At 37.2% G+C, this 72,089-nt stretch overlaps 3 protein-coding genes across 3 annotated transcripts; 1 reads left to right on the forward strand and 2 right to left on the reverse strand.

Annotated features, from left to right (window-relative positions):
* Positions 1-29,616: 29,616 nt before the first annotated feature.
* On the reverse strand, positions 29,617-30,324 carry LOC145793714 (uncharacterized). The gene is made up of 3 exons (XM_082876583.1): positions 30,259-30,324; positions 29,955-30,165; positions 29,617-29,867 (listed from the first exon to the last, which is right to left on the reverse strand). The coding sequence occupies exons 1-3, from the start codon at positions 30,322-30,324 to the stop codon at positions 29,617-29,619; spliced, it is 528 nt and encodes a 175-aa protein (XP_082732709.1).
* A 103-nt stretch (positions 30,325-30,427) lies between these two features.
* On the reverse strand, positions 30,428-31,329 carry LOC145793715 (putative mitochondrial protein AtMg00860). Its single transcript, XM_082876584.1, has 2 exons — positions 31,213-31,329; positions 30,428-30,679 (listed from the first exon to the last, which is right to left on the reverse strand). Exons 1-2 carry the CDS (start codon positions 31,327-31,329, stop codon positions 30,428-30,430), a joined length of 369 nt encoding a protein of 122 aa, XP_082732710.1.
* Positions 31,330-34,892: 3,563 nt separating this feature from the next.
* On the forward strand, positions 34,893-36,224 carry LOC114271766 (uncharacterized). Its single transcript, XM_082876585.1, has 3 exons — positions 34,893-35,369; positions 35,481-35,733; positions 35,833-36,224. The coding sequence occupies exons 1-3, from the start codon at positions 34,893-34,895 to the stop codon at positions 36,222-36,224; spliced, it is 1,122 nt and encodes a 373-aa protein (XP_082732711.1).
* Positions 36,225-72,089: the final 35,865 nt, after the last annotated feature.

A 72,089-nucleotide genomic window follows, 5' to 3' on the forward strand; every position in this document is an offset into this window, starting at 1 on the left:
GTGCTATCTCGGTGCCTAGCACGGCCTAGGACCGAACTCTTTAAACTCTGGCCAAAAAAACCTGAAGCTTGGCCCAATGGGCCTAGCGCGACCCAATTTAATCACATAAATTACCCTCTCAATTGCCCCTTAATTCCATTTGCATAGCATGTTTGGGATTATCCAATTTCGACCGACCCAACAACGTCCATGCCATACAAATCCCAAATACAAGGCCCGGCCGGGCTAAAATATTGACCGAACACAAACGTAGCTCGGCACCTAGCATTGTGCCGGTCATACACCCCGTCTTTTCATGCTTCTGACATCGTGTCCTTACTGGGACACGTGGCACATGTTGATTGCCTCAACTCACTATGACAGCCGTCACACGCTGCCCAAAATTTTTTGATAAGTCTCGCTGTTTTGCTTCTTTGTTGTATAGAACCCATATCACTTTAAACAGTCACTCTTCCTATTCATCTTTCTCTCTGTAACTATTCGCACTCTGAGCTCCAAACCCTTTCTTTGTACACTCAAGTCTCATTTCAAGCATCTAAACTGTCTACCTTGCTTGCCCTAGCTGTTGGTGATCCTTCCATCGATTGGATTCGAATTTCACACCCTCAAACCGTAAGTTCCTCGTGTCTATTTCTCTTCTCTACTGATACCAGATACTTGTATTTTATTTAATCAAGACTTGAACAAATATCAAAAACCTTAAAACGCCACATTTAAACCTGAAAAACATAATGACTGGAGCATGAACCAGTCCAGATACCATGTTTTTTCCTTTGATCCAAAATCGTCCCATGATTGAAATAAAAACCTATTTTGCAACTTTTAGGACAGCTTCTGACTGGACTAGAAATGTTGTTCAATCAACCAAGCTATGGACCTTCCGTTCACTCTAAACTGGGCTATCATGACCGACCTAATGCCTTGAGCCGGTTCTGATCACCGGCTAAGCATAGCCCGTGATCCAATTGATGTCGAGCTAGGCTTATATAGTTTAGGCTATTTACTTAGCCTGGTTTATCACCTGGGCATAACAAATTTTATTTTCACTTTGCAGACTTGACTAGGCTGGCCAGGCACACCATTGCACTTTGCCCCTGGGTAGTTTTGCTCGACCGAGCCCACCAAGGTCACACCAGCACCGTGCTAGGCAGCCACACACATTTAGCATAGCGAGTTTTTATTAAGCCAATGGGAAAATACCAGTTTCTGGTGGACTCGCTCGTCGCTATAGCTGAATTCCGAAGGGATTACCATATCCCAGATGACGTCCACCTTACCTTAGTCGCGCTAGACACAACACTATAGGGTAACCCCGGTTACGTCCCTTTCACCGTGGTGTCCATCGTAGAAGGAGGACTTTAGTTTCCTGTCCAACCATTGATCTGTGAATTCCTTAGACAAACCAGGTTATGCCCCACTCAGTTATCAACCAACACTTATAGAATCATTAATGGGATTATTGAGCTAAACCGTTGCCTTAGTCTCAACCTCGGTTTGACTGAGTTGTTCCATCAATATTCCCTCGGCCAAAATGACGACAGTTGGCTTTATTACTTCAGACTCAAGAGAGGCCAAGAGAAAATCGTCAAGAAAACACCGAACAAAGACTTAAACGATGATGACTTTCTCTGGGTCTCTGGCAATTTTGAAGACCAAGAAACCCAAATATCAGGCTACAATATAAACCGGAATAAAGGAACAGCGAGTAAGAGCAATCCGGTTTAATTTTCTTTGCTATTAAATGATCACCGTGCTAACCCTTGTTTTGTCCCTTGTGCAGATTTGAACCAGCTTAAATCCAACTACGCCTACACCAATTAGGCCGTACTTTGAGCCACGCTCCATTACCACAACCAAGATTGGACCGAGCTCCTAAACTTTGAGGTGACCTATCGGTATAATGGAAAGAGAAAAACTAAGGTCACTAACTTCCTGCTTGAATCCTCACCTGAACCGAACCCCAACTTGCCCCAAATCAATCTTATACCACTTACTGACGAGTAAGAGATGGCTAAAAGGAGAGCTGTCCAGGCTCTGATTACTGTTTTGGCTTCCGCCAGCCCCTGTACTCTGTATTACTGTCTTGATTGTTAAGCAGGCCTTTGGTAATCATGGATTACTGGCCGGTTACGGTGCTAAACCCATAGGGGCGGGTTTGGGTTGTGACAGCCATTCTGGCATTGAGTTGAAGCCGACTAGGGGAGATGTTGTGGGTGCCAAGTCCTTATCTTCCAATTTTAATTGCTTGAAGGTCTCGTAGTACATTATCTCGCATAAGCTCCCGTATTCAATTCGGATCCGCTTGATGTCAAAATTCTTGACGCGCAAAGTAACCACCAGTGCGTCATTGTGAGGGCTTTGTAACCTTGATAAGTCTTTGTCAGAAAAGGTGATAACGTTCATTGCCTCCGTTTTTTCCCTTTTCACGGTAAGTTGTGCACTGAGTACCTCTTTCATGTGCTCAGCCTTTTTGATCATCCCTCTAAGTTCACATACTCATTTAGGTTCGACGATCCCATGTATTACATTGATTATTTCTTGGGCAAACTATCGACCGGCATTCCATCCAGCCTGTTGCGGTCCTGGGGGGCTGGCTGTGTTCCCACTTCAATAAATTGGTTTAGGTGGCCTGCAGCTACTAACTCCTCTAGATGTTGCCTCAATGGCGTACAATTTTTAATTCGATGCCCCTTTTCATCATGGGAGGTGCAACGGTACCTATCATTGTAGCCCCTCTACGCTTCTCTTAACTTGGCTGGTCGCCGAACGAAGGGTTCGTCGCGTATCTCGCTAAAAATCTGATAGATAGGTTTATTAAATATTGTGGTGATGGTAGTGCGGACTCTCAACTTCCTTGCTTGGAGGTCCTCTCTGTTGGCTCGTTTACCTCGCCCATTCTTGCTCTATTGTTCTTCTCACCCGACCGTGTTCACTTTTGCCGCAAGGTTTTTTGTCTGACATCGCTGTTGTGCTAGCTTTTGCTTTGGTGCGCGTGACATTTTCTTCTACCCGGATGTGCTGATGCACTCTTTCCATTAGGGCATCCATTGTGAGGGATGGAGTCATCGTCATTGAATCTCTCAATTTATTGTCAGCCGGCAAACCTCGTTTGTACTGTGTGATAGCTAAGTTTTTGGGACAATCTCTAATCTGATTAAAAGTCTCCCAACACAGGTTATTGTAAGACCTCAATGTTTCCTTCTTGCCCATGTCTATAGAGAGAAGCTGGTCAATCTCTACTGGCGTCTTGGTGTTCATTCTAAATCTGGTCACAAATGCCTCCACTAGTTGTACCCATGAAGCTATACTACATTCTAGCAACCTTTCACATCATGCTAAACCCAGGTCACCAGGTTAGAAAGAAACAAGATACACAATAGAGCCTCGTTTCGCCAATATACTGCCATAACTTGGCGAAAGTGACATAGGTGCACGTAGGTGTCTGACTTTCCCTCATAAGTACTGAATTTGGACAGGTAGAAGCCTAAAGATAAAGGTGCATTCTCTATTGCCGGAACGGCGAGCTCTGCAACCTTGCTAACGCTTTGTCTACTAGTTCATAGGCAAGGTGTGGTTCTGGCATTTTAACCTCGACACTCCCATGTGTTTTAGAAGCCAACTGTTGCAGCGCTGAAACTCTACGGGGGTCGCGAGCCTGAGTGTCTTCTCTCCTTCGAGCCCTTTCTTGTAGCACTGTACACAAGTTTGCCAATCTAGGCAACTCCGTGTGCCTAGATGTTATTTGGTGTGCGAGGGACGATAGTTGCTTCCCTCCGTATAAGACCTTTCAGTACTCGTTCTCTCATACCTGGAGTAACGAGTCCTAGAGGTCCTTGACTGTGTGTCGCCTGTCCTGAGGCTTTTACTTTCATCTTGTGATGGTGTGACTTGTCTGTTACGTTCTTCTGAGTGGCAAGACTGCATGTTACCTTTGTGCTCTTCTTCTGTTGCCACCCATTTACCTTTTATCTGGCGCTTCATCAACTCCATGTCTGCCACCATTCTCCGTATTAATACATCTTGCTCCCTTACGCGATCCTCCAGAACCTGAGGATCCATCATTCGCCTCTACTTGTCAGGGCTTTTAGAGTGACGAGGGCTTGAGCCCCGTCTCTCTCGTGTGTCTCTTCGTAGGTTCCATCGTTGGGGATCTAATTCTGCCATAGATGGGATAAAAGGTAAACCTTCGCACCTCTCACCTCCCTCTGGGGTCTGTCCGTCAATAGTAGAATGTGATAAGTCTTCATTGTGCGCCATAGATCTCAACTAACGAGGAAACTCGATCAAAAGTTTTGTTCTTTTTGGGTCTTCTCACATACGGCGTCAATTGTACGAGCACGAAATAATCTTCTCATATAATTCTATTGATCAAGTTTGCATTCCTCTAAACGTCGTTGCTTTGCCGCCTGAAAACACAAACGTGAGCTGGTCGGCGGGTGTGTGTCGAAAATCTCTGCGATGCCTAAGTCAGCAAATAGACAATAGACACAAAAGCTCTGTGTATTCTGAAGTAAGAATTGTGATACCTGTACATAAGTCCATTCATGAGCTTTTGTAGATTCCACCTGGCACAATTCTAGTAGGAGTCTAACTCTCCTAAACATAATCCTCTTACGAATCACACACCTAAGATAAGGCCTATCCTTAAGATATCCTTCCCACTGCCAAACAACCGAGATAGGCTCACCCCTTTTACCTCGGCTAGTATCACTCAACGAACGCTTAAGGCAGCACCGAAGTAAACCTCTCTGCAGGATGACGCCCTGCAGAGTCGCTTTCAGCTTGGTCCACCTCCTTACCTTGGCCCTCGTACGGGGTTTAGCATTTGGACAGCTAGGTCAAGGCCTAAGCATCATATTACGAGCTATCTCAGTGCCTAGTACGGCCCAAGACTGGACTCTTTAAACTCTGGCCACAAAAACTTGAAGCTCGGCCTAATGGGCCTAGTGTGGCCCAATTTAATCACATAAATTACCCTCTTAACATACGAAGAGTAGAGCTAGAAATGGAAACATGATGTCTAACGAAATTTGAAGGGACGTCTTTTTTTTTTTTAAATGATTAGGTGTCCAAAATAATTTATGTACATTTTAATTAATTTTAAAACACGTAAAGTTTTTCCTCCTTATAAATCATATAAATCTCGATCAAAATCTATGAACGTGATCTTTAAAAATAGATAACTCCTAATAAAAATTAAACTTGAGAGCTAATGAAATACACATTTAGATCTCAAGTTGCGATTGAGGGTCGTTTTCGACATTCATGACGACAATTAGCTATAATGTTAGGCCCTGTTTGTTTGGAGAGTTATAGAGGGATTGAGATTAGTAGTGAAGTGGGACCCATTAATATTGTGTTTGTTTTGAGAGATGGGGAATGAATTGATGGTGAATTTCAGATTAGGATGGGCTTCCAGGACTTAGTATTAGAAAAATAATCTGGCGGACTAAAAATTTTTTATATTTATTTATTTTTTATTTTATTTTTTCAATGTCGGGATTTTTTTTTTGAACATTAATGTTTAATTTTTTTGTATTTTTTGTTAAGTAAAAATCATTATTTTATTTGTTTTATTTTTTCTGAAAATTTTTTATTTTATTTTTATTTTTTTAAAATTTTTTACATGTTAGGTATTTTTTTTAAAACATCAATGTTTAATGTTTTTGTATTTATTTATTTATTTATTTATTTATTTATATTTATTTTATATAAAAATAATTTAACAATTCTTACACTAACAACTATTATTAAAATAAACACAATTTTACTTAATTCTCTCACTATCAATCTTTTCATTAACAATCTCCTCACTATTAATTCTCTTCTTTTTATCTCTGAAAACAAACGGTCGTAGTGTCGATGAATTGTCACGCGACTTGATAATATTTATTTCTGACCAATTGCGATCGATGGTCATTTTCGACATGGGCATGGCTTCTGTCCAGTCCTTAATCGAACTGGACTATGCTGTTGGATCTGTGGAGGCCCACCATGGGTCTCGTTTTGATAATCTGAACCGTTCAATATGTAGAACTCGTCGAGTACTATATGTCTGTAAAAAATCACGTTAATCGGATATCGATACCTATGTGATCAAATCAGTTTTGTATAGAAAAAATGGACGGTGAATAAATTAACAATTGACAAAAATCTATTTTGATCACATAGCTATCGATATCCGATCAATGTGACTTTTTACAAGCATATATTACTCGACGAGTTCTACATATTGAACGGTTCAGATTATCAAAACGAGACCCGTGATGAACCTTTAAACACTCAACAACACGATCTAATCCGATTAAAGACTGGACAGAAGTCATTCCCTTTCGACATTCATCACCACAGTTGGCTATGATGTCAGTGGCGGCGAATTGGCAGACGGCTCGATAACATTTGTTTATGACAAATCTTACACAGGGAAGCTATTATCTAAGGTTGATGATAGAGGGTTCAAAATAGAGTTCTAAAATGAGCTCTTTTACATTGACAGTAGAAAAAGAAAATTAAAATAAAAAAGCAAACATACACCTCATATTATTATAGCAAGACCCAGCTTATTAAAACTTCAACATTTTCGATTAGCTAAACACAGCAAACCAGTTTAATGGAATAATTGCTGATGAATTCCATGAGCTGGTCTGTGTCTCGTCGTGTACCTAGTTCTTGTAATGTCTGGATTTGCTGCCCCTTTGTCAGTATAATTGCGGGTTCAATAATGGTATAGACCACTAAAATATTACTATTAATATCACCACTAATAATGTGGCAAGTTAAAAAAAAAAACACACACACAAAATTAAGACAAAAAACACATGTGACAGTGGGTTACCCACTGCCACATCCCTAGTGCAACCACTAATTAATGATCCGCATCATTTTTCATTGCGGGATGGACCACTTTTAAGTGTGTAAATAAATATCATATATATTTATATAAATTCTTTTAAATATATATAAATTACTTTATAAAATTGTGTAAATTTTTATTAATATACTTAAATTAATATATAAAAATTTAAGAAATCACAATTTACGTATATTTGTGAGTAGTAGTCAAAATAAATATAAATTTTTTATTTATCAATTGTTATAAATATAAGTTATTTTAAGAATGAGTGTATTCGGGAATGGGTAGGAGTAGTACCGATAGAAAATAAGTTGAGAGAGAATCGTTTGAGATGGTTTGGTCATATTCAACGGAAACCAACAGAGGCAGCAGTGAAGAGATGCGATACTGTAACGGTAGATGGAAGTGTTAGGGGACGGGGTAAGCTTAGATTAACGTTGACTAGCGTTATAAATAGAGATATGAATCTACTTAATTTGACTAATGAAATGGTCTTTGATAGGGCCACGTGGAAAAGAAAAATTTATATAACCAACCCCATTTGATGGGACTTAAGATTTGATTTGATTTGGTTATTTATTCAGTTTTAACATGATAGAAGAAAAGTCACATCCTTTGAACCTTAACATATAAATAAAAAAGAGATCATAAATTAATTGAATTTTTTTTTTTTTTTTTTTTGGGTTCCTATTAACTCAACTGCCCGTTAAAGTGAAACAAAATCTTCAATAGATTCTACATGAATTTCATTAATATCCAATCATTATAAGAAACTTGAGTTTTATAAAAGATACACTATAAAATTTTAATTGACATCATACAATTATTATAAAAAAAAAAAAAGTAGATGAATAAGATTGGAGACCTACGCTGGGTTTGATTGAGAAATTTAAAAAAATAATAATAATAATAAAATATGTAAAATTAAATAAAATATAAATATATTTTATTCATATTTTATTTATTTTTATCATTTTCTTGTGTAAATTTTCTAATTAAACACCACATCTATTTATACTATATATTAAGTAAAAGGGGGTTTCTAACCCCCAAGGTCAGTGGAAGTTTCAATATGCCAATTCTAATTTTCTAATTTTTTATTTTTTTTTTAAAAAATTAACCTCAGCATTTATTAACTTCTCTCAACCTACAAGACTTTTAGACTTCTCTCATAATTGACTTCTCTTATAATTACTGCAGTACCTTTTCCAAAACAAATAATTTGTATATTAAAAAAAATTTAAAACAAATATAAATATCTATATCTATATCTATCTATTTATTTATATCTATCTCTAACCCACAAGTTTTGTGTGAGTTCTAATATCTGAACCTTAATTTCTTAATTTTTTTGATTTTTTTTGAAAAAAAAAACTTAACACTTATTAAATTCTTCCAAGTCTTTTTAACTTCTCCAATTCACACACTCTTTTTAACTTTCACATACCTATTGCAAACAGTGAGTCTCCTTTTTGTTTTCTCCTGCTTGACTTCTCACTTCTACACTTTCAACTTCAGTGACTACGTATGCAAACAGTAAGTCTTCTTTTTATTTTCTCCTTCTTGACTTTTCCTTTTGTTTACTGTTTTAATATTGTAGTTAGATAGCGCATAAAAATATTTGTGATTTGTCTAGCGAATAAAAAATTATAATTTGATTTTTTAATATGATTGAAGTTAGATAAATATAAACTCTTACAAAGAGAAAAATATTATTATAATTAGTTGAATGATTCTTTTTTTTTAATGTGATTGTAGTTAGTTTTATAGTTCTTTTTTTTCATTTATTTATTTTATTATGGAAAAAATGTGATGTGATTGTAATTTGTTCAATGGCTCTTTTTTCTAATATGACTGTTGTAATTAGTTCAATGTTTTTTTTTTAAATGTTATTTAATCTTTTTATTTACTATTTTAATTTTATTTTTAATATGATTGAAGTTAAATAAACATAAACACTCACAAAGAAAAAAATATGATTGCAATGTGATGTGATTGTAATTTGTTCAATGACTTTTTTTTTTTAATATGATTGTTGTAGTGACTTCAATGGTTTTTTTAATATTATTTAATCTTTTTATTTATTATTTTAATTTTATTTTTAATATGATTGAAGTTAGATAAACATAAACACTCACAAAGAAAAAAATGTGATTGTAGTTAGTTCAATGGTTCTTTTTTTTTAATGTGATTGTAGTTAATCAATTGTTTTATTTATTTATTTTTTTTATTATGAAAAAAATGTGATGTGATTGTAATTTGTTCAATGGTTCTTTTTTTTTTTTTAATGTGATTTAATCTTTTATTTATTGTGTTTAATGGTTTTTCTTTACAATTATTTATGAAAAAAAATATGATTGTAGTTAGATAGTATAAAAATATTTGTGATTTGATTTGATTTTTTTCTGATTTGATTTTTAAAGTACCAATTATTGATAATGATTAGATTATATTTTGAAAAAAAATTGTAATTGATTTTTTTAACTCACTGTGTTTTTTGAAAAAAATTATTGTGTTTTTTTAACTATCAATTCACTTAATTTGTGATTTGATTTGAACTCATTGTGTTTTTTGAAAAACAAAATGGATTGTACTCATTAGGGTCACATAATCTACCAATTATTGATGATAATTAGATTATATTTTGACCCAAAAAAATTGTAATTGATCTTTTTAACTCACGATGTTTTCTGAAAAATAAATTATTGTGTTTTTTTAATTATTGATGATGATTAGATAGCATTAAAAAAATTGTGATTTGTATGATTGAAATTATCTCCTTTTGTTTATGATTTTATTTTTTAATATGATTGAAGTTAGATAAACATAAACATTCACAAAAAGAAAAATGTGATTATAGTTTGTTCAATAGTTCTAAATAATCTTTTTTTTTTGCTATTTTAATGGTTATTTTTTTCAATTATTTTTTTTATTATGAGAAAAATGTCATTGTAGTTAGATAGTATCAAAAAAATTGTGATTTGTATGATTGAAGTTATCTTCTTTTTTTTTATAATTTGACTTTTTAATATGATTGAAGTTAACTCACAAAAAGAAAAATGTGATTGTAATTTGTTCAATGACTCTAAATAATCTCAATTTGAATTTTCTAAATTTTTTATTAAAAAAAAACACAGCATTTATTGATTTGGTCAAAATCCCTTGATCAGCGTTTATTAATTTTTTTCAATCCACATGTCTTTCCACATGCCTGTATTTATTGATTTGGTCAAAATCTCTTGATCAGCATTTAAAATTCCCTCAAACAAATCTATACTATATATTAAGGAAAAAAGGGTTTTTAACCCCAAGCCTTGTGGGAGCTCCAATCTCCCAATCTAAGTTTCCTAATTTTTTGATTTAAAAAAAAAAAAAACTCAGCATTTATTGAATTCCTCCAAATCTTTTTGACTTCTCCCATACACATATTTTTTAACTTTTCACATACCTATTGCAACCTTTCTCACTTTTACCATACCTATTAGACCATTTTACCTTCTTCACTTCATCTTTTGATTTAAACTTATTTTTTTATTTTGGTTCTTCTTTAAACTAATTACCGGCGGCACTTCCAACTTCTCCCTCTACCGGCGGCACTTCCAACTTCTCCCTTGCAACCTTTCCCACGTTAATAGTGAGCAATTCCTTCTTTTCTGTACTATTTTAACGGTTTTTTAAATGGATTGTATTTAAGTATGATTGAAGTTATCTCCTTTTATAATTTCTAAAAAAATAAAAATTATAATTTAATTTTTTAATATGATTGAAATTAGATAAACATAAGCACTAACAAAGAGAAAAATGTGATTGTAGTTAGTTCAATAGTTTTTTTTTTTAAAATGTGATTGTATTGTAATTAGTTTAATGATTCTTTTTTTTCATTTATTTTTTTAATTATGGGAAAAATGTGATGTGATTGTAATTTGTTCAATGGTCCCTTTTTTTCATTTATTTTTTTTATTATGAGAAAAATGTGATGTAATTGTAGTTTCTTCAATGGTTATTTTTTTTAATGTGATTTAATCGTTTTATTTACTATTTTAATGATTTTTCTTTACATTTATTTTTTATTGTAGTTAGTTCAACGGTATTTTTTTTAATGTGATTCTAATTAGTTCAATGGTTCTTTTTTTTAAATGTGATTGTATTGTAATTAGTTTAATGGTTCTTTTTTTTCATTTATTTTTTTATTATGGGAAAAATGTGATGTGATTATAGTTTGTTCAATTATTCTTTTTTTCAATGTGATTTAATCGTTTTATTTACTGTTTTAATGGTTCTTCTTTATAATTATTTTTTTTTAATTATGAGAAAATATGATTGTAGTTAGATAGCATAAAAATATTTTTGATTTATATGATTGAAGTTATCTCCTTTTGCAATTTGTATTTGGTCTAGCCCAAAAAAAAATATATATAATTTGATTTTTTTTAATATGATTGAAGTTAGATAAACATAAATACTCATAAAGAGAAAAATGTAATTGTAGTTAGTTCAATGGTTTTTTTTTTTTAATTTTTAAATATGATTGTAATTAGTTTAATGGTTTTTTATTATTATTATAGGAAAAATGTGATGTGATTGTAGTTTGTTCAACGGTTCTTTTTTTTAATATGATTGTAGTTAGTTCAGTGGTTCTTTTTTTAATGTGATTGTATTGTAATTAGTTTAATTGTTTTTTTTTTTTTTTTCTGTGAGTTCAATTGATAGTTAAAGTACTAAAAAAATGGTTCTTTTTTTTCATTTATTTTTTTTAATTATGGAAAAAATGTGATGTGATTATAGTTTGTTCAATGGTTTTTTTTAATGTCATTGTATTGTATTTAGTTCAATGATTCTTTTTTTTTCATTTATTTATTTTTTATTATGAGAAAAATGTGATGTGATTGTAGTTTGTTCAATTGTTCTTTTTTTTTTTTAATGTGATTTAATCATTTTATTTACTGTTTTCATGGTTCTTCTTTACATTTATTTTTTTTATTGTAGTTAGTTCATCGGTTCTTTTTTTTAATGTGATTGTAGTTATTTCAATAATTCTTTTTTTTTAAATGTGATTGTATTGTAATTAGTTTAATGGTTCTTTTTTTTTTCATTTATTTATTTTTTATTATGAGAAAAATGTGATGTGATTGTAGTTTATTCAATGGTTTTTTTTTTTAATGTCATTGTATTGTAGTTAGTTCAATGGTTCTTTTTTTTCATTTATTTTTTTTATTATGAGAAAAATGTGATGTGATTCTAATTTGTTCAATGGTTCTTTTTTTCAATGTGATTTAATCGTTTTATTTACTGCTTTAATGGTTCTTCTTTATGATTATTTTTTTTATTATGAAAAAAATATGATTGTAGTTAGATAACATAAAAATATTTGTGATTTGTATTTGGTCTAGCCAAAAAAAATATAATCTGATTTTTTTAATGTAATTGAAGTTAGATAAACATAAACGCTCACAAAGAAAAAAATGTGATTGTAGTTAGTTCAATAATTTTTTTTTTAATGTGATTGTAATTAGTTTAATGGTTTTTTTTCATTTATTTTTTTTATTATTGAAAAAATGTGATGTGATTGTAGTTTGTTTAACGGTTCTTTTTTTAATGTGATTGTAGTTTGTTCAATAATTCTTTTTTTAATGTGATTGTATTGTAGTTAATTTAATGATTTTTTTTTTTTTTTGTTTTTTTTTTTTGAGTTCAAGTGAGTTCAATTGATAGTTAAAGTACCCAAAAAAAAATATTTAACTACCGTTGAACAGTCACAGTAATTGTAATTGTAATTGATTTTTTTCTCAAAAAAAAATATATATATATATATATATATATATGAACAGTCACGGTGAGTTTAATGGTTCTTTGATGACTTCAAGGTGACTAATTTTGACGTTCAAATCTCTGCAAAGCTCGGTTGATTGGTTCTTGGAAATACTGAAGTGACATAAAGATTGCTTCCTGTTTACCAAAAGATCATTATTGTTAACCCATGCTGATAGACAATTCTTCATGCCATGGAAAATTGATAAGTGAGATCAACAATAGTGCACCTCTCTTCGAATTGTTCTACTTCCTTGATTTGGACAAGTGTTCAAGCATGAACCAAATATCTCTTGCGCATTTTTTTCCTGGTAAACAAAAGTAATACGTGATTAAAAAAAAAATGTGAGTTATTAATTTATTTTTTTTAGTGATAAATGTGAGTTTTAAATCTTTTAATTTTTGGTTTTCTTCACTATTTTTTTTCTTCCTTTTTTGACATTCTGCTTTATTGGCTCATCTAGCAAGATTAAGTCATCGCTTTAATAAAGCAATTTTAAAGATGCCTTTAAATATGACTTCAAAGTTGACAAACAAAATCAACACCGTAAGATGATTTGGAAGTGAGAGAGAGAGTTCACAATTAAAATGTAATTACCAATTAACAGTGTAATAATTATTGATGATGATTAGATTATATTTTCAAAAAAAAAATTGTAATTGATTTTTTTGTGATGTGATTGTATTTTTTACTATCAATTCATTTAATTTGTGATTGGGTTTTAATTCATTGTATTTTTAACTACCAATTGTATTGTAGTTAGTTTAATGGTTCACATAAATTATCCATTATTAATAATGATTAGATTGTATTTTGAAGCAAAATATTTGTAATTAATTTTTTTAACTCATTGAGTTTTTTTTTTTAAAATTGTTTTGTTTTTTAACTATCAATTGGCTTAATTTGTGATTTGATTTTTAACTCACTGTGTTTTTTGAAAAAAAAAAAAAGAGATTGTATTCTTAGGTTCACATAAAGTACCCATTATTGATAATGATTAGATTGTTTTTTTGAAAAAAAAAAAATTGTAATTGATTTTTTTTCTCACTGTGTTTTTTGAAGAAGAAAAATTAATTGTGTTTTTTAACTATGAATTAACTTAATTTGTGATTTGATTTTTCAATAATGCTAGAGGGCCATAATTTTTGTGACCACAATGGCTCAAAACTGTCAAAACGACGTCGTTTTGGATTTTGAACAAATGTAATAAATTCTTATTTTTATTACTTTAATTATGCAATGTCAACATTTTCATTTAAAATTACATATATTTATGTTAACAATTTAAAAATATGTTTGACATAATTATAAATAGTTTTTTTTTTTTTTTTTTTAAATTCAATCCCGCTCATAGCACGGGTGATAGGCTAGTCTATACTATATATTAAGCAAAAGGAGGTTTTTAACCCCAAGCCTTGTGGGAGTTCCAATTCCCCAATCTAAATTTCCTGAGTTTTTTATTTAAGAAAAAAAAAACCTTAGTATTTATTAATTTCTCCCAACTCCTAAATCTTATTTTCATAATAACACTTTAATGCATTAAGAACAAGCATAAAAAAATTCTTTAAAATCTAACACATATGAATTCCTTGAAAAGTCACAACACATATGATTATTATCCCTCATAATAATACTTTAATGCATTAAGAATAAGTATAAAAAAAATTTCTTAAAAAGTCCAACACATATGATTATTATCAAAATATTAAACTTTAATATAATATAATAAAAAAAAAGACATTTAATTCTTTAAAAAGTCTAACACATATGATTATTATCAAAATATTAAATTTTAATATAATATAAAAAAGAAAATATTAAAAAATTACAATTTATATATATAAATAATTATAAATACAATTCGTACATAACACGAATGATATGCTACTTATTAATAAAATAAAAGCTCAAAAACAAATCTAGATAAATCTTGTGCACATCTTCCTACAGATTCTCCCCAAAATATAGCATTGCTGATAAAAGCATGGAAAATTTGGTGCGTGGATCGCGTGGTGCAAAACGGTCTCGTTTATGTCTCTGGCCAGAATATAAAATGAATAAAATCATCAACGTGTCAGAGCAGAGCACGTGTCACGCCAGATCCGCAACACACAAATAAGGATATTAAATTTTTTATTAAATTGATGATTAAATTTTTTTATGATTATACGAGATATTTAGTTATTTAGTAAATAGAAAATTTGAGATTTATAATATTTTCCTCAAAATATCATTGCAGTTTTTCTTCTCTAAGGGAAATTGTTAATTTAAAATTATGTTAAAAATTAGAATTAATTGGTGATAAATCTAATTTAAGGAATGTATAAGGTATTAAGTTCAAGATATATTTTTTTGTTGATGAGAAGTTCACGTTTTGTGAAATTGTTTGGTGAAAAGTCCTATAGCACATTTTGTTTTTAATTTTACCCCTTTTATTTGTTTGATTTTTTGTTGGTTATCTGTTCAAATTTATATCTATATGTTAAAATTTTTTGCCTATTAGTTCAAATTATTTTCTATCTGTTCAAATTTTTCCCTAAATTATATTTATCTGTTCAAATTTTCTCTTAAATTCTATTTATCTGTTCAATTTTCTCCCTAAATTATATCTATCTATTCAAAATTTTCCTAAATTCTATTTATCTATTCAATTTTTTCATGAATTTTATTTATTATTTTTTTATCTATTCAAATCTTTGTTATAGAAATACACCAATCCACTACCAAGCCACTATCTGTTCAAATTTTGAACAGATTTTTTTTTATCTGTTGCAATATATGTTGCAGTCATTCTCATCATCATCAACAACAACAACAACTGTAACTACAATAAAAAAAACACACACACACACACATACACACACTCAGATCTACAAAAATAACAACAACAACAATAAAAAAAAATTTGAATAGATCTGAACAGATCAGATCGAAGAAATACACACACACATATACTCCAAAAAAAAAAAAAAAAACAAAAACAAAAACAAAACAAAACAAAACAAATCTAAAAAATTAAATAATTAAACAAGTAAAAGAACTAAAGGGATTTTTTCCTGTCATCGAACACTAGCGGCGAATACCTGCCGTCAAAGCCTTCATAATACTAAATCCATGGGAACATTTCATCTTACTAAACTTTTCTGTTTCAAGCACCCACGTTTCGGCCTTTAAGGGTTCAAGGCCTCCCTAAAAAGATGGCGGTTTCATCTTACTAAACTTCTGTGTCAGAGCTATTATATCATCCTTAACAGGTGGCTTTGGTTGTACTGGAGGATGTGGGGTCTGTTGGTTCTGTTGTTGCAGCCTTAAGGCCTCAGTCAACATTTCCATTGTTTTTTCGAGCCTTGCCATTCTGGCCTCCGATGATTCAGTTTCATCAGTAGTTCTTGTATTATCCATTTTACTAGAGACAATTATGGCAATTATAAACATAGGCAGTTGCATACTTAAACACATTAGCACATTAGCACAGATATTCATATCTTGGTCACACACACTTATCAATGCTCATGCAATGCCCTATTCACTTTTCTAGGACATCCTATAGCTCATTTGGACACGTGTGTGCGGTATAACTCGTGGTTTAGTATCGCTCTGATACCATTCTATCACGACCCAAACCCGCCCCTATGGGTTTAGCACTGTAACCAGCCAGTAATCCGAGATTACCGAAGGCCTGCTTAACAGTAATACAGTAATACAGAGTACAGGGGCTAGCGGAAAGCCAAAATAGTAATTAAAAGATGTCTAATGAGCAGTGACAGTCTGTATGCAAAAAAGACTTTTCAAAACACATATACGATCAGTACTAAAACAGTATGTACAATATATACAATCATTCAGGATAGAGACTTAATCCCTATTAGAACAGTACAATACAACATCATTCAGTCTATACAGAATATAAACAAAGAAGGGGAAAACTAAAACACCCCAAGCAGCCTCATCTTGAACAGTTCTGGAATCTCAAAGTGAGGCACAAAGGTTGGCTTGACAAAACAGGAGTTAAGCTTGACGCCCCTAGCAACGGTCCGGTGCCTGAACACCTACATATATATATGAGCAGTGAGCTAAAGTCTAGTGAATAACATATGCGTAAAGAGGTTAAGAATGAATGTCCTTTCAGTATTAAAAATAGTCATTTAAACAATATATCAGTCGTTCAGTTTGTGGCTCATAATTCATGCCATACAGAAATTCAGAAACTATAATAGTCATATGTAGTACATCCAATAGCAAAGCAGTACAGTAGGTCTTATCAGACTGAACAGTCAATTGATGACCATCATATCAGTAAACAGTAATGGTTCCAATATGGGAACCGACAGAGATTTCTGTAACAGTAGCAGTAACAGTTCAATAACAGTATATTGCTATGGATGCCACGAATACAGTTCACAAATAGAACAAACATTCATTCAGTAAACAGTGTCATTTCATAAAGCAGTACAGTTCAATTGTTCAGAAGATAATCATTATTGAACATATTTTTACAACATTGTTACTCACAGAGTTCTGGGCTACAGATAAGCTAGTACGCGTCCTTGGATGCCAACTCTACACAGTTACAGAGTGAACACACACTAAGTTACACAGTTAGGAAAATAATAACTTAATCCCTAATTTGCCTCGGTGTGGTTCTACATCAATATTCTCATTAAGATGCCTTAAACTAGGCCTAAGAATGCCTAGAATGGAATGAGGATGCAAAGATGCACTTTAAAAATATTTTCAAAAATTTCAGAAAACAGAGGTCCCGCTCGAGCGTGGGTTTCCCCGCTCGAGCGGACATGCAAACAAAAGTCTCCGCTCGAGCTTAAACTTTCCCGCTCGAGCGGGCTGCAAAAGTACTAGATGTGTGAAAATCACGCTCGATGGGCGCTCGACACCCACTCGAGTGTGTGACACAAGTCTTCGCTCGAGCAGACTATAAACACAACAAAAGTACTGGATACACAAATTTCTCGCTCGAGCGCCACTTACTCCGCTCGAGCGGAGTCCAAAATCTGGAATTTCCAGATTTGAACCTCAAGCTCAAAATCAAGGTTCAATATACCAAATTCGATCCTTATGGGCTAATTTTCTGGAAAACACTTTAAAACTCATAATATAACATGATTCAAAGCTCAATTTGTAAAATCAAGGCCCAAAGGTGAGTCAATTAAACCCAATTTCAAACAAAACTTTATGAACGAAATAAGAACTTTACATGCATGTGTTCAATAAATTCAAGGCTTCAAATACATCCTCAAATGAGCTTATTACCTCAAAAATAAAATGAATTCATGAACTATACTTAAGATATGGACATGCATGTGAGGAATTCATGAACTACAACCTCAAAACTTCACAATGTGCACATGCATGCATGAATTGAGCCTCAATTCAACAATCTACAACCAAATTATGATCTAGAGCTCCTATCTACTATGAACCATGCAAGAACTAACTTGAATACATAAATGAGAGGATGAATCTCCTACCGTAAGTCTCCAATGCAAGATACACAAGCTCAATTTGTGCAAAACTCCTTTAATTCTTATAATTCTCTAAGCAATTCTCTAGATGAAGCCAAGTTTCTCTACCCCTCTCTCTCTCAATCGGTTTTGCTCTCTAAAATGGCTGAAGAAGAGTGCTAGCAATAAACTCAATGTGTTTTATGAAATGGGCCACTAAGTGGCAAAGTTGTAAATAAGGCCAACTCTTGTAATTTATTAATATTTAATCTAATTTAATCATGTCAAATCACATTTCAATTAAATTTATCATAAAATCACGTAATTCCTAATTAGCATAAAACATCAATCAATTTCAGATTCGGCCGTCGATAAGGCTTTCAATTTGCAGTTTAAAGCATAAAACATGAACAGATAATTTAACAGTCAACAGATAGAATTGCATTCAAACTAGCACAATCAATCAATCAGTTTAGTAATTCAGTCAATCAGTCATCAACATGCTTAATCATAGATTGGTACTAATCAGTAGTGTTATCAGTAAACAATGGTGAGGGTTGCTACAGTTAGATACCGTTTTTTCTATATATATATATGTATGTAAATCTATATATGTATGTATATGATGAGAATTGAAACTGTGTGTATAAAAGCGAGCCCAACAGCCGGAGTAGTGTATTTGGTTACTCTCTCTATATTTTTATAGATAGAGAAATAAAGAGGGAAGTGATGGCAGTGGGCAGTGACACGGCGATGGGGTGTTGATGGTGGAGATAAGGCAATGACGACGAAGGCAACTGTGGTGGAAATAGTGCACTCAGGGTTTAGATCAGGAAGAGAGACACAGAGAGAGAGGCGCAGATGATTTCATTTAAAAGAAGCAGGGTTTGATTAGTATATATAGATTGGTATTTTGGTCATTTTGATTTAGTTTGTCCTTACGGACAAACTATAAGTTCCCAGTGTCCCACATCGGGAATGAAGGGGAAGTTCTTAGGCTATAAAAGTAAAAACCTAGACCTTTATATAGCATCGAGGCCTTTTCCCGGGTGATGACATCCCAAACAGAACTCCCCAGTTAAACGTGCTTAAGCTGGAGTAGTTCTGAGATGGGTGACCCACTGGGAAGAACAGATCCGTGCGGGCATGGCCCAAAGCGGACAATATCGATGACATATGAAGGGTTGGGGCGTTACAAAAGGTATCAAAGCCAACTCTCCAGAGTACCGAGTATGGGCCCCTAGTGTCTCTCAGTGCATGTGGGCGGGCTTGCGAGCTGGCAGGCTACTGCACGGGGATGTGCAACCCTAAAGGGGATGGATTGTAAGGTCTCAGTGTCCCACATCGGGAATGAAGGGAGAGTTCCTAGGTTATAAAAGTAAAAACCTAAACCCTTATATAGCATTAAGGCCTTTTCCCGGATGGTGAAATCCCTAGTAGAACTCCCTAGTTAAGCGTGCTTAAGCTGGAATAGTTCTAGGATGGGTGACCCACTGAAAAGAACAAATCTGTGCGGACATGGCCCAAAGCGGACAATATGGATAACATGTGAAGGGTTGGGGCATTACACAAACTATTTCTGTGCTTGGAGCTTTGGCCAAAGAAAATGTAGGGTGTGTTTGGTTTGCTTTTGAGAGAGAGTGATTTTCCAAAAAAAATTTGGGGAGAAAGTAGAGAAATTTTTTTGGTTTGTTTGGTTATATATTTTGAAAGTAGTTTTGGAGTTTGGAAGTTTGGGATGATTTGATATTTTGTTATAATTGATTAGATGTGTGTGTGAGAAAAAGTGATTAAGAATGAGAGAGGAGACAGAAGTAGTGATTGATTGATGTGTAAGAGAGAGAAAGTGATTTTGACATTTTTTAAAAAAAAACCACAAACCAAACAAAATTTTTGAAATTTTTTTCAAAAATAACTCTTCCAAAAGCAAACCAAACAAGCCCGTAGTTTTGGACTTTTGGCCTGAGCGCCCTAAAAATTAGAGGTATTACAATTTGGTTGACTATTTGAAAAAGGAAGACGCTTTTGAATATTTCAATTGAAGAGTGTTGTTGGGTTTTCGTAGATTTATTATGGAATCCGCATTGATAATATGAACCGTTAATATATAGGGTTCATCGAATATTTCATCCCTATAAAACATTACATTAATCGGATATCGATAACCACTTGATCAGATCACATTTATATAAACAATTTATTTTAAAAATCATATTTGTTGTTGACACAAATTTGATCGAATCAAATTGCTATCGATATTTGAACAACGTAATTTTTTGCAGGGATAAAGTACTTGATGAGCTCTGCACATTGAATAGTTTGAATTATTGATGTGGGCTTTGTGGTGGGCCCACACAAGCCCAACAATACCCTTTAGTCTGATTTATATTGGAGAGAAACCTTGCCCTTTGAAAAAATATTTATAACTAGAAAATAATATATAAGTCTATTACAAAAAATGTAAGAGAGTGATTGAGACCGAATTATACAGTATTGAGGTCGGTAACTAGGATCTCTTAACCTTGCTTGCCAATCAAATTGTATATTTTATTCCTATTTAACGCCATTTAGGTTGGATGCAATTGGAGCACAAAATGAGCAAAAACATAGTATGTTAGCCAGAAAAATACTTCCCGTACATGCGACCCAACTAATGCAGCAAAACAAAGAGTGCAAAAATTACACATGCGGGGGATTTTTCCTGCACGTGTGAAACCCTCTCTGCACTTATGATGGTATTTCCCGCACTTGCGGCCGTACCTTGAAAATTGTGCTCAATGTTTTGAACCTGTTTGGAAAATCTAGAGGTATAAAAGGCAGAAGAAAAGGCTGGATTAGAGTTCTAAATTTTTTTAAAGGATATGAGGGGCTAGGGTTTGAAGAGAAGGGTTTTAAGTGGCTAGTTCTTCTATTTCTAGGGTTTTGATGAAACCCTAGCCAAGTAAATAGGGTTTTCTTTTTTATTTTTGATTATGTAATAGTTTGATCAAGTTGTATGGTATTCAAGAAGTTTTAAAATATATTTTTCATTATTTCTTCAAGTATTCTTGTTTCTGTGATTGTTGAATGCTTTCCATGCAATGGTTTTTTGTTCTTTCATATTCAAGGTATGAGAAGAGCCATACTACGAGGGACGAGTCATTTTGTTACCCTAATTTAGAGCGAACAACTCATGCTACTTGAGATGGTTCGTGCCTATACATTGAACGTGATAATTCTCTTGATCAATGTTTCGAACTTGTAGTTGAGAAGTATTATTTGGTTCGAATCATACATAATTGATTTTCAAGTTGAAACCTTATTTATGTAAGTAGTGGTGAATTCATTACCCTAGGTTTTCCCCAAAAATCAGTAATCCCAATTTCACTTTTAATTGCTAGATTAAATTCTTAATGCATTTTAGTTATTATTAGTTTATGAATCATCATCTTTTTAATCAAAATTAAATTAGAAATTTAACAATTAAATTTGTCATGACCCATGCCCGCCCCTATAGGCTTAGCATCGTAATCGGTTAGTAATCATTGGATTACCAAAGGCCTCTAAATAGATTATCGCATAATAAGGGGATACGGAAGCAAATATAGAAACATACATAGTCCATTGAGCTAGGTAAACCTATATGGAACAAAAAAACTTCAAAACTGAAATAGATACATACATATGTGACGTTAACTTACTTAAGTCTTACATCACCTTACAGATAGTATTATATATTATACGGAACTTAACCCAGTGCACAAGTTAAAAAAAAAAAAAAAAAAAAAAACAGCCAAAGCATGGTTACAAAACTTAACTTCTCAAAATGAAAACCTTCCTGGGAGACACGATGGCGGGCTATTCCAAAAACTCCCTAAGCAGCAGCTTAAGCCTGGTCATGCGCCTGCTCACCTATATACATAATATAAACAATGAGTGGAAGTCCAGTGAATAATAACAAAGTAAAGGGTTAAATGAATGATGTCCCACCAGATTCAAAAAAAAAAAAAAAAAAATAGAAACAGATTCATATTCATATTCTTGTTTGAATCGTATACAAGAATCAGAATTTAGGCTTGTTTATATGTGATATATCCATTAGCGCTAACAGATCATATATCGAGCATTAAGGGTCATACTTGTCAGTTCCAAAAAGGAACCTCCGGCTGCGTACGGATAACTTGTCAGTTCCATAAAGGAACCGTTGGACCGGGAACAGATAACTTGTCAGTTCCATAAAGGAACCTCCAGCTGGGTACAGATAACTTGTCAGTTCCATAAAAGAACCTCCGGATTGGGAACAAATAACTAACTTGAGCCAAGGAATTGTTGCCACGAATACTTGTCAGAAATTGAACAATCATTCACTATACAAAATATATAACATGTTATAAAGCAGATCTTATTCCATATATAGAAATAAATAAAGTTGAACATAGCTTTACTAAGTTATTAGTCACAGATGGCTCCATAGTAAACAACAGAGCAGACAAATCGTGTCACTTGCGGCGCGTGACCTACACAGATACAAAATGAATACGTATTGAATTACCAACCCGGATTTTCAAATTAGTTATTTCTTCTTTAGGTGTGGTTCTACTTCTTACCCTCATTATTATGTCTTAACTAGGGCTTAGGAATGCCTAGGATGCAATGAGTATGACAAAACATGCTATTCAACACAAATTTGCTGCAAACAGGGGCCTCGCTCGAGCACAACTTCCCTCGCTTGAGCGGACGACCAAATATGTGAGTGGTCGCTCGAGCGCAACTTACTTTGCTTGAGCAGTCTGTAAACTTTGCAAAAGTACTGGTTATGTGAATTTTTCGCTTGATGGTCGCTCTAGCGTGTAACTAAGGTCTTCGCTCAAGCGCAATGTTTGTCGCTCGAGCGATCTACAAAATGTGTTAACTTATAGGAGCATGCATTTTATGCTCGAGCCAACTTTTGGTTGCCTGAGCGGAGGTGCAAAACACAGAGTCGTTGTTGAACGCAAGATCTGTCGCTCGAGTGGTGGGGTCGAATTCTGGAATTTCGATATTCACCTCCAAGCCTTAAAACCCATATTTAGCCTTTCAAAACACATCCATTGGGCCCAAAACTTGAGAAAACAAGTCTAAACTTGGAAAACATAAAGAATTAAATATCATTTTATGAAATCAAGGCCCACAAGCACGTCAATTATACAAACTCAAGCTTGAAATTTGAAAACATAACATGAACATGACATGCATGAAATGATTTCAACTCCAAGTTTCCAAATCCTGAGCAAATGAGATGTTTAGGTCAAAACATGTTGAATTCTTTGAACAAAACCAAGATATGTACATGCACGTGGAAATTCTTGAGAATCAACTTACAATTCTTAGTGACTCATGCATGCATGTAGGAATCATGCTCCAATTTCTTAACCTAAGCTCAATTCTCACATTTTAACACTTAAACCTCTTAAGTTCAACAGCCTACGTCTTAAATACAAAGTTTGAGGGCATGATTCTTACCTAGAGTTCCCAATTCTCTTGAATTCTAGCAAATTCTTGCTCAACTCCACAAATTTTGCTTCAATCTTACCAACTCTCATTTTCTTCTTCTTGAATTCACTCTTTCCCTCTAACTATCACTCTCCCTCATGTTTTGTTGTCTCAAGAGAATAAAATGAGAGTGTAAAATATATACTAGAGTCCACTCATGCCTTATATAGGCTCAATTAAGTTGACTTAATTCATCTTGGCTTAGGTTAATCATATTGACATTAATTATTCTAATTAATTCGTTCCAAATTGAATTTTAATTAAGCCAACCATAATATTCTAAAAATTCCAACTAACACATATACTAAGTCAATTTCATAAGTGGATGCTGATAAGGCCTTCAATTCACAAGATATAACAGAACCTCAAACAGATATTCTTACGATAAACAGATAGAAATACAAATAATGCAACATACATGCACTTAATTCAGAATCTTATTTTAATTACTTATTATGCATACTTAATCATGGCTTAATCATGGTTTAACAATTAATTATAGGTTGGGGTTGTTATAGTCTTCTTCTCTTAAAGAGTTTGGTCCTCTAAACTCAAGTTACCTTTATTTTGGAAGAACATCAAGTCCAAAGGAAACAAATCAGGATATCTTCTCATCATATCTTCCTCTGTCTCCCAAGTTGCATAGGTCCCTCCGTGATTTTGCCAATCCACTTTTACCAACGGTATTTCTTTGTTCCTCAATCTTTTGGTTCGACAGTTCACAATCTGAATTGGTCTCTCTTCGTACGTGTAGTCATCTTTCAAGAGCACATGGGTTAGTTTAATCACGTGGAACGGATCTCTCAAATATCCTTACAGCATTGAAACATGAAAAACATTGTGCATATGTTCCATGACAAAAGGTAAGGCTACTCAATACGTCACTGAATTGATCTTCTCAAGGATTTCATATGGCCCAACATGTCTCGGTGCCAACTTCCCTTTCACTCCAAACCGTGTTTGCCCTTTCACAGGAGTTACTTTGATGAATACATGGTCCCCGACTTCATTTTCTCGATCTCTTCTTCGGACATCCCCATAACTCTTTTGGCGGCTTTGTGCAGTTTTCAATCTTTGTTGAATCAATTTCACATTTTCAGTTGTTTCTTGCACAAGTTTCGGTCCCAACAAAGGTCTATCACCTACCTCGGCCTAACAAATTGGAGAGCGACATTTCCTTTTATACAGAGCTTCATAAGGAGCCATCCCAATACTCGAATGATAGCTATTATTATACACAAATTCGGCCAATGGTAAGTAGGTTTCCCAATTGCCTTTGAAATTTAGGGTACACATTCTGAGCATATCCTCCAAAGTCTGTATCGTTCTTTCTGAATGGCTGTCTGTTTGTGGGTGATATGCACTTGTAGCTCGACTTTTTTGCGCCCCCTTTCAGAGGTTTGAAAGACAAGCCCTATAGTTCGGACTCCCGCGGTTCTGAATCTAATTTTACAAGTGCAATGTGAAATTGATAAACATCAAACAGTCCAAATCTGGCAACTCGTTTGGAAAGTTGATTTTTGGATCAAAAATGTCAAAATTGGATTACTTATCCAGATACAGAGTCACCACCTAAATATTTTATTTTGAGAAAATTTAGGAAACCCACGACTCGTACTAAAGGCCACATGTCCGTCATCACCAAAGTTGCCTCGGCTTGGGAACTTAGGTACGAGAGGGGAATGTCATGAATTGAGCACCCCCGCTCGCCCGATCAAAGATCAGCCTTTACTAATCATGATATGATTTTTTATTAACATTATGTGCTCTTGTTCCGGTTTATTAGGCTAGCAATTACTATGTGATGCGCACACACAAAAGTATAGACTGGTTTGCTCAAATTAGAACAATTCAATTTCATGTTTATTTTGCAAAAATGGTTTGATTTTGCCACCTTAAGTGGGCTTAAAGTTTGCGAATTTGCCACTTAATAAAGTGGGCTTAAAGAAACGTACATTCATTGAATCATTCCAATTCAAGCAACAAGCCTTCATCCACAGGCATTCAAACAGTTTAACAAGTAAGCACTTAGCCTCATGGCAAGCATGCTAGTTATGGCAATCACCCACACTCATGCAAGTATGCTAAAGCTCTAAAAACTTACTTAGTACTCCAACCCAAAAAGATATGAGTTAAAAAAAAATGCATGATTCTTAACTATGCCAAATGTCTAATGCAACGTATGCAATAATGCAACTACTAGGCTTGGCAACTAATATGGCATATGAGAACAATTTGACAGCATGCGGTCTAATCACGTATTCAAAGAAGTATTGAACTAACAATGCAGTTAGAATAATGAACCGAGCCTCGGTGCATGCAATACAAATGAATGGATGTAAGCATGCGATATGCTAATCGAAACATGATGTCCCTAATCTAACCATCAAAAGCGGATAAATAAAAGGGAGAAAGATGTGGGGTTGGAAGACATGCACATTATTACATCATTTTCCACTCGCGAAGGAGAGTCCAAATGAATAAAACTAACTAGCTAACTAAGCTAAGCTAATTAAACTAATTATTACAAACTAAATAAATAGCTAAACAAATTAACTAATTATCACAACAACAAATGAACTAATTAGCTAACTAACTAATTAAATAATTACAAAACAATTGCAACTAATAGTTAAACTAAGTAACTAAACTAAGCTAATTAGCTACTCTGCCTCGAGAAACGAAGGATGTGTATGTGCATGCTCGATCTCCACTCGAAAAGACCATCATTTGGCTCCCAAAGGCCTCTGTTTGCATAATTGAACACTTCCAGAACAATTTTGCTCCAGCTTACCAACACTCTGCTCAGACTTGTATCAGTGGCCAGACGGCCACTAGTGAAGATTGACAGCCATCTGCCGACCATGGAAAGCGGCTTGCCGGCCACTGATGCGTAGGTTCATCTTGCTGCAATAGAGGACAAACAGAGCATATACATGGTATTTCAAAGGTTTTGTTTGCACAACTCACCCCTCATTTTCATGAGCAAATCCAAGGAGTAGTGAACTTAAGCCACGAACCACAACTCAAGCAATTTCATTGCATGATGACTTGTGACTCAAGAGGTGCAAGCTCAATAAATGCAAAACAAGACACAAACCTCCTCCCTTTCATGAAAGATCAAGGAAAAGATTAGACCTTGGAGACTTGAATCATTTCATCACTAGCAAGTATGAAATGGCCCAAGTTTCATGTGCTCAATTAACGTTCGATTGAACACACCAAGTTATTATCTTGCTCATCTTTTAGTCCCAAGTTTTAATTACTCATTTTACTTTACCAACCATCCTTTAATTCATTAAGCCCAATAATGAATTTGAGTCCTCTAATGGAGTGAAGTACCAAACCAAGAGTTAAACTAAGACATGAAAGAGATGTCATGCCGTTAATAATGAACTCCTAAAAGGGATTAAACCATTAAGCATGACAACTTCAATCTCATGCTTAAAAGAACAAGAGGCTTGAAACAACTCTCAAAGTAAAACAAAAGCCAAGAAAGGAAGGAGGTTGCAGAGATTATTAGTGCTGAAAATAAGTGAGAAAAACATAAATAAATGCTATCAACTCAAATAAGTGACGTCTAAGACCTAAAATATCAAGCTTATGAGGACTATTATACTATAAACATGCAAAACAAATCTCAAACACAACAAACACTTAAAAAGAGTCTTAAAATAGGTCTGAAGCAACCCTAAAACATGTTGGAATTAAGCTAACAAAACTAGAAAAATAAGCTAAAACATGGAGCATGTTAAGCTAGTAAACAAAACACAAGGATGGGGGGGTTAACCCTCTATTTTTAGACTTCAAAATATGTTTTTAGCCATTGAAATAACTCTGAAAAACAGTGTTTAAAAGTTTAGAAAAAAAAATAGTAAAAGGGTGGGAAACACAAGGGCAAAGGCCTCCAACCTTTATTGGCCTTAAACCACAAGTTCAACCAAAAAAATACAGAGTTTATAAGCTCAAACAGTACAAAAAATTGCTGAAATGAAGACAAAAGTAGCTAAAACAATAAGCTAAGACATGGCAATTTAAGCTAGTAAACAAGCTAAAGGAGGGGTCGCTAACCCCTCCATTTTTGGGACTTCAAAACCACTTTTTTTAGCCTCTGAAAACATCTGAAAATTAGTGGTAAAAAGCTCAAAAGAAGTTGATGAAGAGATAGGAAACACAAGTGGAAAGGCTTAGAGAACAAGGTGTAAAGAAGGGTGGCTGACCCCTCTACCTTGAATTGCCTTAAACCACAAGCTTCAATCCATAAAAACAGGTTTTAAAGAGCTTAAAAACAGCAAAAAAAGATGAAAAATAAGTGGTGTAAAGATGGTACAAAAGTAAGAGAAGGTATACCTCTTGAAAAGGAATGAACCCTTAAGTAAAAAACCACCAATTTCACACTCTCAAGTGTTTCAAGAGCTCAAATTCAAGCTCAAATCATCTCAGTAAGAAGTTCTTTAAGTTTGGTTTAGAGTGTTTGAGCAAAGGCTATGCAAATTGCAAAAGAGAGAGAGAGAATTGTAGAAATTGAGGATATTTCCAAAAATTTTCTCACTCCTAAAATGTTTCTTACCTTGAAATCAAGAAGAAATGTCTTCTATATATAGAAATATATGAGCTTTGGTCGAAAATATCTTAAAAAAGACAATTAGAGCCTTGTGGAAACAGTTGGAGAAAATATCTAGTTTTTACACTGATGGCCGGCAGGCTAGCAGTGGTGGCCGGCCAGCCATCACTGGCTGGCAGACAAAAAATGGTGGCTAGTTGTCCACAAATGGTGGCTGCTGGCCACCTGCCAGCCATGTCTCTAGGCCTGACTTCAAATAGGCATATCTCTTTCATTCGGACTCGGTTTTAGGTCATTCTTAAGTCTGAATTGAAGCCTCGGAAGTCTAGTTTCTAATGGTGGTAGCCTCACATCTAAATTCTAAGTGTGCAAAGAGATATTCCTATTTTAATGAAGGTTGCTCATTTTTGGCTTAATCGGATTGATGCCTAACTTCAAGCATTCATATCTCCCTCATCTGGACTCGACTTTAGGAGATTTTTGAGTGTAAATGAAGCCCCAGAAGTCCACTTTCCAGTGGTGGTGGCCTCACAACTAAAGTCCAAGTGTACAAAAGGAGAGGCCTAATTTAGTGAGGTTGCCCAGTTCTTTCTTAACGGTTTCATGCCCAACTTCTTCCCTAACTAGTTTTCTTTCCTCCCTTCCTATTTTCTTCAACTCCAAACCTCTAAATAAGATGTTTAAAAGATTTTTCAAAGAGTTCACCTCTATTTCATTTATTTCCACTTTGTCCTTGTTCGGTTTACCGAAAAGTGCAATATTTAACGAAATGTGAGCATCGGAACATCGTAGAAACATTTTCAAAAATATTTTGAAAGAAAGGGTTTTAAGGTCTAAAATAATTTTGGTCAAAATAGTTTTGGTCCAAAATGGGTTATAAAGTTAGGATTTAGAGCTCTCATTGCTGAAGAAATCGAACATTTGCACAGCACAACTTTCATCATCGAGTGATCAATCAGTGGCGCCCAAGTCTTAAGGGCAGTCAAAAATGGGGTGTGTACAGCACTGCTCAGTCTTAACTAAGTTCCCAAAGCTTGTTATAGACTCTGCCAGAATCTTGAGGTGAACTTAGGATCTCTATCAGATACAATAGATACTGTCACACAATGTAAACTAACAATCTCATTAACATATAAGTTAGCCAACTTATTTGCATTATACAAAGATTTGACAAGTAAGAAATATGCGGATTTAGTCAAATGATCAATAATTACCCATATAGAGTCCATACCTCGATAAAAGCGAGGTAATCCCACAATGAAGTCCATCATGATATGTTTCCATTTCCATTCTGATATTGGAAGTGGTTGAAGCAATCCAGCGAGTCGTTGATGTTCAGCCTTAACTTTTTGGCAATGCAAGCATCTAGCCACAAAATTAGCAATGCTTTTCTTTATTCCAGGCCACCAGAAATTCTGTCTTAAATCGTGTACATCTTTGTATTTCTTGGATGCAAAGCAAACTTTGAATTGTAAGCCTTATCCATAACTCGTTTTCTCAAATCTGAACAATTTGGTACACAAAGTCTATTATGGAATTTCAGCACACCATTTTCAGTCACAAATCTCAGCTTTAGTTTTGAGTCAATTTCATCTATAACCTTTTTCAGAAATTCATCTTGCAATTGTTTCTCTCTAATCTCTTCAATGATTGTAGGTGGAGCGGAGATGGCTGCTAAAACCCCTCCATGTTCATACATCACAATTTCAATGTCATTTTCCAAATCACATTACAACTCTCTCTGACTGGTGAGCAAACTTGACAAATTTCCAATAGATTTTCGACTCAAGACATTTGCAACGATATTGGCTTTTTCCGGATGGTACAAGATTTGCAAGTCGTAATCCTTAATCAACTCAAGCCATCGTCTTTGTCTCATGCTCAGTTCCTTTTGGGTGAAGAAATATTTGAGTCTTTTATGATCAGTGTACACTTCACAAGTCATACTGTACAGATAGTGTCGCCAAATCTTCAGGGAAAACACTACAGCTGCTAATTCAAAGTCATGTGTTGGATAGTTTTTTTCATGCAGACGAAGTTATCGAGAGGCATAAGCAATTACCTTTCCATTCTGCATTAACACACCCCAGACCTTTGTAGGAAGCATCACTGTAAATCTTAAACCCATCAGTTCCGTTAGGCAAGGTCAAGATTTGTGTAATCACCAGTCTAGTTTTCATTTCTTGAAAGGCTGACTTCCGTTGATCATTCCAATCAAATGGTACATTTTTCTATGTCAACTGTGTCAATGGCAAGGTAAGCTTAAAGAAATCTTTCACAAATCTGCGATAATAGCCTGCAAGTCCCAGCAAACTTCTAACTTCAGACACATTTGTTGGCCTTAGCCAGTCTACAATGGCTTCAATATTCTGTGGATCCACTAATATACCATCCTTGTCAATCACATGCCCCAAAAATGCTACGCTGTCAAGCCAGAATTCATATTTGGACAGTTTTGCATACAACTTCTTTTCTCTTAAAATCTGTAAAGTAGTTCTCAGGTGCTATTCATGTTTTTTCCTACTTTTGGAGTAAATCAAAATATCATCAACAAACATAACAATAAATTCATCAAGAAATTGTTTAAACACCCTGTTCATTAAGTCCATAAATGCTGCAGGTGCGTTAGTTACTCCGAAGGGCATTACCAAAAACTCATAGTGTCCGTATCTAGTTTTGAATGTTGTTTTCTCTACATCTTCTGCTTTGACATTCAGCTAGTGATACCCAGATCTAAGGTCTATCTTGGAGAACACTTGTGCTCCCTGAAGTTGGTCAAATAGGTCATCTATTCAGGGTAGTGGGTACTTGTTCTTGACAGTTACTTTGTTCAACTCTCGATAGTCTATACACAGCCTTAAGGATCTGTTTTTCTTCTCTACAAACAAAACTGGAGCACCCCAAGGTGAAGTGCTCGGTCGGATGAGCTTTTTATCTAACAACTCTTGAAGTTGGACTTTTAACTCTTTCAGTTCAGAAGTTGACATTCTATAAGGGATTGTGTCCCGGGTACTACATCAACGGTAAACTCAATTTCCTTATCAATTAACTCCCCGTGTAGGTCATTAGGAAATACATGAGGAAATTCACAGACTGTAGGAATTGTTTCCACATTAGCAGTATCCGAAGACATGGTCAACACACAACACAAGTAGCCCCAACATCCTTTCCTTAACAATTTTCCAGCTTTCATAAATGAAATCAAGTATGGCGGAGAAACTATCCCATTTCTAGTAAAAACAAACTCAGGCATACTAAGTGGTCTAAACACGACAAATTTACTCACACAATCAATGGTGGCATGGTATTTCGTTAACCAATCCATACCAAGTATGCAGTCAAAATGATCAATACTCAATGGTAACAAATCCGCATACAATGTCATATCTCCAACCACAATATCACAAGCCGAGTAAACATAAGTACATATCATAGAACCTCCATAAGGCGTAATCACAGATAGTAAATAATTCATAGGTTCTAATGGCCAAGTCATTTTTTTAGAAAAAACACGCGACACAAAAGAGTGTGTAGAACCAGAATCTACCAAGACATAAGCATTTTGAGCACAGATGGAAATTATACATGACAGCACAGATTTGGTGTTTTGTACATATCCAAGAATGCAAACACTCTCCTTTGCTTTGGCGTTGCATTCTTGGCATTATGTCTGGCATTAGTTCTTGCATTGGTCCTCGTTATAGGTGCAGATCCGGCTAAATTTACTACAGGACGGTGTAACAAGCCTGGCCCATGATTAGCGCTAAATCATGTTTATGTATGCCTAGTAAGTAATTAAGAAGAAATCCTGAGTTAATTACATGTGCATTGCATCTTTTTGTGGTTATATCTGTTTAACGTAGAAAGATTTGTTCATATTTTAGTTTCGGTCTGTAAATTGAAGACCTTATCGGCATTTGATTCTGAAATTGATTTGATTTATTTGTTATTTGGAATTTTTAAAATTTTCTGGTAAGGTAAATTGAAATTCGATTTGGAACGATTAAAGTAGATTAATTAATGCTCATTAATTTAGATTAAGCCAAAACTAATTAAATCAATTCTATGAAGCCTATTTAAGGCCTACTTGACTTCACTAGTCCATTTTGCTCACTCATTACCTCAAATTGATGCTCTAAACATGAGAGAGAGAAAGAGTATGAAGATTTGGTCCTAGGCTTGGGAATTGAACTCAACTAGAGGATTTGCTAGGAATTGTTGTTATTGGAAAAGGATTGGAGAGTTTAACTTCAACACTTGTGAATTCAAGTCTCTAGGTAGGGGACCAAATTCTTAGTTGTGTAATTGAGTTAGATTTTTTTTCAAGACCACAAGTAAATTAGATGAATTCATGTGGGAATTGAGTTAAAGTTGAAGAGAATTAAGCCATACCAGGTATGCATGTCCATTTCTTCACAAATTGAGCATGATTTCAAAGAATTCTTTCATACATGTATTCATCTCACTTATGTTTTTAGAATTCATCATGTTTTACATCCTCTCATTTCATTTGATCATGATTTAGAAACTTGAAGCTTAATCATTTCATGCATGTCATGTTTTGGGAGAGTTCATGAAGTTTAAGTTGAGTTTGCGAACAATTGGCATGCTTTTGGGCCTTGATTTCATGAAAGGATCTTCAAATCATTATGTTTTATGTATATCTAAATGTTTTTCAGAATATTGGCCCAAGAGGATGAGTTTTGAAGTGTTTGGTTTGAGTTTGAAACTTGGAGATCAAATCTAGAAATTCTAGAATTTGAATCCACGCTCGAGCGTAGGAGTTCACGCTCGAGCGAAGCACTTTGAATACGTGCACTTCCGCTCGAGCGACATGATACCCACTTGAGCGTGAAATACATATATCCAGAAATTCATATGTTTTGCAGCAAGCTCGAGCAACAGAAGTCACGCTCGAGCGAGGGCCTGAGTCTCACGCTCGAGCGGAGATCGAGCATCAGTCGAGCGAAAAATAAGCAACCAGTACTTTTTCAAAGTATACAGTCCGCTCGAGTTAAGGAAGTCATGCTCGAGTGAACCCTCACTTTTTGCATGTCCGCTCGAGCGAGGAAAGCCACGCTCAAGCGTGGACCCTGTTCTCAGCAAGTTTTGGAAAGAGTGTTTCAAATACACTTTTTCATTCTTATTCCATCGTAGGCATTCCTAGGCCAAGATTAAGGCATAATAAGGAGGATCAATGAAGAGACACACTAAGAACAAGAACGTAATGGGTTAGATGTATTCCAATGTGTGTTTCAGATGTGTATTTGTTATGTGTTAATGTAGGCCACGTGTCGTAGACCGTTTGATTAGCATGCTCTGTCTGTCTGCACCCGAAGCCAACTGTGAGTAATAACTTAGTAAAGCTATGTTCAACTTTATTTACTTTCTGTATGATAAAATAAGATCTATTTTCTGAAATGATATGTTCTGTACAATGAATGATTGTCCAATTTCTGACAATGTATTCATGACATCCTTAGCATCATGTGATATCTGTTAGCTGTTACTTGGTATCGGAGGTTCCATTATGGAACTTAATATGTCTGCACTCTGTTACCCGTACCGGAGGCTCCATCATGGGGCTCAGCATGTTTATTCTCTGTTACCCAGATCCGGAGGTTCCTCTATGGAATTGGTTATTTATAACCACCATATATTTTGCATCTGTTCTGTATCTGTTCTATTAGCGCTAATGGATGTACCACGTATGATTAAGTATAAACTCTGATTTCTGTATTTGATCTGGCAAGAATATAAATATGAATCTGTTATGAATCTGAATTATGATTTCTGAATCTATATGGACATCATTCATTAAAACCCTTTACTCCATTATTATTCATTGGGCTCCAGTTCACTATTCATATTATGTATGTAGGTGAGCAGGCGCGTGACCAAGCCCAAAGTTGATGGCCTATGTTTCAGTTTTTGTCAGCCAATCTTTGTGCCTCCCGAGGAGGTTTCGAATGGAAACAAGTTTAGTGGTTGTTTTTGTGATGTACCAGACTTTGCTCCTTTTAAGTGTGGGCAAGATTTATGTTTATATGTTCATGGAGTGATGTGCAAATACTATATCTTTTGACTTCGCTCGCAAGTTTTTAAAAGTTTTAAATTATTTGTCTATCTGTCCCATGTATGCCATCACAACTCATTGGACCTCATATATCTTGTATATTTGCTTCCGTAGCCCCTAACTATATGATATTCTATTAAGAGGCCTTTGGAAATCTAAGGATTACTGGCCGATTACGATGCTAAATCCATAGGGGGTGGGTTTCGGCCGTGACAGAGTGGTATCAGAGCACATGTTCTACTGCACACACAGGTCCATATGAGCTTAGGATGTCCTAGTAAGAAGTAGAGGCATTTCATCTGCATGTGTGAGTGTGTGGTAATCCAAATGGATATGAAAACTGAATGTAAATCTGAGTAAATGAATTGAAAGAAATGAACGAGATTATTCTTATGTTTATTATTGTTTAGTGTCTCTATAGCAACATGGAGAATGCAAAGAGAAATGATATAAATGAATCTTCAGAGGCTCGCATGAGCCGAATGGAACAGATGCTTACGACATTGACTGAAGCTATGATGCAACAACAAAGACCATAACCTTTGCCCCCTCCTTCTCTGCCAGTACAAGCCGAATCAAATAATAATGACATTACCTACCTAACACAGAAATTCATGAAGATGAAACTGCCAACGTTCTTGGGTAGAATTGAACCGTTGAAAGCAGAAACATGGTTGCTCGAGATGGAAAAACTGTTTGAAGTATTTCCCTATACCGAGACTCAGAAAGTTTTATTGGCCACCTATACTCTCAAAGACGAAGCTCGGAGATGGTGGTTACTGATTCAGAATACCAATGGAAATATGACGTGGGCTCGATTCAATGAGATCTTTTATGAAAAGTATATTTCTCAATGTTTTCGGGACAGAAAAGTGTCCGAATTCCAAGAACTTAAGCAAGACAGAATGTCTGTAGCAGAGTATAAAGCAAAGTTCACTAAATTAGTTAGATTTGCTCCTCATATGGTGGACACGAACTACAAGAAAACCCATAAATTTGAAGGAGGATTGGGCTTAGACATATTTGATCGAGTTGGTGTATTAAAGTTGCCAACATATGTGCATGTTCTTGATAGATCCTTAATGGCGGAAGCCACTGTAGCCGCTAAGAGATAAAGTAAGGCCCCAGCAACAACAACAACTGATTGGAGAGGAAAAAGGTCTGGGTGTGGTTTCAGAAAAGGTTGTTCTCATATAAGTACAAAGCAGAATACGAGGTCTACAAGCAACTCGAGTCAGAGCAGTGGGTCTATTCCGATTTTTCTTGATTGTAGAAGGCATAAGGGTGTATGCTACCGAGCATCTGGTGCTTGTTTTCGACGTGGCAAGAAAGGCCGTGTAGTGAAAGATTGCCCACTGGGGTCTGAGAATGCCAACTGTCCTATGGTGAGTTCAGTTGGGTCTGCTTCTACGGTCAAAACAAATGCAAAAGCTAATACTGGAAAAGAACCTCTGAGGCAAGGTTGAGTGCTTGCCTTGGTGCGTGGTGACGTACAGAACACAGAAGTTATGGTGTCAGGTATACTTCCTATATGTTCTCAAAATGCATGTGTACTGATAGATTCTGGTTCTACATATTCCTTCGTATCGCATGTTTTCTCTGGAAAATTAACTAGACCACTAGAACCTATGACATATGTGTTATCTGTATCTACACCGTCTGGGGGTTCTATGATATGCGCTTATGTTTATCCGGCATGTGACATTATGATTGGTGACATGACCTTGTATGTTGACTCGTTGCCCTTGAACATTGATAATTTTGATTATATTTCGGGTATGGACTGGTTGACTAGATACTGTGCTACTATTGACTGTGCAAGTAAATCTGTTGTGTTTAGACCACTAGGTATGCCTGAATTTATTTTTACTGGAAATGGGATAATTCCTCCCCCATACCTGATTTCGGCCATGAAAGTTGTGAAATTGCTTAGGAAGGGATGTAGAGGCTAATTGTGTTGTATATTGACTGCATCATCTGATAGTGCTAATGTGGAAATCATTCCTATTGTTCGTGAATTTCCCGATGTGTTTCTGAATGACTTGCTTGGGGACTTAGTTGATAGAGAGATTGAATTCACTATTGAAGTAATCCTAGGAACACAACATATTTCCAAGACCTCCTATGGAATGTCAACCTCAGAATTGAAAGAATTAAAAACTCATCTTCAGGAACTGCTATACAAGAAATTCATCCGTCCGAGCACTTCACCTTGGGGTGCTCCAGTCCTATTTGTCAAAAAGAAATATGGATCTTTGAGGTTATATATAGACTATCGGGAATTGAACAAAGTAACTATCAAGAACAAATACCCTTTGCCCCGAATAGATGACTTGTTTGATAAACTTCAGGGAGGCCAAGTGTTTTCCAAGATTGACCTCAGATCTGGGTATCACCAGTTAAAAGTTAAGGCAGAAGACATAGAGAAAACTGCATTCAGAACTAGATATGGACATTATGAATTTTTAGTAATGCCGTTTGGGGTGACTAATGCACCTGCTGCCTTTACGGACCTTATGGACAGAGTGTTTAAATCATTTCTGCACGAAGTTGTTATTATATTTATTGATGATATTTTGATTTACTCCAAAAGCAGGGAAGATCATGAGAATCACTTGAGAACTGTGTTACAGATTCTAAGAGAAAATAAGCTATATGCGAAATTGTCCAAATGTGAATTCTGGCTTGACAGTGAAACATTTTTGGGACACGTAATCAACAAGGATGGTATCTCTGTTGACCCACAGAAAATTGAAGCCATTGTGGATTGGCCTAAACCGACAAATGTGACAAAAGTTAGAAGTTTTCTGGGACTTGCAGGTTATTACAGAAGATTCGTGAAAGACTTTGCAAAACTTGCCATGCCATTGACCCAGTTAACTCAGAAAAATGTATAATTTGATTGGAATGAATAGCGAGAGTCAGCCTTTCATGAGTTGAAGACCAGACTAGTAACTGCACTGATTTTGACTTTGCCCAATGATACTGATGGGTTTCAGATTTATAGTGATGCTTCCTAGAAAGGTTTGGGATGTGTGTTAATGCAAAATGGAAAAGTAATTGCTTATGCCTCTCGGCAACTCCATCCACATAAGAAGAATTACCCGACTCATGACCTTGAATTGGTAGCTGTCATTTTCGCTTTAAAAATTTGGCGACATTATCTACTTGATGTCACTTGCGAAGTATATACTGACCATAAAAGCCTCAAATATTTCTTCACTCAAAAAGAATTGAACATGAGACAGAGGAGATGGTTGGAATTGATTAAGGGCTATGATTTACAAATTTTGTATCATCCAGGAAAAGCTAATACTGTAGCTGATGCCTTAAGCCGAAAGTTGATTGGAAATTTGTCATGTTTGCTTTCCAGTAAAAAAGATTTGCTAGATGACCTGCAAAAGAATGAGATTGAAATTGTTTTGTGAGAGCAATGTGGGATTTTAGCTGCCATTTTCGCTCAACCTGCAATCATTGAAGAAATCAAACAGAAGCAACTTGAAGATGAGTACTTGAAAAAGATTGTGGAATAATTTGACTTAAAGCCAAGGCCGGGGTTTGTGTTTGAGAATAATGTGTTGAAATTTCAAAATACACTCTATGTACCAAATTTCTCTAATTTAAGAAAGTGTATTATGACTGAAGCACACAGCACCAAATTTGCCATGCATCCGGGGAACACAAAGATGTATCATGATTTGAGACATAATTTTTGGTGGCCTGGAATGAAAAAGTGCATTGTAGATTTTGTGGTTAGGTGTTTACATTGCCAACAAGTTAAAGTCGAATATCAACGGCCCGCTGGTTTGTTACAGCCACTTCCGATACCGGAATGGAAATTGGAGCACATTACCATGGACTTCATTGTGGGATTGCCTCGCTCTCCTCAAGGTATGGATTCTATCTGGGCTATAGTTGATCGTTTGACTAAATCTGCCCATTTTCTGCCTGTCAAAACTATTTATAATGTGGATAAGTTAGCTAACATGTATGTGAATGAAATTGTGAGATTACATGGTGTACCAGTATCTATTGTATTTGACAGAGATTCGAAGTTCACATCAAGATTCTGGAAAAGTTTACAACAGGCTTTAGGGACAGAACTGAGGTTGAGTAGTGCTTATCACTCACAAATAGAGGGTCAAATTGAACGGACCAATCAAACTTTGGAAGATATGCTCAGAATGTGTGCATTAGATTTCCAAGGAAATTGGGAGACCTATTTGCCATTGGCTGAGTTTGTGTACAACAACAGCTACCATTCAAGCATTGGAATGGCTCCTTATGAAGCTCTGTATGGAAGAAAATGCCGATCTCCAATATGTTGGGCTGAGGTAGGTGATATACCATTGTTGGGGCAGGAACTTATATAAGAAACAACTGAAAATGTGAAATTAATTCAACAAAGGTGAGAACTGCACAAAGCCGTCAGAAGAGCTATGCAAATGTTTGAAGAAGAGATAGAGAATATGAAGTCAAGGACCATGTGTTTATAACAGCGACCCCTATGAAAGGACAAACTCGGTTTGGTGTTAAGGGCAAGTTGGCGCCAAGGTATGTAGGGCTATATGAGATTCTTGAAAAGATCAACCCAGTAATGTATCAGGTAGCCTTACCTCCGGTAATGGAGAACAAGAGTAGACGTACTCTCGGGAACTCCTCGACATCCGCGCGCCCGACGAGGGCGCGAATCTCGTTTTGTTCTGAGGTACTATAGTTCGGACTCAATGTCACAGTTCTGAATCTAATCTTTGTCACGACCCAAACCCGCCCGTATGGGTTTAGCACCATAACCGGCCAGTAATCCATGATTACTGAAGGCCTGCTTAACAGTAAAATAGTAATACAGAGTACAGGGGTTGGCAGAAGCCAAAACAGTAATTAAAAAATGTCCAATGAGCTGTGACAGTTTGTATGCAAAAAGACTTTTCATAACAAGTTCACATTTAGAACAAAAACAGTATATACATACATCATATACAATCATACACGGGTATTCAAGTTAGGGACCAAATCCCTACCATAGCAGTGCAGTAATAGTCTACACAGTCTATACAAAACAGAGACAAAAAAAGGGGAATCTAAAACATCCCAAAGCAGCCTTAGCTTGGCAGCACTTGGAACCTCGCAGTGAGGAACGTTGGTTGGTTTGACAAAAAGAGAGTTTAAACCCCACGCCCCTAGCTCCGATCCGATGCCTGGACACCTACATATATATAAATAGTGAGCTAAAGCCCAGTGAATAATACATGTATAAAGAGGTTAAAAATGAATGTCCTTTCGGTATTTAAAATAGTCATTTATCAGTATATCAGTCATTCAGTTTGTGGCTCATATTTAATGCCATAACAGTCATTCAGAAACTATAATAGTCATATGTGGTACATCCAATAGCAAAACAGTACAGTAGGTCTTAACAGACCAAACAGTCGGTTGATGGCCATCATATCAGTAAATAGTAGTGGTTCCAAACATAGGAACCGACAGAGATCTCTGTGACAATAGCAGTACAGTACAGTAACAGTAAATTGCTATGGATGCCACGAATACAGTTCACAAATAGGATAAACATTCATTTAGTAAGAAATATCATTTCAGAAAGCGGTACAGTTGCTTATTTAGAAAATATTCATGATTGAACATATCTTTACAACATTGTTACTCATAGAGCACTGGGCTATAAGCAGCTAGAGCGTCCTCGGATGCCAACCCTACAGTTACAGAATGACACACACTAAGCTGCACAGTTGAGAAAATAATAACTTAATCCCTAATTTGCCTCGGTGTGGTTCTACATCAATATCCTCATTAAGATGCCTTAAACTAGACCTAAGAATGCTTAGGCTGGAATGAGGATGCAAAGATACACTTTTAAACACTTTTCAAAATTTTGCTGAAATAGGGGTCCCGCTCGAGCGTGGCTTTCTACGCTCTTACGCTCGAGCGGACATGCAGACAAGGGAGCTCTGCTCGAGCGTGGATTCATCCGCTCGAGCAGATTGTAAAAGTACTGGATGCACGAAATTCACGCTCGATGGGCGCTCGATACCCGCTTGAGCGTGAGACACAAGTCCTCGCTTGAGCGTGCATTCTCCCGATCAAGCGGACTGTAAACACATGCAAAGTACTGGATACACGCATTTCCCGATCGAGCGTCACTTTCCACGCTCGAGCAGACTGCATGATCACAGGTTGTACGCTTGAGCGTGGAGTTCCCCACTCGAGCGTGAGTCCAAATTCTGGAAATTCCAGATTGAACCTTCAAGCTCAAAATCAACTTTAAATGCATCAAAATCGATCTTTTTAGGCTTATTTTCTGGAAAACATTTGTAAACTCATAATATGACATGTTTCAAAGGTCAATTTGGGAAATCAAAGCCCAAAGGTAGTTCAATTGAACACAAATTCAAAGAAGTTTTCATGAACATGAAGAACAATGCAAATTCAACACATGCATGGGTTCCTCGGAACACCAATGCTACAAAACAGGATCAAATGCAATGTTTAACTTCAAAACATGGTGAGTTCGTGGATCAAGACAAAAAATATGAACATGCATGCAATAATTTCCATGAAAACAACTCTAAGTTTCAAGATATGCACATGCATGCATGATTTAAGCCTCAATACAACAATTTAAGCCAATTGTAGACTCAACTCACTAAACTTCTATGAATCATGCAAGATATAACTCAAATGCAAGCTCAAGAAGATGGTTTTCCTACCTTAGACCTTGAATTACAAGTGTAGAAGCTCAAATATGCAAGACTCCTTCAATTTCTCTTAAGTCTCCAAGCAAATTTGGTTGAAAACAAGTTCCTCCTACCTCTCTCTCTCTTTTAAACGGTTAAGGCTCAAGAAAATGGCTGAGGAAATGTTGTATCAAAAGTGTATGAAGTGGAGAGGGGTTGGCCTAGATTAATCCACTAGATGGCAAATTTGTAGATAAGTCCAACTTATGTAATTTAGCTTATTTAATCCAATTTAGTCATACCAAATCAATTTTTAATTAAATATACCATAAAATCACATTAATTCTAATTAACACAAAGCATTAATCAATTTCAGATTCGGCCGCCGATAAGGCCTTCAATTTGCAGTTTAAAACATAAAACATGAACAGATCATTTAACGGTCAACAGATAAAAATGCATTTAAACTAATACACTAAATCAATTAGTTCAGAATTTCAGTCAATCAGTCAGTTAACATGCTTAATCATAGATTAGCACTTATCAGTGGTGAGGGTTGTCACAGTCTCCCCTCCTTATAAAGAGTTTGGTCCTCCAAACTCGAGTTACCTTCATTTTTGAAGAATACTGGATTCAGTGAGAACAGTTCAGGATATCTCTTGATCATATCGTCTTCCCTTTCCCAAGTGGCATACAGGCCACCATGGTTTTGCCAATCAACTTTCACTAACGGAATCTCTTTGTTCCTCAACTTCTTGATTCGTCTGTTTACAATCTGAATAGGTTGTTCCTCATAAGTGTAGTCGTCACTTAGCACTACACGGGTAGGCTCAATCACATGGAAAGGATCCCGAAGGTAATCCCTCAACATTGAAATGTGGAACACGTTATGCATATGCTCCATTTCAGAAGGAAGCGTTACTTGATACGCCACCGGATTAATCTTTTCAATAATTTTATACGGTCCGATATATCTCGGCGCTAGCTTACCCTTGACTCCAAAACGAGTCTGGCCTTTCATCGGTGTCACTTTAACAAAAACATGATCACCTACTTCATACTCTCTGTCCCGCCTTCGGACATCCGCATAACTTTTCTGTCTGCTTTGTGCGGTTTTCAGTCTCTGTTGAATCAGTTTCACTTTTTCGGTAGTTTCATGTACAATTTCGGGCCCAAGCAAAGGCCCATCTCCAACTTCTGCCCAGCAAATCGGAGATCGATATTTTCTGGCATACAAAGCCTCGAAAGGCGCCATACCAATACTCGAGTGAAAACTGTTGTTGTAGGCAAACTCAGCTAAAGGCAAATGGCTTTCCCAATTTCCTTGGAAATCAAGAACACACATTCTCAGTAAATCCTCCAGAGTCTGGATGGTTCTTTCTGACTGGCCATCTGTCTGAGGATGGTATGCACTACTCAGTCTCAGTTCAGTACCCAATGCTGTCTGTAGGCTTTGCCAAAATCTCGATGTAAACTTCGAGTCCCTATCAGAAACAATGGACACAGGCACTCCATGCAATCTAACAATCTCATCAATATAGATTACAGCCAATTTGTCCGCATTATAAATTATTTTGACAGGTAAGAAATGAGCAGATTTAGTCAATCTATCAACAATAACCCAAATTGAATCCATACCTTTACTGGAGCGAGGTAAACCAACAATAAAATCCATAGTGATATGTTTCCATTTCCACTCCGGTATCGGTAAGGGTTGCAGTAAACCTGCGGATTGTTGATGTTCGGCTTTAACTTGTTGGCAATGAAGACATTTCGACACAAAATCAGCAATCTCTTTCTTCATTCCCGGCCATCAGAAATTCAGTTTCAAATCTTGGTACATTTTTGTGTTCCCTGGATGGATAGACAACTTTGAATTGTGACCCTCTTGCAGAATTCTTCTTTTCAGTTCAGAATCACTTGGTACACACAATCTTCCCTCAAATTTCAACACATTATTCTCAAATTTGAAATCCGGCCTCGGTTTGGATTCCCGTTCTTTGATGATCTTCCTCAAGAAGTCATCCTGTTGCTGTTTCTTTTTAATCTCTTCAATCAGTGCCGGTTGAGCAGAAATGGCAGCTATGGTTCCGCCTTGTTCATGCACAACAATCTCAATTTCAAGTCTTTCAAGGTCACATAGCAATTCTTTCTGCCCAGTGAGTAAACATGCCAAATTCCCAATCGATTTCTGACTCAGTGTATCAGCAACGGTGTTAGCTTTTCCTGGATGGTATAAAATTTGCAGGTCATAGTCTTTTATCAGTTCTAACCATCTCCGCTGCCTCATGTTCAGTTCTTTCTGGGTGAAGAAGTATTTCAAACTCTTGTGGTTTGTATACACCTCACATGTTGCCGCATAAAGGTAGTGGCGCCAAATTTTCAGTGGAAACAGTATTGCAGCAAGTTCTAAATCATGGGTCGGGTAGTTCTTTTCATGCGGTCTCAGTTGTCAGGAAGCATATGCAATAACTTTACCATTCTGCATTAAAACACATCCCAAACCCTTATAAGAAGCATCACTATATACAGTATAACCATCCGTACCTGAGGGTAAGGTGAGAATCGGTGCAGTCACTAGTCGAGTTTTCAACTCTTGAAAAACTGATTCCCTCTGATCGGTCCAGTCAGATGATATCCCCTTCTGAGTCAGCTGTGTCAGTGGGAGGGCAATTTTGGAGAAATCTTTGACGAACCTTCTGTAATACCTGGCTAAGCCTAGAAAACTTCAGACTTCGGTAACATTTGTCGGTCTAAGCCAGTTCACTACTGCTTCAATTTTCTGTGGGTCAACTGTAATACCATCTTTACTGATCACATGTCCTAAAAACATCACACTGTCTAGCCAAAATTCACATTTAGTTAGTTTTGCATAAATTTTCTGTTCTTTTAGGGTCTGTAGGGCAATGTTCAAATGACGTTCATGTTCTTCCGTGCTTTTGGAATAAATCAAAATGTCATCTATGAAAACAACTATAAATTCATCAAGGTATGGTTTGAAAATTATGTTCATAAGGTCCATAAATGCAGCAGGTGCATTGGTAACTCCAAAAGGCATAACAAGAAATTCGTAATGTCCGTACCTCGTTTGAAATGCAGTCTTTTCGATGTCCCCTGTCTTGACTTTCAACTGGTGATATCCAGATCTAAGATCAATTTTGGAGAACACTTGGGCACCCTGTAACTGGTCAAATAAATCATCAATGCGAGGCAATGGATATTTATTTTTCATTGTTACCTTGTTCAGTTCACGGTAGTTAATGCAGAGTCTCAGTGAGCCGTCCTTCTTTTTCACAAATAGGACTGACGCGCCCCACAGTGAAGTACTGGGCCTGATGAACTTCTTATCTAACAGTTCTTGCAGCTGGACTTTCAACTCTTTCAATTCGGTAGGTGCCATTCTGTACGGAGCTTTAGATACAGGTTGTGTACCCGGAATCACATCAATGGTGAACTCAATCTCCCTATCAATCAAATCCCCTGGCAGATCATCTGGAAAAATATCTGGGAATTCTCTGACTATAGGAATACTGTTCACATCAGTTTTAGCATCAGTAGGTACAGTCAATACAGAACATAGATAACCTTTACACCCTTTTCTAATAAGTTTGAAAGCTTTCATAGATGAAATCAGATACAGGGGAGGTACTACTCGAACTCCATTAAACACAAATTCAGGCAGTCCGGGTGGACGGAAAACAACTTGTTTTGTTACACAGTCTATGGTAGCATGATATTTCGTTAACCAGTCCATTCCCAATATCACATCAAAGTGATCAATATTCAAAGGCAGTAAATCAATATACAAATGAACATCTCCAACAATAATTTCACATGCAGGGTACATATAAGCACAGGTCATGGATCCCCTAACAGGTGAAGATACAGCTAACAGATAGTTCATGGGTTCCAATGGTCTATTCAATTTTTGCGAAAAAGCATGCGATACATATGAATGTGTAGACCCCGAATCAAACAAAACTTATGCATTTTGAGCACAAATTGAGAGTATACCTAACACAACGGTCTCGGTATTCTGTACATCTCCCGGTACGAGTGCGAACACTCGGCCTTGCCTCATAGGCTCTTTTCCAGTAGCTTTGGGGTTGGGTTTCGGTGGAGCAGTTGATGCTGCTGCGCTTGGTGCAACTTTGCTATTGCCTTGGGAAGTGGAAGGGCAATCTTTAACCATGTGGCCCACCTTGCCACACCCATAACAAACACCAGAGATTTTATAACAGACCCCCTTACGATTCTTACCACATTCGGAGCAGGGCGGTATAGAATGGTTTCCCTGACTAGAACTGGTTGTTGACCCTGTATTCTGCTTTTTGTTCGATGAATTATTTCTGCCTTTCTTAAACTTGAAGCCTCGCCTCTTACCACGCGACTCAATTCTTGGTGTTTCAGTCTGTTTCAGTGCCTCGATGTTCAACTCAGCCACTATTGCTCGGTCAAGAACATCCATATACTTAAGCAGTTTCAAAACATTAATTCTGTCAAGTATTTCCACATTAAGGCCGCCTTCAAACTTCTTGGCCTTCTTGTAGTCAGTGTCCACCATGTGTGGTGCATATTGGGCAAGTTCAGTAAACTTTGATTCATACTCTGCTACCGACATGGTGCCTTGTTTCAGTTGTTCAAATTCAGTCACCTTTCGGTCCCTGACACACTGTGGAAAGTATTTCTCAAAGAAGGCTCCCTTAAACTGAGCCCAAGTCATAACAGTGTCGGTGTCACGGACAAGCATCCACCACCTTCTGGCTTCTTCTTATAAGGTGAAGGTAGCCAGTAACACTTTGTGTGCTTTAGAACACGGAAAGACTTTAAACAATTTCTTGGTCTCTAGGACCCATGTTTCGGCCTTTAAGGGTTCAAGGCCTCCCTGAAAGGATGGCGGTTTCATCTTGCTAAACTTCTGTGTCAGAGCTATTATATCATCATTAACATTCTGTTCTGATTGAACTGGAGGAGGTGGGGGCTGTTGGTTCTGTTGTTGTAGCCTCAAGGCCTCCGTCTACATTTCAACTGTTCTTTCTAGCCTTGCCATCTTGGCCTCAGATGATTCAGTTTCATCAGTAGTTCTTGCATTCTCCAATTCACTATAGGCAATTATGGCAATTATAAACATAGACAGTTGCATACTTAACATATTAACACATTTGCACGTATATTCATGTCATGGCCACACACACTTATCAATGTTCATGCAATGCCCTATTCACTATTCTAGGACATCCTATAGCTCATTTGGACATGTGTGTGCGGTATAACTCGTGGTTTAGTATCGCTCTGATACCACTCTGTCATGACCCAAACCCGCCCCTATGGGTTTAGCACCGTAACCGGCCAGTAATCCATGATTACTGAAGGCCTGCTTAACAGTAAAACAGTAATACAGAGTACAGGGGCTGGCGGATGCCAAAACAGTAATTACAAGATGTCCAATGAGCTATGACAGTCTGTATGCAAAAAGACTTTTCATAACACATTCACATTCAGAACAAAAACAGTATATACATACATCATATACAATCATACACGGGTATTCAGGTTAGGGACCAAATCCCTACCATAGCAGTGCAGTAACAGTCTATACAGAACAGAGACAGAAAAGGGAGAATCTAAAACACCCCGAAGCAGCCTTAGCTTGGCAGCACTTGGAACCTCGCAGTGAGGCACGTTGGTTGGCTTGACAAAAAGGGAGTTTAAACCCCACGCCCCTAGCTTCGATCCGGTGCCTGCACACCTACATATATATATAAACAGTGAACTAAGGCCCAGTGAATCACACATGCGCAAAGGGGTTAAGAATGAATGTCCTTTCAGTATTTAAAACAGTCATTTATCAGTATATCAGTCATTCAGTTTGTGGCTCATATTTATTACCATAACAGTTATTCAGAAACTATAATAGTCATATGTGGTACATCTAATAGCAAAACAGTACAGTAGGTCTTAATAGACCAAACAGTCAGTTGATGGCCATCATATCAGTAAACAGTAGTGGTTCCAAACATAGGAACCGACAGAGATCTCTGTGACAATAGCAGTACAATACAGTAACAGTAAATTGCTATGGATGCCACGAATACAGTTCATAAATAGGACAAACATTCATTCAGTAAGAAATATCATTTCAGAAAGCGGTACAGTTGCTCATTCAGAAAATATTCATGATTGAACATATCTTTACAGCATTGTTACTCATAGAGCACTGAGCTATAAGCGGCTAGAGCGTCCTCGGATGCCAACCCTACAGTTACAGAATGAACACACACTAAGCTACACAGTTGGGAAAATAATAACTTAATCCCTAATTTGCCTCGGTGTGGTTCTACATCAATATCCTCATTAAGATGCCTTAAATTAGGCCTAAGAATGCCTAGGATGGAATGAGGATGCAAAGATGCACTTTTAAATACTTTTCAAAATTTTACTGAAACAAGGGTCCCGCTCGAGCGTGGCTTTCTATGCTCGAGTGGACATGCAGACAAGGGAGCTCCGCTCGAGTGTGGATTCATTAGCTCGAGCGGACTGTAAAAGTACTGGATGCACAAAATTCACGCTCGATGGGCGCTCGATACCCGCTGAGCGTGAGACACAAGTCCTCGCTCGAGCGTGCATTCCCTCCCTCGAGCGGACTGTAAACACATGCAAAGTACTGGATACACGCATTTCCCGCTCGAGCGTCACTTTCCACGCTCGAGCGGACTGCATGATCACAGGTTGTACGCTCGAGCGTGGAGTTCCCCGCTCGAGCGTGAGTCCAAATTCTGGAAATTTCAGATTGAATCTTCAAGCTCAAAATCAACTTTAAATGCATCAAAATCGATCATTTTGGGCTAATTTTCTGAAAAACATTTGTAAACTCATAATATGACATGTTTCAAAGGTCAATTTGAAAAATCAAAGCCCAAAGGTATTTCAATTGAACACAAATTCAAAGAAGTTTTCATGATCAGGAAGAACAATGCAAATTCAACACATGCATAGGTTCCTAGGAACACCAATGCTACAAAACAAGATCAAATGCAATGTTTAACTTCAAAACATGGTGAGTTCATGGATTAAGACTAAAAATATGAACATGCATGCAATAATTTCCATGAAAACAACTCTAAACTTCAAGATATGCACATGCATGCATGATTTAAGCCTCAATACAACAATTTAAGCCAATTCTAGACTCAACTCACTAAACTTCTATGAATCATGCAATATATAACTCAAAAGCAAGCTCAAGAAGATGGTTCTCCTACCTTAGACCTTGAATTACAAGTATAAAAGCTCAAATATGCAAGACTCCTTCAATTTCTCTTAAGTCTCCAAGCAAATTTGGTTGAAAACAAGTTCCTCCTACCTCTCTCTCTTTTTTAAATGGTTAAGGCTCAAGAAAATGGCTAAGGAAATGTTGTATCAAAACTGTATGACGTGGAGAGGGGTTGGCCTAGATTAATCCACTAGATGGCAAATTTGTAGATAAGTCAAACTTATGTAATTTAGCTTATTTAATCCAATTTAGTCATACCAAATCAATTTTCAATTAAATATACCATAAAATCACATTAATTCTAATTAACACAAAGCATTAATCAATTTCAGATTCAGCCGCCGATAAGGCCTTTAATTTGCAGTTTAAAACATAAAACATGAACAGATCATTTAACGGTCAACAGATAAAAATGCAGTTAAACTAATACACTAAATCAATTAGTTCAGAATTTCAATCAATCAGTCAGTTAACATGCTTAATCATAGATTAGCACTTATCAGTGGTGAGGGTTGTCACAGTCTCCCATCCTTATAAAGAGTTTGGTCCTTCAAACTCAAGTTACCTTCATTTTTGAAGAATACTGGATTCAATGGGAACAGTTCAGGATATCTCTTGATCATATCGTCTTCCCTTTCCCAAGTGGCATACAGGCCACCATGGTTTTGCCAATCAACTTTCACTAACGGAATCTCTTTGTTCCTCAACTTCTTGATCCGTCTGTTTACAATCTGAATAGGCCGTTCCTCATAAGTGTAGTCATCACTTAGCACTACACGTGTAGGCTCAATCACATGGAAAGGATCCCGAAGGTAATCTCTCAACATTGAAATGTGGAACACGTTATGCATATGCTCCATTTCAGGAGGAAACGTTACTTGATACGCCACCGGATTAATCTTTTCAATAATCTCATACGGTCCGACATATCTCGGTGCTAGCTTACCCTTGAATCCAAAACGAGTCTGGCCTTTCATCGGTGTCACTTTAACAAAAACATGATCACCTACTTCATACTCTCTGTCCCGCCTTCGGACATCCGCATAACTTTTCTGTCTGCTTTTCGGACATCCGAACATGAACAGATCATTCAACGGTCAAAAGATAGAAATGCATTTAAGCTAATACACTAAATCAATCAGTTCAGAATTTTAGTCAATCAGTCAGTTGACATGCTTAATCATAGATTAGCACTAATCAGTGGTGAGGGTTGTCACAATCTCACAATGTGCGATGTGAGACCGATAAATCACCAAAGAGTCTAAATTCGGCAAATCGTTTTGGAAAACTGATTTTAATAAAGAAGTGCCAAACATGGACTACTTTGCCAGATACAGAGTCGCCACCTGAATATTTTGTTTTGGGAGAATTGAGGAAACCCTGACTCGTGCCGAAGGCCACGTGTCCGTCATCACCAAAGTTGTCTCGGCTCGGGAACTTGGGTATGAGAGGGGAAGGTCATGCAATGAGCACCCCCGCTCGCCTGATCAAAGATCGGCCTGTACTAAGCATGATATTTTGTTTTTGAAAACATCTGTGCTCTTATTCCGGTTAATTAGCTAATCTTACTACGTGATGCGCACAGCATACAAGTATAGACTAGATCGCCTAATTTGGAACAAAACATTGCATATTCGTTTGTTTGAAAACGGTTTAAAGTTTGCTACTCATAAGTAGGCTAAATTAAGGATTTCAACGAATTGTTCCAATTGAAGTAATCTAACCTTCACCCACAGGCATTCAGGCAGTTATATCAAATAAGCAGTTAGCCTCATGGCAATCATGCTTTCATGGCAACATTAAAGCGTAAACACTCACAGTGTACTCCGATCAAAACAGAGAACTAGTTAGAAATCATGCATGATCCTAGTTCATGTTAAGATGGCTAATGTGGCACATGCAAAAATGCAACTAAAATAGGCTCGGCTATTCTAGAATGACATGTCAAATGCACTTGATACATGTATTCAAATAGGTATTGAAATACAATGCAGTTAGTATGATGTGCCGAGCCCGGCGCATGGAATACAGATGAATGGATGCATGCATGCAAAGCATAAGGTTTGCTAATCGAAATATGCCCTAAAACTAACCATCGTAAGCGGTTAAGTAAAAGGGACAAAGAAATGGGGGTTGGAAGACATGCATCACACACACGCACGCTTATTACAACATTGTGCCCTCTCGAGGGAGGGACCGAATAAGAAGCTAACTAGCTAATCTAAGCTAATTAAACTAATTATTATAAAACAAACTAATTAACTAATCCTAGTTAACTAATTATTACAAAACAAATTGAAATAGCTAAACGCATTAACTATTAAAGTACAAAACGAAAGCATAAACTAGCTAAACACATTAGCTAAGTAAAGCAGTAAACAGAGGTGCCCTCAAAGGGAAGAATGCATGCATGCCCGGTCGCCTTGTTCTGAAATCCGTCGCGATGCCCCAACTTGCCTCTGTTTTCATTTGTCCTCAAGACACTGCACCAAGCTCCAGAAAGCTGAAACTCCATCATGGGACCTGTGGGAGGGCTGCCGACCAGTTGTTGAGGAAGGAGACCACCTGCCGACCACTTTCTGTGCTGAAAACCAGAAAAGTGGCCGGCTAGCTAGTAATATTGGTCGGCCGACCAGTTATTGTTGCTGAATTCCAATTTGCTGCAACAGAGAGCAAGAAAGGGCATGGCAATGTATTTGTAAGATATGTGTGCCCAACCACTCTCCCTATCATTTCATGAGCTCAAGGGAGTGTGGTTCTCGACCCTCGGGCCACCAATTACGCATCTCGATGTATGATGGCCGAGAGGCGAAGTTGCACAATTCAATATGAAAATGAATGCACAAGTAAACATATAAAGCCTAAAACTCTATCATGTATGATCAAGAGCATCAACGACCGGGAATTAAGGCACGTTTCATCACTTTAAGTATGAAACGCCCCTCGTTTCCCGTGTTTGGACTAACACCTATTCCAAACACAATGCAACACATAACATGGCACACACAATGCGACTCAAACATGCAAACACGTAATGCAACTTAAGCATGCAAACATGCAAGGGACAAGTGTGCAAACATGCAATTAGCATACTAGCATACGCAATGCTATGAACTACATGGCATACACAATGCTCATGACAACTAGCATACACAATGCAAATGGTAACTAGTATACACAATACAATGAACATGGCATACATAATGTTAAATTAATCATGCAAACAACATGACATACTCAATGCTATGAACTACATGGCATACACAATGCACAATGGACTTAAACCAAAATGGACAGACCTCAGCCAGGCCCAAATCAGTGGCCATAATGATGAAACAAAGGCACAAAAAGGAAAGGCAAGCATGCACAATGCCATGGCCCATCAACAAGGCCTAAGAGCACAACTCTCAAGAGTGCTCAAAGAGTGACAAAAGTGGAAGTGTAACAACACTAAGTACACTAAAATTAAGTAAGAAATGATGCCAAATCATTCAAACAAAGCAAGTAAGGCATGCAAGAGTCTTTAAGGCATGAAGCTAGTAAAGAAGACTACAAAGGAGGCATGCAATACATGGCACAAGTGTATGAACCAACCATGGACAGAGATGAAATAGGTCAAAACAATGACCAAAACATGCTAAGATGGAGGCTCAAAGGCCTAGGTAAGATGGCATACATGCTAAGCTTCAAGTAAGGCAACAATGCACAACACTTAAAGGCATTCAAAGCATGAAAGAAGTGGGAATATAAGCATGCCATAAGCTCTGAAATAAAGTATTAAATGACGCCAAATCATCTAAATAGCTCAAAGATAGCATGCATGAGCCAACAAAACACAAAGCTAGTAAGGCCAATTGCACTACAGCTATACAAAGCATGAAGGATATGGCAAAGGCAACCCAAATCAGTCCTAAAACATGTCAAAATGACACTAAAACATGCACGGAAGGAAGCCAAAACAAGCTAGCATGAGGGGCATAAGGCATGATGCATACAAGGCAAATAAGGTGGATTACATTACACCTATTAAGACCAAGCATGAAATGACTTAAGCAACAAAAATCAGAGTTATATCATGGCAAAATAACCCCAAATAAACACTGAAATGATGGCTCACAAGCTAAGGCATGAAGGCATACGCAATGGTTCATGTTAAGGCATAAAGGGGCCAACCCTCCAACGCATTAAGGGTTGGTTTGGCATCTACTATATAATCCATCTTTTTATCTTTTTATCTTTTTTCCATCACATCACCTCTCTATTTTCCTGCACATCTTTTCGTAAAAAGACAAAAAGTACACTTTTTTAGGACACCCCAAACCAACCCTAAATGAGTGATGAATGCAAGTGCATGACCATGAAACATGGACTGAAATCACATAATAAATGATGCCAAATCATTCGAATAGTCCAAGTAATGCATGCTAATGGACTTGGTACACAAAGCTAACAAGCTAGATTGACCCATGGCTATACAAAGCAAGTCATGCATGATCAAAACAACCAAAATCAGAGCTAAAGCATGTTAAAACATGGACAAAAGCTTCTTAGGGTTAAGCCAAAAGCATGCTAGAATGACATGTTAAAGTATGATGCATGTTAGGCTATTTCATGGAAATACACTACAAGTGCATGGAGCATGCAAGGGCCAACCAAACCAAACCCTAACAGAGGTATGACATGGAAAAACATCACCAAAAACATGCTGAGATGGAAACAAAACAAGCTAGAATAACATGCTACTTCATGAAGCATACAAGACCTGTTTGTGTGATTTACACTACAAGTGTATTAGGCATGCAAGAGCCAATGAAACCAACCTAAAACAGATTTAAGGCATGTTAAAATAACACCAAAAACCTATTGATATGGCTCCAAAACCAGCTAGAAAGACAAGCTCAAATATGAGGCACATAAAGCTAGTTTGTAAGATTTACACTACAAGTGTATAAGGCATACATGGAGTGACAAAACCAAGTAAAAATAGTGGCATGCCATGCTAAAATAAGCCCAAATACATGCTAAGATATGGCCAACATAAGCTTAACAAACATGCTCACACATGAGGCATTGAATATAAGTATTGAAGACACAAGGAGAGGGGATGACCCTCTCCTTTTTGGGACCTCAAAACATCACTCCCACTACTGAAATCCCTCTGGATTTCAATGGTGAGAAGGCCAAAATAAGGTGGTCCCAAAGGCTTAAAAAGAAGGCACAAAAGCAAGGCCAAACAAGGCCTAAGAGGGGGTAAACAACCCCCAACACAAAAGTGACCTTAAACAAAGATCTTAAGCACCAAAATTCAGAACTTTTTGTAGTCAAGAGTTAAGCTTAAAACAGCATGCAAAAGGGTCCAAAAGCTTAAGCAAGAATGGGGGTTTAAAAGGTTAAAAACCCACCCTTGAAGACCCTCTTCAAAACCAAAACTCCAGCAGCTTTTTCCAACCAAAACCAGTCCAAAAGCTTCAAAAACAACCTCAAGGGACCTCAGCTCTAAGAGTATAGTGTTTGAGTGCGTGTTTGTGTGTTAAAGTGTGGTAAAACTACACTTTTAAGGCACAAAATAAGAACAAACAAGGAGATATAGATACAAGAGTGTATGTATATCTCAAACCTCCAATTTTTTAACCTAGATGAGGGAGGAGGGGGTTCTCTCTTATAGAGAACAAAAGGCAAAACTTCTCCAAGAAGCTAAGGGCCAAGGCAATCCCTCCATGCACGTGTATAGAGAATGGCTCTGGTGCCCTTCAGCTGTGCCAGCTGGAGGAAAATATCTTCAAAAAGGTGTTGGAAAGTGGCTGACCAGTTAAGTGGTCGGCCAGCTACTTTTTCTGGTTTTTCAGGACAAAAAGTGGTCTCCCAAGAAGACAAGTGGTCGGCAGGAAGCTTCCAAGACCAAAAGTGGTCGGCCAGGTGTCCAAATTGAAGCCCCAGAAGTTATATTTCCAATGGCACCAGCCTTGCATCAAAATTCCAACTGTGCAAAAAGTTATGCATGTTTTGGTGAAGCCGCGCAGTTTCGATCCAACCGGATTGATGCCGAACTTCTCCTAAACTAGTTTTCTTCTCTCCTTTCTCATTTTCTTCAACTCCAAACCCATAAACAAGGTGTTTTGAAAGATTTTTCAGAGATTTCATCTCTCTTTCATTCATTTCCACTTTATCCTTGCTCGGTTTATCGAAAAGCGCAATATTTAACGAAATACGAGCCTCGAAGCATAGTAGGAACTTTGTTTCAAAAAATGTTTTGAAAGAGAGGGTTTTAAGGTCTAAAAACCATTCAAAATAGCTTTGGTCCAAAATGAGGTGTAAGGTTGGGATTTGACTCTCCTTTTGCCGAAGAAACCGAACCTTTGCACTGCACAACTTTCAACATCAAGTAAACCATCAGTAACGCCCAAGTCTTAAGGGCGGTCAAAAATGGGGTGTCTACAACATGCATAATGTCTTTCATATCTCTATGCTTCAGAATTATTTGAGAGATCCATTACATGTGATAGAGCCAACTCATGTACTTCTAAAGGATGATGATACCTATGAGGAAAGACCAATACAGATTGTGAACCGCCAGACCAAAAGATTGAGAAATAAGGAAATTCCGTTAGTGAAGGTTGATTGGCAGAATCATGGAGAAACTTATGCAACTTGGGAGACGGAGGAAGATATGATAAAAAGATATCCCGAATTGTTCCTTTTGGACCTGGTGTTCTTCCAGAATGAAGGTAACTCGAGTTTGGAGGACCAAACTCTTTAAGGGAGTGAAGACTGTAACAACCTCGGCCCATGATTAGCGCTAATTCATGTTTATGTATGCCTAGTAAGTAATTAAGAAGAAATCCTGAGTTAATTACATGTGCGTTGCATCATTTTGTGATCATATCTGTTTAACGTAGAAAGATCTGTCCATGTTTTAGTTTCGGTCTACGAATTGAAGGCCTTATCAGCATTTGATTTTGAAATTGATTTGATTTATGTGTTATTTGGAATTTTTAAAATTTTCTGGTAAGGTCAATTGAAATTCGATTTGGAATGATTAAAGTAGATTAATTAATGCTTATTAATTTAGATTAAGCCAAAACTAATTAAATCAATTCCATGAAGCCTATTTAAGGCCCACTTGACTTCACTAGTCCATTTTGCTCACTCACTACCTCAAATTGATGCTCTAAATGTAAGAGAGAGAAAGAGTAGGAAGATTTGGTCCTAGGCTTGGGAATTGAACTCAACTAGAGGATTGCTAGGAATTGTTGTTATTGGAAGAGGATTGGAGAGTTTAACTTCAACACTTGTGAATTCAAGTCTCTAGGTAAGGGATCAAATTCTTAGTTATGTAATTGAGTTAGATTTTTTTTCAAGACCTCAAGTAAATTAGATGAATTCATGTAGGAATTGAGTTAAAGTTGAAGAGAATTGAGCCATACCATGCATGCATGCATGTCCATTTCTTCACAAATTGAGCATGATTTCAAAGAATTCTTTCATGCATGTGTTCATCTCACTTATGTTTTGAGAATTCATCATATTTTACATTCTCTCATTTCATTTGATCATGATTTAGAAACTTGAAGCTTAATCATTTCATGCATGTCATGTTTTTAGAGAGTTCATGAAGTCTAAGTTGAGTTTGCAAACAATTGGCATGCTTTTGGGCCTTGATTTCATGAAAGGATCTTTAAATCATGATGTTTGTGAATATCTAAATGTTTTTCAGAATATTGGCCAAGAGGATGAGTTTTGAAGTTTTTGGTTTGAGTTTGAAGCTTGGAGATCAAATCTGGAAATTCTAGAATTTGAATCTACGATCGCGCGTAGGAGTTCACGCTTGAGCGAAGCACTCTGAATCTTGCACTTCCGCTCGAGCGACATGATACCCACTCGAACGTGAAATGTATGTATCTAGAAATTCATATGTTTTGCAGCACGCTCGAGCGACATAAGTCACGCTCAAGCGAGGGCCTAAGTCTCACGCTCGAGCGAAGATTGAGCGTCAATCGAGTGTGAAAAATAAACAACAAGTACTTTTTCAGATTTTACAGCCCGCTCGAGCTAAGGAAGTCACGCTCGAGCGAACCCTCACTTTTTGCATGTCCGCTTGAGCGAGGAAAGCCACGCTCGAGCGTGGACCCTGTTCTCAGCAAGTTTTGGAAAGAGTGTTTCAAATACACTTTTGCATCCTCATTCCATCTTAGACATTCCTAGGCCAAGATTAAGGCATAATGAGGAGGATCAATGAAGAGACACACTAAGAATAAGAATGTAATGGTTTAGATGTATTCCAATGTGTGTTTCAGATGTGTATTTGTTATATGTTAATGTAAGTCACGTGCCGTAAACCGTTTGATTAGACTGCTCTGTTTGTCTGCACCTGAAGCCAACTGTGAGTAATAACTTAGTAAAGCTATGTTCAACTTTATTTACTTTCTGTATGATAAAATAAGATCTGTTTTTTGAAATGATATGTTTTGTACAATGACTGATTGTCCAATTTCTGACAATGTATTCGTGGCATCCTTAGCATCATGTGATATATGTTAGTTGTTACCCGGTATCAGAGGTTCCATTATGGAACTTAATATGTTTGCATTCTGTTACTCGTACCGGAGGCTCCATCATGGGGCTCAGCATGTTTATTCTCGGTTACCCGAATCCGGAGGTTCCTTTATGGAGATAGTCATTCATAACCACCATATGTTCTGCATCTGTTCTGTATCTGTTCTATTAGCGCTAATGGATGTACTACGTATGATTAAGCATAAACTCTGATTTCTATATATGATCTGGCAAGAATATGAATATGAATCTGTTATGAATCTGAATTATGATTTCTGAATCTATATGGACATCATTCATTAAAACCCTTTACTCTGTTATTATTCACTAGGCTCCAGTTCACTATTTATATTATGTATGTAAGTGAGCATGCACGTGACCAGACCCAAAGTTGATGGCCTATGTTTCAATTTTTGCCAGCCAACCTTTGTGCCTCCCGAGGAGGTTCCGGATGGAAACAAGTTTAGTGGTTGTTTTTGTGATGTACCAGACTTTGCTCCTTTTAAGTGCGGGCAAGATTTCTGTTTATATGTTCATGGAGTAATGTGTAAATACTATATCTTTTGATTTCACTCGCAAGTTTTTAAAAGTTTTAAATTATTTTTCTATCTATTCCATGTATGTCATCACAGCTCATTGGACCTCGTATATTTTGTATATTTGCTTCCGTAGCCCCTAACTATATGATATTCTGTTAAGAGGCCTTTGGCAATCCAAGGATTACTGGCTGATTACGATGCTAAGCCCATTGGGACAGGTTTGGGTCGTGACATATGGTTAGTATTGTCAAGTCTTAGCGGACAATCTTTAATCATGTGGCCATTCTTGCCACACCGAAAGCACGCACCTGAGACACGATGACACGTGCCTTTATGCTTCTTTTCACAATTGGGACAGGAATATAGCCACTACTCTGGCTGGAGTTGCTGGAGGATCCTGTATTCTGCCTTTTTGAATATGACCGACCCTTCTTGAAATTGAATCTAGATTGTTTACCCTTCCATTTAGTTGTCGGAGCTGGAGCTTGTTTCTTTGCTACCAAAATGGCCTCTGCCATGAATGCTCTATCAAGTACTTCTATATAGGTAGGAAACTTCAAGACACTAACTCGGTCAAACACTTCCAAATCCAAACCACCTTCAAATTTTCATGCCTTCTTGTAATCAATATCCACCATGTGTGGAGAAAACCGAGCTAATTCAGTGAATTTATCTTCATACTCAACTACGGACATTCTGCCTTGCTTAAGTTCTTAAAATTCTGACACTTTTCGATCTCAAAAGCAGTGAGAAAAATACTTGTTGTAGAAAATCTCATTAAACTGAGTCCACACCATGTTCCCATTATTAGTTCGGATTAGTAACCACCAACTCCGAGCTTCATCTTTTAACATGTAGGTGGCCAAAAGAACTTTTTGCGTTTCGAAGCAAGAAAACACTTCAAATAGTTTTTCCATTTCGAGCAACTAGGTTTCTGCCTTTAAGGGTTCAATGCCACCCAAGAAAGTTTGCGGTTTCATCTTCATAAACTTCTGAGTCATGTTAATTATATCATTGTTATCCAGCTCATTTTGTGCTGGTGGAGGCGGAGGGGCAAGGGTTGTTGCCTTTGTTGTTGTGTCAGTGCTTCAGTTAGAGCTGCAAGCATTTGTTCCATACGACTCATACGAGTCTCAGAGGATTCGGTGGCATCATTACTTATTGTATTTTCCATTTGCTATAGCTAAACAAAGCACTATAAACATAAGCAAATAGTCATTTTTACAATATTCATATCGTTCATTTCAATTTCATGTGTTCATGGTCAGGTTCAATTTTCACATTTAAAGAACACACTCACTCACACATGTAGAAGGAATACCCTTTGTTCTGACTAGGACATCCTAAGCTCATATGGACTTGTGCGTGTGGTAGAACATGTGCTCTGATACCACTCTGTCGCGACCCAAACCCGCCCCTATAAGTTTAACATCATAACCGGCCAGTAATCCTTGGATTACCAAAGGCCTCTGAACAGATTATCGTATAATAAGGGGGTACGGAAGCAAATATAGAAACATACATAGTCCATTGAGTTGTGTAGACCTATATGGAACAAAAAACTTCAAAACTAAAATAGATACATACATATTTGACGTTAAACGTCCTTAAGTCTTACATCACCTTACAGATAGTATTATGTATTATAAGGAACTTAACCCAGTGTACAGGTACACAAAAACAAAATAGCCTAAGCATGGTTACAAAACTTGACTTCTCAAAATAGGAACCTCCCCGGGAGGCATGGTGGCTGGCTGGCCAGCCCAAAAGCTCCCCAAGCAGCAGCTTAGGCTTGGTTACACGCCTCCTCACTTACATACATAATGTAAACAATGAGAGCAAGCCTAACGAATAATAACAAAGTAAAGGGTTAAGTGAGTGATGTCCCACCAGATTTAGAAAAAAATAAAAACAGATTCATATTCACATTCTTGTTTGAATCATTTACAAGAATCAGAATTCATGCTTGTTCATATGTGATATATCCATTAGCGCTAACAGATCATATACCAAGCATTAATGGTCATACTTACAATTCCAGAAAGGAACTTTTGGCTGGGTACGAATAACTTGTGTCACCACCCAAACCCGCCCCTACAAGTTTAGCGTCATAACCGGCCAGTAATCCTTGGATTACCAAAGGCCTCTTAACTAATTAACATATAATTAGGGGCTACGGAAGCAAATACATAAAATATACATAGTCCATCGAGCTGTGAAGACATACACAAGATAGATAATCTTAAATTTTCATGAACTTACGGGTGACGTCAAAAGAAACAGTATTTGCACGTCACTTCGTGTACATATAAACAGAAAAACTTGTTCATGGAGCAAAAGAAACAAAGTTATACATTCATAATAACACAGCCACTAAACTTGACTTAATCCGGAACCTCCTCGGGAGGCACAAAGGTTAGCAGACAAAAACTGAGATGCCAGGTCCTCAACTCTGAGCCTGGTCACGTGCCTGATTACCTACATACATAATATAAATCGTGAGTGGGGGCCCAGTGAATAATAACAGAGTAAAGGGTTAAATGAATGATATCTCATAACTAATCTAGAAATCAGAGTTCATATCGAAATAAATTCACATCAAATTCTTGTCCTGAGCATATACAGAAAACAGAGTTCATGCTTAATTTTACAAGGCTTATCCATTAGCTCTAACAGATCATTTACAAAGCATCTTAGATCATACTTGTTAGTTCCATAGGGGAACCTCCGGCTAGGTTGGATAACTTGTCAGTTCCTCAAAGGAACCTTTGGATTAAGAACGGATAACTTGTCAATTCCATGAAGGAACCTCCAGCCGGGTGCAGATAACTTGTCAGTTCCATAAAGGAACCTTTGGTCCGGGTATAGATAGCAAACTTAAATCATAGCATAAGTACCACAAACATTGTCAGAGTTGGACAATCATTCATAGTATAAAACATGGCATTTCATAAAACAAATCTTATTCCATATACAGAAAATAATTTAACTTGAACATAGCTTTACTAAGTTATTACTTACAGATAACAGGTGCCTCCAAGTAAACGGACGGAGTAGGAAATTCAAAGATTTTGTGGCGCGTGACCTACATAAATACAGAACGAATATATACTGAATTACACACCCGAAATCATTAACTTAGTTCTTTCTTGTCTTGGTGTGTTTCTACTTCTTTATTCTCATTATGGTGTCTTAAACTTGGCCTAGGAATGCCTAGGATAGAATGAGAATGCAAAAATGCACTTGAAAACACTTAACAAAACTTGTTGAAAATAGGGACCTCGCTCAAGCACAACTTTCTACGCTCAAGCGAAGATGCAAAATGTGAGTGGTCGCTCGAGTGCAAGATCTGTCGCTCGAGCGGTCTGCAAACTTTTGCAAAAATGCTGGTTGCTTGATTTTTCTGCTCGATGCCCGCTTGAGCGTGAGAGACATGCCCTCGCTCGAGCGCAACTTTTGTCGCTCGAGCGAACTGCAAAACATAAGAACTTCTGGGAGCATGCATTTCACGCTCGAGCCAACTTTTTAAGCGGAAGTGTGAAAATGAAGGTGATCGCTTGAGCGCAGGATCTGTCGCTCAAGCATGGAAGCAAAATTCTGGAATTTCCAGATTTGCTTTCAAGTTTTAAATTCAACCCCAAAACTGCAAATTATGGTTTCTTGGGCCAAAAACTTGAGGAAACTCTTGTAAACTTGGAAAACATGGTGAATTCAAAATCAATTCCGCAAAATCAAGGTTCAAAAGCATGTGATGTATGCAAAACCAAAACCAATTCTTTGAAAACATAACTATATACATCATGCATGTAAAGGTGTAAGTTCCAAGCTTTCAAAACATGATCCAATGAGGTGTCTAACTTAAAAATATGTTCAATTCTCAAACCAAGGGCAAAATGAGGACATGCAAGAGGGAATTCTTTGAAAACAATTTCAAATTATGATGAATTGAGCATGCATGCATGATATGGTCCATTTCTCTTTAATTCTAGCTCAATTTCAACTTAATTCTCTTGTATTCATGAACTCATCAATTCAAAGGCAAGACTAAAGGCTTGAACTCTTATCTTAAACTCTGATTTCACAAGTGTAGAGGATTAAACTTCAAAATTCTCTTCAATTTCCAACAACCCTATCAATTCTCCTCATTCCCTTGTTGATCTCACTTGTTCTCTTGGTCTCTCTCTCTCTCTCTCTCTCTCTCTCTCTCTCTCTCTCTCACACACACACACACACACACACACACACACACGTTTGGAGTCTCAAAATGAGGAAAATGAGAGTGTGTATGTAACAACCCACATTAATGTCCTAATCATGCTTGCATGCATTTATATGTTTTGCCATGCTAAGTTGCTGTAACAACCTATATTCATGTTGTAGTCATGTTCATGTTCATTTGCATAGCTTTGTCTTGTTAAGCTGCATTCATGAATCTTGTCTTGCTTTGTGTTTATGTGTTATGTCTAAGTGTTGCTTGCATGCCTTGCCCCTTCCCTGCTATGTTAAGCATGAGTTATGTTAAGCTGAGTTATGCCAAGCCTAGGTTATGTTACTCCTAGATCATTCCAAGTCGAGGTCATCTTCAGTCTAGAATTATCTTGGAACCCCTTTGTTTGACCTCCACCTTCGCCTTGACATATTGGCCGAGATGTCATTATCTAGGCCGAGATGTTACCTTTGAACCTAAGTGACCTTGTCCTGGAGTGGTATGACCTAGACTGAGGTGTGGCACATCTAGGCCAGGGTGTGGCACAGCTTAGTCAAGGGTTGTCCTTCCTAGCGCGAGGTCATTGTCACCTTAGTTGCCGAAGTCTTGTTGTTAGCCGATGTCATCACTTGCCGGAGTGCCTTACCAAGTAGCTTGTTAGATACACTTTGTCCTAGTCTTGTCTTGTCAATCCATCACCTTTTTTAGGAGAACCAACCAGCCGTTGCCACGTGTCCGAGCTGAGTGTGAAGTCAGTCGATAGAGAGAGAAAACCTATCATTTCTATATCCTTGTTTTGAAGAGGAGAGAGAAGCTCTAGAAGAGGGAGAAGAGTTCTTGAGAGGAGGTAGATTTCCAAGCTTGATCCCTAGAGATCGAACCGTTAGATTCATGTTCTAAGGTTAGATTCTTGATCTGCTTATGTTGTTCTTTATGTTCATGTTATTGCATTACATGATTGAATATGATTTGTAAGCCATGCATTGCTTTGAAGTTCGGTTTTAGAAAGAGAAAATAGCATTCATGTGTTCTTCAAGAAAAGTCATGTTTTGATCCGAAACCTCATGCCAAGATCCATGTTTTTGTGTTTGTTTTCACACGATTTTCAAGTATGGGTACCCAGGTCTATGTTTTCGAACTCATAGCATGAAATCCCAGATTTTGTAGTAAAGAAGTTATGATTTTAGCATTCATGTTCTTCATGATCTTCATGTTCATGTTCTTCATATTCTTCACGGATGGAAACCCAGATCTCCAGACCTCACTTCCCGAGGTGTAGTCGCCGAGATTACTCTCACCTAGACCTCACACTTAGGCCAAGCATTGTATCTCACCTTGGCCTACCGTGCGTGATCACTTACACCTTTAGTTTGTCTTGTGCGCACCTCGGCATGCAGCCGCATGCCGAAGCCTAGGTAGCCACACCTCGGCCAGAAGGTGTGGAACCTCGGCAAAGACCTGATTGGTACCCAGCATGTCTTCCTGACATGTAAAACAGTGTTTTGACTTCCAGCATGTTTTCCGAGATCATTTGCATGCATGTAAGACCTGTTTTGAGAAGTATGTTCAGTATGCTTTGCCATGTGTTTGTAGGACTTGGACCTTTGCCTTGACCCCGACGTCCCAAGAACTATGTGAGTGGTATTTTTAATAAAGTTATGTTACAGAGATTTGATAAAGCCTTGTTTCGTTTCGATAAAAGTATTTGATCAAGCATGAATGATTACCCCTATTTTTATGTATTAAGTATAAGCTTTGTTTTGGATGACATTCTCGGAAAGTCCTTAGTGTCAGGGGACTATAATGCAACTGCACCCTTGTTTTGAAAGTCCTTAGTGTCAGGGGACTATAATGCAACGGCACCCTTGTTTCGAAAGTCCTTAGTGTCAGGGGACTATAATGCAACTGCACATCTTGTTTTGAGGGTCCTTAGTGCCAGAGGACTATAATGCAACGACACATCTTGTTTTGAGGGTCCTTCCGTGCTAGGGGACTTTAAGCCTAAGTAGCACCGTCCTTTCGTGCTAGGGGACGTTAAGCCTAAGTAGCACCCTTGCTAAGATATCGGCCACCGACGGACTATGAACGGGTGTGCTCGATGCCGAGGTTATGTTTTAAGATTGACGTATGTTATGTAAGTTTTGAAAGACCAAGTTTCGAATGATGTTTTATTTTATACCAAGTTAAGCTACGTTATGTATGGTTTTGACAAGGATATAATATGTATTGTTTTGAAAAGATCTCGGGTATCATTCATTTAACCTCTTTATTACTTGTACCATTCATTGAGTATCCAAGCTCACCCTCCCTATGTATGTATGTAGGTAACAAGCGAGAAGTCGGCTTCGCCGAGATGTATGTTTTGTATGTATGTTATGTCGGCAGTGAGGATGTCGGCAATTTTGAAGATTATGTTTCTTGACTTGTATTTCATGTATTCTGTTCACGTCGGCTTGAGAAGCATTTTATCAAGATGTAACATGTATTTTTGTACTTCATTTTATTTATATTCAAGTTTTAAAGCCATGTAAAGATGTATGCCATTTCATTTGACTTATGCACTGCTCTTATGGACCACTTGTATTTTAGATTATTTCTTCCGCACTTGTGAGCCCCCTATATCTATACTCTGATTGTGTGTGAATTTTGAAAGTTGGCCTTCAGTAATCTTGGATTACTGGCCATCACGGCACCAAACTACTAAGGGCGGTTTGGGGTCGTGACAGAATGGTATCAGAGCACAAGTTCCTTATAGTACGTTATTCACACACTTTGAGTCCTAAAGAGCATAGGATGTCCCTTAGAATGATCTTAGGATTTGCATCATATTGCTTGCTAGTTGACAAGGTGTGCAGCATCTCGGCATGAGCATTTTGTTACATCGGCATGACCATGTTCACTTGCATACATGTTCATTTGTTCATTTGTTTCTAAGAGTCACACCTTGCATACTCCTAGCATCATGAGAAGAGGCAGACCCCCAGTTGGCCGAGATTATCTCGAAGACAGAATGGACAGATTAGAAAGACTGGTCGAAGGGTTGGTACACGAGTTAAGGCAGGTGAGACAACAGAACACTGATACCGCATCCACTCAGACCGAGCAGACAGATGACCGACAAGCAGTACCACCTCCACCTCCTCCAGTACCACAAGTGCAGCCACAGTTAGCCTCATGTGGAGATGGCACATTGCTCAGCATGCCGACGTATGCCAGAGTACTAGACAAGGCCATCCTGGCAGAAACGAACTTGAACAAGAGTCAGAACTTCGGGGAGAAACGGAAAAAGAGACAGCACTATGAGAATCGCAAAGTACCGTTCAATGCTAAGAGGAAGGCGAACATGGGCAGTTCCAGCAACTCAAAGCAGGAAGGTGATGCTAAGCCGACATGTACAAGTTGCAGAAAGTGACATTTTGGAGTTTCTCGTCGGGCATCTGGAGCATGTTTTGAATGCGGTGAGATGGGTCACCGTGTGAAGGACTGTCCAAAGGCAGAAGCTAGAAAAGATAAGAAGAGATGAGAACCTGACGCTCAGAAATTGTTTTGGGAACATGGTAAGCTAAGTTTGGAGGACCAAACTCCTTTAAGGGGGGAAGGATGTAACAACCCACATTAATGTCCTAATCATGCTTGCATGCATTTATATGTTTTGCCATGCTAAGTTGCTGTAACAACCTATATTCATGTTGTAGTCATGTTCATGTTCATTTGCATAGCTTTGTCTTGTTAAGTTGCATTCATGAATCTTGTCTTGCTTTGTGTTTATGTGTTATGTCTAAGTGTTGCTTGCATGCGTTGCCCCTTCCCTGCTATGTTAAACATGAGTTATGTTAAGCCGAGTTATGCCAAGCCTAGGTTATGTTACGCTTAGATCATTCCAAGCCGAGGTCATCTTCAGTCTAGAATTATCTTGGAACCCCTTTGTTTGACCTCCACCTTCGCCTTGACATATTGGCCGAGATGTCATTATCTAGGCCGAGATGTTACCTTTGAACCTAAGTGACCTTGTCCTGGAGTGGTATGACCTAGACCGAGGTGTGGCACATCTAGGCCAGGGTGTGGCACAACTTAGTCAAGGGTTGTCCTTCCTAGCGCGAGGTCATTGTCACCTTAGTTGCCGAAGTCTTGTTGTTAGCCGATGTCATCACTTGCCGGAGTGCCTTACCGAGTAGCTTGTTAGATATACTTTGTCATAGTCTTGTCTTGTCAATCCATCACCTCTTTTAGGAGAACCAACCAGCCGTTGCCACGTGTCCGAGCTGAGTGTGAAGTCAGCCGATAGAGAGAGAAAACCTATCATTTCTATATCCTTGTTTTGAAGAGGAGAGAGAAGCTCTAGAAGAGGGAGAAGAGTTCTTGAGAGGAGGTAGATTTCCAAGCTTGATCCCTAGAGATCGAACCGTTAGATCCGTGTTCTAAGGTTAGATTCTTGATCTGCTTATGTTGTTCTTTATGTTCATGTTATTGCATTACATGATTGAATATGATTTGTAAGCCATGCATTGCTTTGAAGTTCGGTTTTAGAAAGAGAAAATAACATTCATGTGTTCTTCAAGAAAAGTCATGTTTTGATCCGAAACCTTATGCCAAGATCCATGTTTTTGTGTTTGTTTTCACACGATTTTCAAGTATGGGTACCCAGGTCCATGTTTTCGAACTCATAGCATGAAATCCCAGATTTTGTAGTAAAGAAGTTATGATTTTAGCATTCATGTTCTTCATGATCTTCATGTTCATGTTCTTCCTGTTCTTCACCGGTGGAAACCCAGATCTCCAGACCTCACTTCCCGAGGTGTAGTCGCCGAGATTACTCTCACCTAGACCTCACACTTAGGCCAAGCATCGTATCTCACCTTGGCCTACCGTGCATGATCACTTACACCTTTAGTTTGTCTTGTGCGCACCTCGGCATGCAGCCGCATGCCGAAGCCTAGGTAGCCACACCTCGGCCAGAAGGTGTGGAACCTCGGCAAAGACCTGATTGGTACCCAGCATGTCTTCCTGATATATAAAACAGTGTTTTGACTTCCAGCATGTTTTCCGAGATCATTTGCATGCATGTAAGACCTGTTTTGAGAAGTATGTTCAGTATGCTTTGCCATGTGTTTGTAGGACTTGGACCTTTGCCTTAACCCCGACGTCCCAAGAACTATGTGAGTGGTATTTTTAATAAAGTTATGTTACAGAGATTTGATAAAGCCTTGTTTCATTTTGATAAAAGTATTTGATCAAGCATGAATGATTACCCCTATTTTTATGTATTAAGTATAAGCTTTGTTTTGGATGACATTCTCGGAAAGTCCTTAGTGTCAGAGGACTATAATGCAACTGCACCCTTGTTTTGAAAGTCCTTAGTGTCAGGGGACTATAATGCAACTGCACCCTTGTTTTGAAAGTCCTTAGTGTTAGGGGACTATAATGCAACTGCACATCTTGTTTTGAGGGTCCTTAGTGCCAAGGGACTATAATGCAACTGCACATCTTGTTTTGAGGGTCCTTCCGTGCTAGGGGACTTTAAGCCTAAGTAGCACCGTCCTTTCGTGCTAGGGGACGTTAAGCCTAAGTAGCACCCTTGTTAAGATATCGGCCACCGACGGACTATGAACGGGTGTGCTCGATGCCGAGGTTATGTTTTAAGATTGACGTATGTAAGTTTTGAAAGACCAAGTTTCGAATGATGTTTTATTTTAAGCCCAGTTAAGCTATGTTATGTATGGTTTTGACAAGGATATAATATGTATTGTTATGAAAAGATCTCGGGTATCATTCATTTAACCCCTTTATTACTTGTACCATTCACTGAGTATCCAAGCTCACCCTCCCTATGTATGTATGTAGGTAACAAGCGAGAAGTCGGCTTTGCCGAGATGTATGTTTTGTATGTATGTTATGTCGGCAGTGAGGATGTCGTCAATTTTGAAGATTATGCTTCTTGACTTGTATTTCATGTATTCTGTTCACGTCGGCTTGAGAAGCCTTTTATCAAGATGTAACATTTATTTTTGTACTTCATTTTATTTGTATTCAAGTTTTAAAGCCATGTGAAGATGTATGCCATTTCATTTGACTTATGCACTTCTCTTGTGAACCACTTGTATTTTAGATTATTGCTTCCGCACTTGTGAGCCCCCTATATCTATACTCTGATTGTGTGTGAATTTTGAAAGTTGGCCTTCGGTAATCTCGGATTACTGGCCATCACGGCACCAAACTACTAGGGACGGTTTGGGGTTGTGACAGTGTAGTTGAGTGGCTTCACTCGTATAAGCCTTATTTAGGCTTGTTTAATGAAGCTTAATTAACCTTGGTTTATTCTAGCCAAACGAGCATTAATTGGACTAATTTTAATTCATTCGGAATCGAATTTTAATTGAACCCACTGTAAATTCCTAAAAATTCCAAGTAACACAAAAATCAAGTTAATTTTGTGGTCGGATGTCGATAAGGCCTTTAATTGACAAATCGAAACGGAAACATGAACAGATCTTTCTGCATTAAACAGATATAAACACACATAAGGCAATAGGTGATGCAAAATTTCACTTTAATTACTTATTAGCCTGCAAGCCCTAGAAAACTTCTAACTTCTGACACATTAGTTGGTCTTGGCCAATTCACAATAGTTTCAATTTTCTAAGGGTCAATAGAGATACCGTTCATTGATCACATGTCCCAAAAATGTCACATTGTCAAGTCAGAATTCACATTAGAACAATTTTGCATACAACTTTTTTTCTCTTTAAATCTGTAAAGTAGTTTGCAAATGATTCTCATGTTCCTCCCTGCATTTAGAATAGATTAGTATGTCATCAATGAATACAATAATAAATTCATCAAGAAATTGTTTGAACACACTATTCATTAAGTCCATGAAAGCTGCAGATGCATTTGTTACTCCGAATGGCATAACCAAAAAATTATAATGCCCGTATCTAGTTCGGAAAGCGGTTTTCTCGAAGTCTTCTGCCTTGACTTTCAATTGATGGTACCCAGATCTAAAGTCTATCTTAGAGAACACTTGTGCTCCCTGTAGTTGATCAAATAAGTCATCTATTCGGGGTAGAGGGTATTTGCTCTTGATAGTTAGTTTGTTCAACTCATGGTAGTCAATACATAGTCTCAAAGACCCGTCTTTCTTCTTGACAAATAACACTGGAGCACCCCAAGGTGAAGTGTTCTGGCGAATAAACTTCTTGTCTAAAAGTTCTTGAAGTTGGACTTCTAACTCTTTCAGTTTAGAAGTCAACATTCTATAAGGAGTCTTGGAGATAGGTTGTGTTCCAGTTACTATATCATTAGTAAATTCAATCTCCCTATTAATTAAGTTTCCGGGTAGGTCATTAGAAAACACATCAGGAAATTCACAGACCACAAGAATGGCTTACACATTAGTACTATCCGAAGGTGTAGTCAAAACACAACACAAATAGCCCCGACAACCTTTTCTCAACAATTTTCTGGCTTTTATAAATGAAATCAAGTATGGTGGAGGAACTACCCCATTGCCAGTGAAAACAAACTCAGGCATACCAGGTGGTTTAAACGTGACGGTTTTATTCACACAATCAATAGTGGCACAATAGTTCGACAACCAATCCATGCCCAATGTACAATCAAAGTGGTCAATGCTCAAAGGCAGCAAATCAATGTACAATGTCATATCACCAATCAAAATATCACATGCAGGATATACATAAGTGCACATCATAGAACTTTCCAATGATGTAGACACAAATAGTATGCAATTCATAGGTTCTAATGATCTGGTCAACTTCCGAGAAAAAGCATGAGATACGAATGAATGCGTAGAACCAGAATCAATCAGTACATAGGCATTCTGTGCACAGATAGAAATTATACCTGACACTACTGGCTTAGTATTCTGTACATCCCCGGGTATTAGAGTAAACACTCTCCCTTACCTTAATGTTTCATTCCCGGTGTTATTCCTAACATTAGTTCTTGCATTGGTCCTGGTTACAAGAGTGGATCTGGCTGAACTTGCTGTAGGATGGTTAGCATTGTCGAACCTCATTAGACAGTCCTTAATTATATAACTGGTTTTGCCACACTGAAAACACGCACCCGATGCACGATGACACATGCCTTTAGGTTTCCTTCCACATTCTGAACAAATTGGCATAGACCTACTATTTTGGCTTGAGCTGCTTGAAGATCTAGCATTTTGCTTTTTGTTTGTGAAGAAGGAATGGCCTTTCCAAAAATTAAACCCAGATCTTTTGCTTCTCCATTCTGTTGTTGGTACCTTGGCTTGTTTTATCGCTGCTATTGTGGCTTCCGCCATTATCACTCTGTCTAAAACTTCCACATAAGTAGGCAATTTTAAGATGCTTACTCCGTCAAACACTTCTAGATCCAGTCCGCCTTCAAATTTTTGTGTCTTCTCATAATCAGTATCCACCATATATGAGGCAAATCGAGCTAACTTAGTAAATTTGGCCACATATTTAGCCATGGACATCCTGCCTTGTTTAAGTTCTTGGAATTCATAAACTTTCTGATCCCGGAAACACTGAAGGAAGTATTTATCATAGAAGATTACATCAACTTATGCCCACGTCATATTCCCATTACTGTTTCGAATTAGCAACCACCACCTCCGGGCTTCATCTTTCAGAGTGTAGGTGGCCAGAAGAACTTTCTAAATCTCAGAACAAGGAAATACTTCAAATAGTTTCTCTATTTCAAGAAACCACATTTCTACTTTTAACGGTTCAATGCCACCCAAAAAGGTCAGCGGTTTCATTTGCAGGAACTTCTGAGTTAAATTTATGAGATCATTGTTATCCGGCTCAACCTGAACTTGCGAGGGAGGTAAAGGTTGTTGCCTCTCTTGTTGTTGAGTCAATGCCTCAGTTAAAGCTACAAGCATTTGTTCCATGTGGCTTATTCGAGCCTCAGATGATTCAGCTATTCCATCACTTCTGTAACAACCCTGACCCATGATTAATATTAATCCATGATTAATTATGCCTAACAGTAATTAAGGAAGAATTCTGAATTAATTGGCATGTGTGTGTTGTATTATCTGTGTTTATATCTATTTTGCATAGGAAGAACTGTTCATGTTTTAGTTTCTGTTTGTAAATTGAAAGCCTTATCGACATCCGACTCAGAAATTGACTTGATTTATATGCTAATTAGGATTTATAGGATTTTATGGTAAGTTCAATTAAAAGTTGATTTGGAACGATTAAATTAGACTTTTATTTGGCTTTAAATTAATTACGCTTTTGTCCAAACCTAATTAAGGCTTTAGTGGACTTTTTCGAGCACCAAAACACTCCCAATTCATTCCTTTGATGATACAAACATGAGAGTGCTGGAGAGAAGGAAGAATTGACCCAAGACTTGAGAATTTGAATTCAAAACTAAGGATTGCTAAAATTGTTGTCAAAGTGAAGAAGATTAGAGGGCTTCAACTTCAACTCTTGTAGATTCAAGCCTCTAGGTAAGGAATTGAACTCTTAATTGAGTAATTGATGTAGATTCTACAAGATTATTGGTGAATTGAGTGAATTCATGTAGGAATTGCACTAGAGTTGGGAAGAATTGGGCCATACCATGCATGCATGTGCATTTTCTCACAAATTGAGCATGATTTCAAAGATTTCTTTCATACATGTGTTCATTTCACTTGCATCTTGGGAGTTCATCATGTTTTCCATTAAATTGCCAAGTTTGGTCGTGGTTTAAAGAGGTTGGATTCAAGAAAAAATTCATGCATGTTATGTTCATAAAACATTCTTGAGTTTCATGTTGAATTTTGTTCAATGGACAAGTCTTTAGGCCATGATTTCTTGAATTAATCCTTGAAACATGTTATTTTATGAGTCTCTATGAGATTTCCAAAGTTCTGACCCAGAAAAATTGAGTTTGGTACCTTAGAGGTTGAATTTGAACTTGTGGATCAAATCTGAAAATTCTAGAAATTTGATCTACGCTCGAGCGAGGGAGTTCACGCTCGAGCGAGCACTCTGAGTACATGCACTTCCGCTTGAGCGACGTGAGACACGCTCGAGCGTAAAATGCATATACCCAGAAGTTCATATGTTTTACAGTCCGCTCGAGCGAGGGAAGTTACGCTCGAGCGGGGATCGAGCGTCCGTCGAGCGTGAAAATCATGCAACCAGTACTTTTTCCAAAGTTTACAATACGCTCGAGCAGGAAAGTAACGCTCGAGCGAGCCTTCACATCTTGCATGTTCGCTCGAGCGAGGGAAAGCCACGCTCGAGCGTGGACCATATTTTCAGCAAAATTTGAGAAATGTTTCCAAGTGCATTTTGTGTCCTTTTTCCATCCTAGGCATTCCTAGGTCATGCTTGAGACACTATAATGAGGATAAAGACTAGAAACACACCAAGAACAAATAAAACAAGTTATAAATAATCCGAGCGAGTGTTTCAAGTGTGTATTTGTATGTATGTTCGTGTAGGTCACGTGCCTCGAATCAATTGATTAATCTGCTCTGTTTGTCTGCACCCGAAGCCAACTGTGAGTAATAACTCTGTAAAGTTATATTAAATTTT

This window comes from Camellia sinensis, chromosome 6 (genome assembly GCF_055761805.1).
Source record: "Camellia sinensis isolate YWXY chromosome 6, ASM5576180v1, whole genome shotgun sequence".
NCBI classification, from domain to species: Eukaryota; Viridiplantae; Streptophyta; class Magnoliopsida; order Ericales; family Theaceae; genus Camellia; species Camellia sinensis.

Coding starts and splice junctions, on each gene's coding strand:
- LOC145793714 (XM_082876583.1), bottom strand. CDS start 30,324: ATGGGTTTAAGATTTACAGTGATGCTTCCTACAAAGGTCTGGGGTGTG. Junction 30,166..30,258: donor TGTTAATGCAGAATGGAAAG/GTAATTGCTTAT, acceptor TTTTCCCTGAAG/ATTTGGCGACACTATCTGTA. Junction 29,868..29,954: donor ATCTATTGGAAATTTGTCAA/GTTTGCTCACCA, acceptor GGGTTTTAGCAG/CCATCTCCGCTCCACCTACA.
- LOC145793715 (XM_082876584.1), bottom strand. CDS start 31,329: ATGTCTTCGGATACTGCTAATGTGGAAACAATTCCTACAGTCTGTGAA. Junction 30,680..31,212: donor AAATTGAGTTTACCGTTGAT/GTAGTACCCGGG, acceptor ACTACTTTACAG/ATTTTAAGAGAAAAGAAGTT.
- LOC114271766 (XM_082876585.1), top strand. CDS start 34,893: ATGAAACTGCCAACGTTCTTGGGTAGAATTGAACCGTTGAAAGCAGAA. Junction 35,370..35,480: donor CCTTAATGGCGGAAGCCACT/GTAGCCGCTAAG, acceptor AGTACAAAGCAG/AATACGAGGTCTACAAGCAA. Junction 35,734..35,832: donor AAAAGAACCTCTGAGGCAAG/GTTGAGTGCTTG, acceptor GTGTACTGATAG/ATTCTGGTTCTACATATTCC.